The following is a 72089-nucleotide window of genomic DNA, read 5'->3' as shown; positions in this document are numbered from 1 at the left end:
TTTAAAACTTGCTCTCCCACAAAGCTGGGAGGGATAATAAGTATAGTTAATATGCAAGATGACAGAAATAGATTGAAAATGAACTAGGTTAGAATGTAGGGCTGAAACTCTCAAGACAAATTTAAGAAAAGAAGTTTAATGCTTTGTACTTAAGTTTCAAAAAATCCAAAGCACAAATGAAGTTGGAGAATAGTGAGGAAATAAGATAAAACCTAATTTAGGAGAAGTTCAGTTCACATGAGAAAGATGTTGAGGGTTTTAGTAGACCACAAACTATAAATTAAGAGTAAAATATTTCTATTAAGCAAGCATAAACATAAATCACATTAATAGAAGTACAGAACTGAAATTAAAAATACTTAAACATATTTTCAATCCAAAATCTGGATACCACAATTTAGGAGGGGATGGGCTTTAGAAAATCCCTAGGTTCTAAATTAGTGGAATCATTAGTTGGAGATGATGATCAAGGTACACTGAGTTGTCACTTACCTGTGAATCTTTTTTTTTTTCTGGTTGGTTAAATCTTTAAAAAAATTTTTTATTAAAGCTTTTTATTTTCAAAACATATGCAAGGATAATTTTCCAATATTAACCCTTGCAAAACCTTGTGCTCCAATTTTCCTTCCCCTTCTCCCACCTCCACCCTTAGATGTCAAGTAATCCAATATATGTTAAACATACTTGCCTATGAATCTTGAGAGACCAGATTTTACAAGGCCCAGGAACTGTCTTTCAATCTCCCTTTATATGGAATTGCTCCCTTAGCAACGGACTTCCTTTTCCTGGGTTTTCCTTTCAAACTCTGAATGCTGCCTTGCCAGAGAAGGAAAATGGATATCCCTTTAGCTAGTTTGCTTCTGAGAATATATTGGCTTACATTTTATTAGTCAGTCAGTCAAGAAGCATTTATAAAGCATCTACATTGTGCTGAAAATACCAAAAAAAGGTGGGGACAGGAGTAAAAGACAATTCTAAAATTTCCTTATTGCCCAGCTCATGAAGAAGTACAACCACTTGTGCCAAGTAGAATTCTGCTGCCTGTTTTTCATGGTTCTGTGCTGGCACCTTTCTTTTCAGATTGGACAGAGGTAGACCCCAGAACATAGAACACTGGGTAATCACATTTTGTCCAGCAGGGTAGGCACCTGAATCTTTCAGGGCTTCTGAAACTTGACTTCCTGTCAGTGGCAGGGCACTGATAGAAAAATTTGAGTAAATGGCTATTTTTCCATCTTAATCTGCTTTATTCTGATTCAAATGACTATTCTCCCATCCTTTTTTCATGGTAGACTAATTCATCTTAAAAGTACTATGAAATAGTTAATGCTGAACACTAAGATATTAAAGCTCAGAGAAATATAAGTAATGTGATTTGAAAATTTCAGCATCACACCAATGACATTGCTTCTCTTCCCCTTTCAAGTTATCTTGTTCACAGAACATCCTCTTCACATGTCATTATTTCCATGAGGATCCCCAGAAATATGTGAACAAATCTGTCAAAACAATTGTTTGTAGTTCTAATGTTTATGGTATAAATATATTAGAACCCCTTCTATACTGTGCCTGAAAATGATTCCTCTTTTTTAAAAAAATATTTTTCCCATTTATATATAAAAGAACTTTTAACATTCATTTTTAAAAAATGAATTCCAAATTCTCTCTCTTCCCTTCTCTCTATTCTCCCTAAGAATGTTAATTTGATATAGTTTATACATGTGCAATCATATAAAACATATTCATCATGTTGTGAAAGAAGACCAAAAAAAAGCCATTTAAAAAATAAAGTGAAAAACAGTGTGCTTTGACCTGCATTCAGACTCCATCAATTCTTTCTCTGGAGAGGGATAACATTTTTAATTATAAGTCCTTTGGAAATGTTTTGGATCATTGTATTGCTGAGAATAACCAAATCACTCTTAGTTGATTACCATATACTATTGCTGTTATTGTGTATAATGTTTTCCTAGTTTCTGCTCACTTCACTTTGCATCAGTTCATGTCTTTCCAGGTTTTTCTAAAATCATCCTAATTGGGGGAAAAATAAAAGAAATGAATACTAATAGCATGGGGTATTCCTTTTATCCCATCAGATAAATTATAAATATGTTATATAAATATAATATTGATTTTTTTTTTGTTTAATTCTTCTGTCATAAGGGAAGATTCAGCCTAGACAAGATGTAAAATGATTGTGATATAAAGACAAAAGTGTCTTTTCCTTATCAATCAAATAAGATAATTGGGGAAAGCGATATGGGTTAATGAATGGAGAGCCTGTCTATGAGTCAGGAAGACCTGAGGTCAAGTTCTTCCTTTGATAAATATTGATTATGTGACCTTAGGCAAGACATTTACCTCTTGGGGCCTTAGTCAAGTCTTTAAGATTAGCAGTAGAATTGCTGATTGACATTGGCAAATATTTGCTATGTCAATGAAATCACAGTTCCAAAGCAAAAGATATAAGAACCTCCTTCCATCTATAAGGCTTAATTCTAGGTGAGATTATCAACGATTAAAGAGAAAAGGAAAGAAAGAAGGGAAAGTTGTTTTGGTTATGGTCCCTTCAGCTCTGAGACTGTATAACCCCTCCCTTGTTGCTCCATTTGTAATTCCATGGGTAATCATAAAGTAAAAACTTCATTTGTTTATTACTATGTCTCCATATGTGAATGCATGAGCAGACATGGTCATCATTACCTTCAAGTGTCAAGGTTAGATTATCAGTGGTTCTTGTCAGGTTCAAGGGCATTTATCTTGATGGTGCAGTGGGTAGAACATGGGATTTGGAATCAGATAGAAGTCTTTCTGAGTTCAAACTCAACCTCAGAAACTTACTAGCTGTGTAGCCCTGGACAAGTCACTTAACCCTATTTGCTTTAGTTTCCTTATCTGTAAAAATGAAGGAAATGGCGAATCACTTCAGTATTGTAGCCAGGAAAATCACCAATGGTATCATGAAGAGTTTGACGCAACTAAAAACAACATACAAAAAACAAGAAACAGAACAAAGAACAAAAAACACAACTGAAAACAACATACAAAAAAGAAACAAAACAAAGAACAAAAAACTTGTCAGATTTTCTAGCATCAAGGTGCAAAAAAGCCCTTACCATTTGGGATGATCAAATTTGTCTAATTCTTCAGCAACTAAATGGGCTTGTCTAGGATACTGATCTTGGATTCTACACTAAGGAATAAGATCAATTCCTCAAACAACACATGAACACATGAGACAAAGATCAGTCTCATATGGTAAATAGCATTATAGAGGGGTTTCAGCATAACTGAAACAGGCCTGAAAACACGCACTAAAATGCCTACTTCATTGATGATTGTGTTTTTATCCCTTCTGAGGATATATGTTAATTAGAAAGTCATTGATGATAATGCCATAACTATGTCCTGATTTATTTGTGGGGAGGGTTTAGGAATCATCTTGGAAGGATAATCTGAGAGAATTTGCCTTTGAATCATAAGAGTTGGAAAAGACTTTAAAGGACATCTTGTCCAACTTGAGACCCAATAAATTCCTAATGAATGATCATCCATCTTGAATAGCTCTGAGGATAGGAAGCTCATTATCTCATTAAATAATTTGTTTCATTGTAGAAGTCTCTTATTGTTAGATGGGAAAGAAGAGAATAAGTATTTATATAGCTATTATTATCTCCTAGATAGGTCACTTCTTCCCATGTTAATTGGCTACTTCACAGTGGAAGAAACTGAGGTAAACAGCTTAAGTGACTTTTCCAGGGTCAAAAAGTAGTATTTGAGGATAGATTTGAAGTCAGGACTTCCTTGTTCCAGAATATTTTGAAGAGAAGTAAGGTACAGAGATATCAGAGATAAAGGAGAATAAAGAGTGGAGATAAAATTTGTCTTTTGTCCATGGACACATTTCTGCCTTTTAGACCAATACAGAAAAATCTATTTGCTATTTAATGTAATAATGTTTTAGAAATTTCAACTATATTTACCCATAGTCTTTTCAATTCTAAACTGGTTGGTGGTATTATTATTATTATTATTAATGATAATAATAATTGGCTCTGAGATAACACTTTGTGTGTGTGTGTGTGTGTGTGTGTGTGTGTATGTGTGTGTGTGTATGCTCATAACACTGAGTGCTGTTATTATCTCTTTTTCAGATGAGAAAACTGAGGCTGAAAAAGACTAAAATTTGTTCAGGGTCACTCAGATAATGTGCTGGAAGAATGATTTGGCCTCGGTTCTGAGTCTAAATATAGTTCTTGTTGCTTTTCTTTCTTTACTTTGAAGTGTGAATCTAGTATGCCCCAAGAGAGGTCCTAACCCATTTTTGAGAGGAAGGGCCAAGGAAAAGTAGCCATGACTTCTGGGCTCCAAGTTATGTCTTTCAATGGCACTCTATCTGTGACTGGAAATTAGGAGACCTAGAACAGCAACCTCATGAGAAAGCCATCAGGAGGTGCAATTTCAAAGAATATCAGAGTCCAGAAGAGGGACCATTGGCTGATTTGACTAGTACCAGAAAGCTAGGCTGGGAAAAGGGGTTTATGGCAGATTAGACAAGAGATATCAAACATCAAACTCCCTAGCAGAGCCTAAACTAGATTAAAATATAATTGGGAAATATTTAACAAAATAAATGAAAATACACTAAAATGGGTAATATGAAACTATGACTTTCTAAGTCAATATGAGGCCTCCAGGAACTTGTTTCTATTTGAGTTTGACATGATTGGGTTAGACCACATAAGAGAGACCTAATGACCTCGAGAGAAGAGAAAGGCTCAAATTTCAATCAATAAATATCAGGCATGGAAGAGACAACTCTTATTAAGAGAAATCTCAGTTATATCCAAAGAGTTAGAGGAACTGTTTCAAACCAGTTAGGAGAGTTTGGGTCAAAAGTATACTTTTCAAGTACAGTGTTATAAAATTTTTTAGATAAACATACCAGCTTGGGGCAGAAGATCTGAAACCTTGGGAATATTGGAGATGGAAGGATCTTTTCTGTCCAAAGAGTCAAAGGCAAAGACTGGAATCCTGCCTCACATCTGTGAGAAACAATAAACACTTATATTCCCATAGTGGAGGAAAACTAGAAATGGTCCAAAGAAGGAAGGGAGTAGAGGAGCTGCTGAAACCAATTGAAACTAAGTAAAACTGAGTTTCCCCCCCCCTCTTCCCTCCACCTCCTCCCCTAGATGGCAGGCATTCCCATACATATTAAATATCTTATAGTATATCCTAGGTACAATATACATGTGCAGAACCGAATTTTTTTGTTGTTGTTGTTGCAAAGGAAGGATTATATTCGGAAGATAAAAATAATCTGGGAAGAGAAAACAAAACAAAAAAAAACATGCTCACAGTTTACACTCATTTCCCAGTGTTCCTTTTCTGGGTGTAGCTGATTCTGTCCATCATTGATCAGTTGGAATTGGATTAGCTCTTCTCTATGTTGAAGATATCCACTTCCATCAGAATACATCCTCATACAGTATCATTGTTGAAGTGTATAATGATCCCCTAGTTCTGCTCGTTTCACTCAGCATCAGTTGATGTAAGTCACTCCAAGCCTCTCTGTATTCCTCCTGTTGGTCATTTCTTACAGAACAATAATATTCCATAACATTCATATACCATAATTTACCCAACCATTCTCCAATTGATGGACATCCATTCATCTTCCAGCTTCTAGCCACTATGAAAAGGGCTGCCACAAACATTTTGGCACATACAGGTCCCTTTCCCTTCTTTAGTATTTCCTTGGGATATAAGCCCAGTAGTAGCACTTCTGGATCAAAGGGTATGCACAGTTTGATAACTTTTGGGGCATAATTCCAGATTGCTCTCCAGAATGGTTGGATTCTTTCACAACTCCACCAACAATGCGTCAGTGTCCCAGTTTTCCCATAGCCCCTCCAACATTCATCATTATTTGTTCCTGTCATGTTAGCCAATCTGACAGGTATGTAATGATATCTCAGAGTTGTCTTAATTTGCATTTCTCTGATCAATAGAAACTAAGTAAAACTGGACGCAACTAATTGTATAGTTTTTAAAAGGCTGGAAGTAGCTTAGCCAGAGTGCATGCTTAATTGCTTCATAAATATTAATTTCTCCTCCCTAGGAGGAGCTAAGACTTATTATAATGATTATACAATATATGTAGTGGGAGGGGAGGGGACATATTAAAGGATGTATACTGTAGGAGAATCAGAAAAAAAATGTCACCTCATCTTCCCAGCCATTGGGGAGATGGGGAAAGGACTCTGAGCTGAAGAAGGGATAAAAGGCCATGATCTCGTCTCTGTAAAGTGTGTGTATGTGCTCATTTTAAGTTTCACACCTGCTTCTTGCAGGAACATTTAAACTGCTTCACTCATCCTAAGTTTGTTCATTTACAGTGCCTTTATCTGGGGTTCAGAATTTTGTATCCAACATATCCATAATTAAGGAAAAAGTTTTCTCCTTATTACTCTGGAAGTTGTCTTTGCCTCCATGCTCCAGCAACCTTCTCATTTTAGAAAATTCCTCTGTTCTGAAGCCCCTGTCCTTGATTAGCTGTTTCCTTCTGTGGCTCATTTCAGAAAGGGCTCCTAGGCCAGTTATGTTTCTTCCTTTTTTCTTCTTTGAGCCCTCCCTCCTGCATCTTCAGACTTTTTTCTCTGCCATTTCCCAATGTGGGAACCTACCATTCTCCCATTTTCAGCTTCCTTTTATGTGTTGATTTCCCCCATGTTGAGTCTGAAAACCAGTGTCACAGAGGTATACAACTGCTCTTAACTCTGAAAATGACAAAGTTATCACAACCACACTTAACTCTAAGACATAAAATAAAATAAAACTAAAGAGCTAACGTGGTCATAAGCAGAAAGCTTTCTTTATTTTGCTGGAGAAGAGAAACTAGACAGATGTGTCTGCTGTTACCTGCTTTAGTGAAGCCAGATCTTGACATGTGTAACAGTAGCTTCATAGTGAACTGTAGCCACGACAATAAGGGCTAACAGCAACAATGAGTTAAGTCTTGATTCATAGTAAGGTTTCATGCCTGGAACATAGTTTCTGCAAGTATTTGTTTAAACTCACAGACCATCTGGGGCTGATGCAGAACAATTCTGGGATTTTTTCTGTAGCAGAATTCATCTGGAGAATGAGTGCAAAGGATTGTTGTTATGCTAAGCTCAGGGTATATCTTACTTGCTGGGCCCTGCTTCTGGAAAACAGGGTGTCTCCTAATAGCAAAAAGAGAGAACAGTAAAAAGAGATTGGTGGGCTTAGTGTGGGGATCCTGACACATTTGAATATAATGTCATCAAGAGCAGGGGTCTATTTGTATTCCTAATGCCTTGCACACAGTAAGTTTTTAATAAATGCTTGTTAACTTGTCTCCTGAGAGAGAGCACAAAACTCTGGTGGGGTGGGGTGGGGATCACTGGAGAGAATTCTGGGAGATAAGTATTTAGTTCAGAGAGTGCCATTCCTTGAGATAAAAGTCAGAGAAACCAATTCTAGGAATGAGGCAACTATAGCTTTGTCAATTGAATTCTGGTTAGGATCTGAAATTTAATGACCCTCTAGCCTAGAAGTGCCGCCACAGACTAAAGATGAGATCTACTAAGAAGTAAGTGATCACTATACACCTCTTAGATTGGCTAAGGAAAAGATAATGACGAATGTTGGAGGGGATGTGAGAAAACTGGGACACTGATGCATTGTTGGTGGAGTTGTGAATGAATCCAGCCATTCTGGAGAGCAATCTGGAACTATGCCCAAAAAGTTATCAAACTACATACCTTTTGATCCAGCAGTGTCTCCACAGGGCTATATACCAAAGAGATCTTAAAGAAGGGAAAGGGACTCACATGTGCAAAAATGTTGTGGCAGCCCTCTTTGTAGTGGCTAGAAACTGGAAATTTATGGATGCCCATCAGTTGGAGAATGGCTGAATAGGTTATGGCACATGAATCTTACGGAATATTACTGTTCTGTAAGAAATGATAGGTAGGATGATTTTAGAAAGGCCTGAAGAGACCTACACGAACTGATGCTGAGTGAAGTGAGCAGAACCAGGAGATCATTATACACGGCAACAGCAAGACTATATGATGATTAATTCTGATGGATGTGGCTCTTTCAAACAATGGAATGATCCAGATCAATTCCAATAATTTTGTGATAAAGAGAGCCATCCCATATACCAAGATAAGATCAAAATGGGTCCATGATTTAGGCATAAAGAATGAGATCATAAATAGATTAGAGGAACAGAGAATAGTCTACCTCTCAGACCTGTGGAGGAGGAAGGAATTTATGACCAGAGAAGAACTAGAGATCATTATTGATCACAAAATAGAAGATTTTGATTACATCAAACTAAAAGGTTTCTGTACAAACAATACTAATGCAAACAAGATTAGAAGGGAAGTAACAAATTGGGAAAACATTTTTAAAGTTAAAGGTTCTGATAAAGGTCTCATTTCCAAAATATATAGAGAACTGACTCTAATTTATAAGAAATCAAACCATTCTCCAATTGATAAATGGTCAAAGGATATGAACAGACAATTCTCAGATGATGAAATTGAAATTATATCCACTCATATGAAAGTGTTCCAAATCACTACTGATCAGAGAAATGCAAATTAAGATAACTCTGAGATACCACTACACACCTGTCAGATTGGCTAAGATGATAGGAACAAATAATGATGAATGTTGGAGGGGATGTGGGAAAACTGGGACACTGATACATTGTTGGTGGAGTTGTGAAAGAATCCAGCCATTCTGGAGAACAATTTGGAACTATGCCCAAAAAGTTATCAAACTGTGCCTACCCTTTGATCCAGCATTGCTGTTATTGGGCTTATATCCCAAAGAAATACTGAGGAGGGGAAAGGGACCTGTATGTGCCAAAATGTTTGTGGAAGCCCTTTTTGTAGTGGCTAGAAACTGGAAGATGAATGGATGTCCATCAATTGGAGAATGGTTGGGTAAATTATGGTATATGAATGTTATGGAATATTATTGTTCTATAAGAAATGACCAGCAGGAGGAATACAGAGAGGCTTGGAGAGACTTACATCAACTGATGCTGAGTGAAATGAACAGAACCAGAAGATTACTGTACACTTCAATGTTGTATGAAGATGTATTCTGATGGAAGTGGATATCTTCAACATAAAGAAGATCCAACTCACTTCCAGTTGATCAATGATGGACAGAAACAACTATACCCAGAGAAGGAACCCTGGGAAGTGAATGTAAATTGTTAGCACTACTGTCTATCTACCCAGGTTACTTATACCTTTGGAATCTAATACTTGTGCAACAAGAAAATTGGATTTACACACATATATTGTATCTAGGTTATATTGTAACACATGTAAAATGTATGGGATTGCCTGTCATCAAGGGGAGGAAGTAGAGGGAGGGGGGGATAATTTGGAAAAATGAATACAAGGGATAATGTTAAAAAAAATTACTCATGCATATATACTGTCAAAAAATTATAAAAAAAAGAGCCATCTACACCCAGAGAGAGGACTGTGAGAACTGAATGTGGACCACAACATAACATTTTCACTCTCTGCTTGTTTGCTTGCATTTTGTTTTCTTTCTCAGTGTTTTTTTTCCTTCTTGATCCAGTTTTTCTTGTGGAACACAAGTTTTTGCAAGGGTCAATGAAAACTTACCCATGCATATGTTTTGTAAATAAAAAGGTTTAATTAAAAAAAAGAAAAGAAGAAGTGATCAGCCAGATCAAAAGAAAGAACTAAAGAGGCTCTAGACTGGTATTAATGAGGGAAAGGAAAGGGGGAACCCCATTTGTCGGTGCATAGATCCCATGAGGCACAGTGTCCCCTGTAAAATGAATTTACAGGCCCGAAAACCTAGATTGATAAATAAAAGGTTTATTGTAGGAATTTGGAAGTAAAGCTCAGTTAAAAAGACACCAGGGCCAAAGGTGGGCGTTGGTGGGCAGGGACCCTTACATGGCTGGAAGGATACCATGTGTTGGCTGAGAGGGCTCCTGCAACGAGGGCGTTCCAGCTTGTTTCTTTTATACCCAAAAGATGATGGGCGGTACCCAGTTCTGGCGGGCTTTTCAGTTAGCCCAGATCAGGTGAGGGCTGGGAGAAGCTGAGCTGAGAGTGGGGGGCTGGGCCCGGATATTCAAAGGGTGCCTTTGACCAGAATTTGTGAATCAAGGTCAGTCATGGGTTGGGCAATTAGGAATCTTAAAGGGACCCTAACCCTCATCAGTATCTTGTAAATGTGTAAATGTGTGTGCTGGATTCTTTCTCATTCTGTCCCTTCCTCCCTTCCCCCCTTCCTTCCCTCTTCCCTTTCTCCTCTCTTCCTCTCATGTCTGCTTTCTAGAGCCCCCATGCCAGACTGATTAGACTTTATCTTCCTAGTAGAGAAGTGATGAGGCAGGACTCCTGAGGATGGTGGAAAAATGGAGTCCTTTTATTTCAAGGATTATAAGTATTAATATTATATTAATATTTTATAAGAATATAATAATAATATATTATATATAATATATATTTCTATAATAATAATAATAATAATAATTATATATATATATATGAAACTCCCTCTCCCAATATGTTTGTGTGATCATCCTGCAATTTGTTGTATTAGGAGCTTTTCCTGGGGAACTAAGAAATCAAGAGCTTACCCAGGATCACACAACTAAAACATGCCAGGGCAGGACTTGAAAACAAGTTCTTTATTGAAGCTAATTTACTATCTACTATACTACAGTGTTTCTCCTCCATTTTCCCCCACAATACAAGCTACAAAACACCAAAAAAGTAGGTGCTATTTTCAGGGAATAAGATAAGAAAAAAACGTGAGTCCTCTTTTTTAGGCCCAATCAGATATGAGGAACTTAGAGAGCAGAGGTGATTATAGCTAGAACTCTGTAGGAGCTATTAGCAAGCCCTTTGATTGCTATACCTATCACTTTCTTTCTTTTTCTTTTTCTTTTTTTTATTAAAGCTTTTTATTTACAAAACATGCATGGGTAATTTTTCAACATTGATCCTTGCAAAACCTTGTGTTCCAAATTTTCGCCAACTTTCCCCCACCTTCTCCCTAGATGACAGGTAAACCAATATATGTTAAATATATTAAAATATATGTTAAATCCAATATATGTTGTATACATTTTGATACAATTATCTTGCTGCACAAGAAAAATCTTATCAACAAGGAAAAAAAACTTGAGAAAGAAAACACATGCAGGCAAATAACAACAGAAAGAGTGAAAATGCTATGTTGTGGTCCACAACTCAGTTCCCACAGTCCTCTCTCTGGGTGTAGATGCATGCCTATTGTTTTCATGACATTGTTGCAATAGTCATCCTTTTTTCTCTACTATATCCTTAATCACTCCCTTTCTTTAAATTCTTTCCTCTCTTTCATCAAAAAACAATTGCAGGGTTTCCCTTAAATTTAAACCTTGCCCTCATCAATGAATCCAGTTCTCTTGACTCTACTTTTAATTCTCTCATCCCTTTTATTGTCAAACCTTTAGACTAAAAGAGTACACTTATGATTTCTGCTTCCGTATCAACCTTTACAATCTAGTTTCTTTTCTGACCATTCTATGAAACAATCCTTTTCAAGAACACTAATAATCTCTTTATAGATAAATCTGTTTTTTAAAAATTGGAGCTCATCCTACTGGTCTTTTTTTTCTTTAGACCCTCTTCATTCTTGGTTCTTAAAACACTGAAATCTCATATTCTCTTTCTACCTATCTACTTCTCTATCTCTTAATCCTTCTTCCAACTCTCAAACATGGATATCCTCCAACATTCTATCCAACATTCTTGGATCTTTTTTCATTTCTTTTTATGCTCTGCACCCCCTGCCATGTCTTCAATTATCATCTTTTTGCAAATGACTCTTGCTGAGTATCTTATGTTTTTAAAGATTTAAGGCTCCAACTGTCTTCAACCCAAGGAAAGGCATTTATTTGGGGTAACATAACCAGTAGGCTATTCTCCTTAAGGGAGTCAACCACTCTGTCAGGAAGGTCAGTGATTTTTTTATAGAGCAGGAGTACTTACGATTGGCTGGTGGGAAGGAGATAAGGCACTACTTTGGAGGGGGAAAAAGAACTCAGTGTGCATGCAATTTCCCAGAATTGGATTGCCCACCAAAGTGGGACAAATCACAATGCAAAAAGTTTACTAGAGGGTAAACAAGAATAAGTATTATGCAGATGCTAAGTGGGGAAAGTCCATCAGCTAGGGACTGGAATGTGATTGGTTAGTTCCTCATCTGAGGGGTCTTGGGGCATTGTGGAGGACATTCCTCTTCGATGACTCCTAAATCTACATCCCCATCCAAACTTCTCTAGAGTTCTGGTTTTCTTTTTCCAAATGCCTACTGCACTCTGTCTCCATCTAAATATATCACCAACACTCAAATCTAACATATTCTAAACTGAATTCCTCATCATATCCCCTACAATTTGTTTTTTCTTCTCTTTCTGTTGATGGGGCAACAACCTACCTCATCACCCAGGCATGTCATATTGGAATTGTTGTGTTGTAGAATTAATCAGTTGCCATGTTCTGTCAATTTTACCTTGGCAAAATCTCTTACCTTCATCCCTTCATTTTTATTTTCACTGAAAACATTCTTTTTCAATCTCAACTAGATGACTTTAATGCTTTCTAATAGGTCTTCCTGTTTCCAGACTTACCCTTCTTCACTCATCCTTTATATCACTATAAGAAACCTCTTTCTACTGGTATAGTGGGAAAAAAAGTCCAAATGACTTGGAGTAAGCAGGGATCTGGATTTAAATCTCTTTAGTAACATTAGTTCTGTATCTCATTAAATTTCTCAAAATCTGTTTCCTCCTCTATAATAATAATAGTACTTCATTGGATCATGAGGATTAAATAAATATAAATAAAGTACTATGAAAACCTTAAAGTGATAGTTGAAGGTAAACCAATAAGACTACTCCTCTAAAAACCTATAGCTTTTCACTATCTACAGAGAAACTATTTTGTTCTGTTAATTTATCTGAAATGAACCATATACAACTATTAGCTGTAAAAATACTTCAAGATACTTTTCTATCCCCAATGTTATACTTGAATTGCAATAATGACAGTGAAAATAGTACATGTGGGGTTTTTATTATGACCAATATCAGGACAGCCAATCATATGAATATGTGAGCCTCAAATGGCTAATAAAACCTGACCAAATCATGCATCCAAGAATGAAATTTAAAACACTTAATAAGTTGTATCTCTTTTGATTTACATTTTTGTAGTTTATATTTATCAATTAATTAACACTTATCAACAATGAACTCTCATTACACCACTAGAAAGACCCTTAGTATAGTAAATGCCTAACAGTAGGTGCAAGTGATAACTCTAGTTCATCTCACCAAAGAAAGAGCCCAGATTCACTGACTTCATTTTCACTGTGTCAGGGATACAGTGTGAAAGTCCCAAGAGAAATGAGCTCAGACATTTTTTTCCAAGAAATTAATATAATGTGATTATTATTATTATCACTATAATGTGATTATTTGAAATAACAATAAACAGCTATGATAAATATGCCAAAATGTATAGGACTAAATTGAGTATTGCTTTCTTCAAAGCAGCCCCTTTAGAATACTGTCTACTTAATTTAATTATACTGCTATTCCACAAAATATTATTGGAATTCTTTTTTTAAATTTCTCTAGAACTTAAGGCATTGTCTTTTGAGTGACTCAAGGGTCATTTTTTTTTTTAAGTATGGGTCTGAATTTTGTAAACAGCCAAAAGTTAGTAAAAGCCAGGTCTGGTGAAAGAAGTCAAGTTAGGGTCTAAAAAGTAAATTTTCAAAGTGTGGTTTATAATTCTACCACTATAGTTTGACCTTTTAGAGTCCTGGCTCCAAGGGGCTTGTCAGGTTCCCCCCTCTTAGCAGTTCCAAGAGGCCAAAACTATTTTTATAATACTACTAAGATATTATTTGCTTATTAAAATATTTCTCTGTTTTCCAATTACTTATCTCTGAAAAGTTGGATTTTCTTCATATACTTCAAGCAAAACAACATATTGCAACAAATTAGTCAGAAGCAGAGATGAGAATCCAGCTGTCCTCCTATTAAGAGACATTATATTTATAAAAAAAATGTAATATAGTATTACTCTTCACTAATTTTTTTGTTTTAGAAAATAGTTATTTTCATAAAATATTTTGCTTACATTAATGTAAAGTGATTTTATGATTATTTTTGGATGAATTGCTAATACATTATACTTATATCTCAACTTGTTTGGCTATTCCCTGATTCCTGGGCATTAACTTTATTTCCAAGTTTTTGCTAGTATAAAGAGTGCTGCTATAGATATTTTTGGTATCTATATATTCTTTTTGTCATTGATTTAATTGGGATACATGCCAACCAATGGAGATGGTTTTGCCTTGGCGTCCATAGCATCTGGCACAATACTGGCATATATTATACATGCTATAAATGCTTATTGAATTTAATTGATGTACCAAAAATGCAGATGGAGCCAAAGAAGATTTAGAAGATAGATGAAATTTTGAGAAATTCATGGATTAAGAGGCAAAAACTGTATCCTGGAGAGAGAACTAGCCCTGGATATAAAGGACTTGGATTCAAATTTCAATCTAATGCATACTGTCTGTGTGGTTTTGGACTATTTAGTTGATTTTCCCAAGTTTTAGGCAATAATATAAAATCAGAGGGAGAAGGCTAGACTAGATGATTTTTGCTGCTCTTTCCAGCTTTAGATCTGTGGTCTTAATGATCCTTCTGGGCCCTCCCAATGTCCTCATCTGAAAAATAAGAGAATTGGACTACATGATCTCTCAGGTTCCTTCCAGTTCTAAATCCCATAATTATATTATATGGATAGAATCATCCTTTAAGGCCCAGCTTAAGTTCCTTCTGCTGTATTAAGCATTTAATGATCTCTAGGTTAATTCTTTCCTATGTTGAGCTCCTTTTTATTTGTGCTACTCCATGGATATTTACCATAGATGGCCTTGCACATGTTAGTTAAAATCTCCCTTTCCATGATGAATTTCGCAAACTGCTTCTAAAAGTCACAAATGAGAAATTCTCCAACACTCATCACACTCACTTGGGTCACTGCCTTTGTCCCTAATTTCCAGAGCCTACTTGGTTGAGCTTTAGTGAAGTCTCCTTTCTGCTGGTCTGTGGTGGGGTTCTACTTGGTGGGTGTCCATCACACATTCCATTCTGAGTGTGTGTTGAATTCCCAGCAGAGGCAGTGGAATGGAATGTGAAGCTGACAGCACAGCTCACCCTGAAACTCCTCAAATCTTCTGGCCTTTGCCCATCTCTCTATTTTTGATTATTCTGTTCTCTTCTGCCCGGATAGCCATATGTTCTCTCCAGTCAATTTCATTTTGACTTTTCTCTCAAGGCCCAACCCAAGTCCCACACATTTTACATAAGTTTTTTTTGAGCCATTTCCTTTCCATTACTTTTGATCTGCACTACTAAGTTAATTTAATACTTGTTATATGATGTACTTCCTTATCTTGTTAACTATCTTGCCATATGTATTCAATGCAATCCAATAAGCATTTATTCAGTTCCTGTTAAGTGCAAGAGAATGATGGGGTCGGGAAGATCTCTGATCAAATTCTGCCATAGATGCTTAATAGCAAGCTATATGACACTATCCAAGTCACTTATTCTCTAAGTCTCTGTTTCTTTATAAACAAAACAGGAATAATAATAATCTATGGAGCCATAAGGATAAGATAAAATGCCATAAATATAAAACACTTTGTGAACGTTAAAGAGCTATATAAATGTTAGCTAATATTTCACGGACAACAACGATGATGACAATGACAACAACAGTGAAAAACTACTGCCCATCCCCAAGAATTTTATATTCTACTGGGGGATACATTTATCTCTCTTCAGCTAGATTATCAGCTCCTTGAGGTAGCTTTGCATGGAATAGATGTTAAGTAAATGTATTTTAAGGCAGTTACTTGATTTAGAGAACAGATTACTGGATTTGCGCTCAGAAAGATCTGAATTAAAATCCTGAAATAGACACTACTTGTGTGATGGTGGGCAAATCTTCTGACTTCCCTAAGTTTCAGTTTCCTCATCTGTAAAATGAGGGTAAAAATAGCACTTATTTCATAGAATTAGTGGAAAGATCAAAAGATAATATAAAGCGCTTTGTAAACATTAAAATGCTATATAGATGCTAGCTATCATCATCATCATTATTATTAAGAATATTTTTAATTCCAATTTCCTCTCAGGTCAGAGCCTAGAAGCAATCTAGAATTCTCATCTTTGTTTGATACACATACTACCCATTCCACTCAGTCTAGATCCTATACTTACTTATACTTTGGTTCTTAGCCAGTACTCAAATAATTCTATATACATTGTCTGCTCACAAAAAGGAGAAAGGATAGTGGGTTGAGGAGGAACAAAGAAATAAGGGCCCACCATTACTTCTTACATAGGTACTCTCTGTTTACAAATTACAGAATGTCTGTCCTGAGACCCCACCCTTTAACCCCATCTTAACCTGAAGTAAATTTAGTCCTTTTTGCTAATTTCAACTTTTTAAGGGAAATCCAAACAAGATGTCAGTCACAGTTATGATGAAAACACAATCTAGAAGAGACAACATTATGGTACAAAAAGTTTATTTAGTAACAGTTTTGTAAACATTTGAGGTAAATGAACATTGACATCAACTGATTTCTATAGAAGTGTATACATGAGGCAACAGCAGCTCTTTTAGCAATTTACTGCTTGTAAATCCCTCACTGCCCAGAAATCTCTATGTCATGAAGATCAGTCACGTAGAAAACAAAACATTCTTTGGGACATAATAAACCTCTGAGTAAGCTGGCACAACCTTTGTATTGTGGGAGAGATTGTGTAGTGAGGAACATAAATGCATCTCCTGAGCTTTAAATAATTGTTTACTTTGATTATAGCTACATAATTTTTTCACTTGTTTAGATTTTGAGAAAAACAATCTGCATTGCCTTTTACAAAAATATTTTTTCCTTTAAAATAATAGGACAGTAATCTTTGTGAGTATTTGGGGGGGGGGGTAGGGAAAGAATCTGTGAACCACAGTTGGTAACAGCTCTTAATAGACTTTACCTTGCTACCATTCCTATCTAAACAAATTCAAAAGAATGGAACAAAGGCAAATTTTCATCTCTATATTTAGAGAACAGTTTAACATTTTCTAAGATAGGCTGCTTGAATGCATTTTGTGCCTGCCCAAGTCTTAGCATATGAAGAGAAAAAAAAAAAAAACATAGAGATAATATTTATGTGAAACTAGCTTTCTTTAAATGGCATTCAGTGTACGGAAGACTTTCTATGTTAAGACATTCATTTTGGGGGCATAAATATCTTGTTAGAGTCCCTTAACATCTAAATTAATCAAAGTAAGGATCAGGTACCATGTAGTTCATTTAAATGTGCAATTTGAAAATAAAAAATCGAATGCAAAAGTCAGAAAAACAAAGTCATAACTACATGTTTCCCATAAAAAATCAAAAACAAGTGGGAAAAGAATATTCTTTATATTTAGTTATGTTAAGGGATTTGTTAATTAGTTTGAAAATTGGCTAGTTTTTAAAGGACTGTTGGAATTATTTAATCAACTCTACTCTTGGGTTCTGACACATAACAAGGTATGGGGAAACAGCATAATATCAGCACATTTAACAAATGACAGAAATCAATATTGATTCTCTGATTCTATGTCCAAAAATAATACTTTCAAAAAAGTAATGATGAATTACACTTTAAAAAGTTAAAAATACACAAATCCCAAAGGAATAAGAAAGAAGTGAATGTAAGATTTTGCAAGAAATCCTGCAGAATTGAAATGAAAAAGAACTTTTGCATTTGGGTCTAGGATTGAAAAAAAATCATATAGTCCTTAAGTACAAATTATAGAAATGGGTTTCTGAGCCACTGATAAAGTGGAATATAAATACTTTATACTTCTGATTAAAAATATACAAGTATATTTGATAAATCATTTTAATTTTTTTAGACAATTTTAGTGAAATGGGAAAAACCACACCCCAAAACTCCCAATTAAATCATAAATAGTATTGATAAATATCAGTAGACTATTTGGATGACTGTGAAAAAATATAGGATGAAATATGTTTTGTCCATAATGTGTAACTGTCTAATTTTTCATTGCACATTTTAATACTTAAAATAATTTATTAAAAGAGAGCAACCTTCCACACCACTCATCTACCCCCATGGGGCAGAGAAGCTTGACCTTTTGGTTTCAAAAACACTAATACCTCAAACAGCAGCATAACTCAAGTAAGAAATGTCATTTTTCACTTTAAAAAAAGAACTGTGACCAGTAAATTCACCTGTAAACTAACAAATATCTCCTTCCACATATGCTGTTCTACCTCACAAAATTTCAATACTTCTTGGTTCCTTAATTGTTTCTAATACTACTCAAGGAAGCAAATTGAATCCAATTTACATTTAAAACAGATATTTCACACAAATCCCTTCAAACAAACTAAATCTCTGCCCATGTACTAGGGAGAAGAGGCTCAAGCTATTCTAAATGCAATTGTATCATAGAGGGATAACCATACATGTTATCCGTTATGCATAAAGTTAAATTTTCAAAAATTTAAAAATTAAAACTATAATCAATCCTTCCCCTCCCTCAACTCAAAATCAAATGGTGGGAAACCAAGAAGTTTAAAATTTGTTAGAGGTTAAAATTTGTCATGGTAGAAGTTCCTGAGGCATATGTTCAAACACAGCCTTGTGAGTTGTAGCTTTGATTTTGGCCTTTTCTAGAGGCGGTCCAAGGACATACATCAATGCTGAGAAACTGGTTTCTTTTTCTAAGATTAGATGACTAAACCTTCTATTATCCTATTGGAACTGCTCCTAATACTGAGGGAACCATTTAAATTAGGAATTAGGACCTATTCAATAGTTTACAAAGTCCTAATTACTTTTGCTCATTATCAGATTTTAAAACATATTAAAGAAGGTTGTTAGGGAGCATGGCCTCAAATAAATCAAATCAATATAAATTAATTTCCTGAAATTAAAAAAACAATGTATTCTATAAAAGGACAGACAGACAATATAGTTAAGGGGGGGTGTCGGTGGATTGTGGTGGTGATGGTATGAAAATTGAAAAACAGCAAGTCCTAATTCACAGAAGCAAAAGATGGAAAATGTGAATAGGATTAGGCCCAATGTTGCTACTTTTCATTAACTTATTCCTTGACTCAGAAATGACTATGCCATTCTATATCTTGAAAGTTTATAGTATCAACGATTTTGCTAAGTTCATGAAAAAGTGATGAATTAAAAGTTATTTTTAGTAAAGAGGTTTGTGAAATGAAAAATTGAGCCAATTTATGTCCATAAATAGTATTCTGGTCAGTAGAGATTCCTTTGATGTATAAGCAAACAAAATGTATTGTATTTTTATTTTTACTTAAGAAGCAAAAAAGGCTAGAGATCTTATGGATGTTTTGTTCTGTGCTTTAAAAAACTGTAGGTCATTAATGTTCATCTGAACTATTCTGGCAACTGTAGTTAAGTTTCTGTTTTCTATTCAAAAAATTTAACTAGGACAAAAGTTTGAAATGCTTAGCTTTTTTTTTCCGTCTTCCCCAATAGCAGTCAAGAGAGCGATGAAATGACAGACTTCCTTTAAAAAGAAAAAGCCAAATCTTTACTAACATGTCATAGGACCAATTTAACACTAGGTTGTGGATTATCATCATTTCAAATACTACTAAGTATCTTTGTCTCAAAAAGACTTAAGGTTGAAAAATGAATATCATACTTGTCCTTTACGACTGAAGTCTAAAACGGACCACTGAAAAGGAGAAATTGTTAAAGCACTCCAACTATGCTTTTATTTCAATTTTCCCACTGGGTGAAAGCAATTTATCTGCAGTGCACCCTGGAATGATGACTCTTGCCCCTGGAGAATCAATACACTTTGTATTATATTGTATGGTTATATTATAACACATGAAAAGAGTGTTTCTTGTGTCTTGCTGTGCAGGTTCAGAAGTGCAAATGCTTTTGGTTGTTTCTAAAATTAAAAAAAAATTCAAAAACCCATCTGCATGCCACTTAAAGATTTTTGAGGCCAGATTATCATAGACTAGCTCAAAAGCAAATGTACTCACAGGTTAAAAGTAAGGATGGAGTGGAATATGTCTAATTGCTTACTGGGCTAAACGGATAGGTTTTGTCCAGTTTAGGAATACGTGGCCATTTGGAGGGGATCTCAGCTAGATTTCAGCAGATAGAGAGATGGTCTGGAGTAAGGAAGCCCTGATGTCAAATCTGACCTCAGACACTTCCTAGCTGTAGAACTCTGGGCAAATCACTTAATCTCCATCTGCCTCAACTGCAAAAAAAAAAAAAAAAAAAAAAAAAAAAAAAAAAAAAAAAAAAAAAAAAAGATAATAGCACCTACCTCTCAGGGTTATTGTGAGGATCAAAAGAGACAATATTTGCACAGCACTTAGCACAGTGGCTGGCAGAGTAGGCATTATATAAATGCTTAAGAAATATGAATCTGTAGGCAGTGTGCAAACTAACTTGTAAATTCTGCTCAGGTTACAATGCCTTTGCCTGCTGGAACTGGACATCTTTGGGACTGACAGTCAGATTCTAGTTAATTTTATTCTATCAGAAAATGTTGCCTTTATGTCCACTACAACTCACAGTGTGTTAAGAACAGCAGGTATTACATAGGGAAACCCAGTCTCCTCTTCTTGATTTTATTTCTTCTCCCATCCTAGGACCTGTCTTTCTTCTGGTTCTTGCTTCAACTTCAATTTTATTTAAAAAAATTTTTTTTAGAAGAAAGGTTACTTTAAAACTCTTCAGAGAAGAGTGTGGAGAGAGAGACAGTGAACAATGTTAGACGGCTAAGTCATCCGATCTGGCTCTACCACTGCTGGACTTACTAGCCTTGCTTAACCGTCTTGTATCAATGAGAAGCAGGGGAGGTGCATGCATCTCAACTGTAGTGGTACCTGGCTGTTTTTCCCCATCAGAGTTTGCCTCTGATTTAGCAGCCCCCAGACTGCTGCTACTCCCATTAATCAACAGCAGGGGCACCTTACTTCCTCCCCCACTGTCTCCTCGCTCATGCAGGAGCTGCCGGACACTGCTGGGGGTGGTGGGAGTGCCAGGGGCGGTGTCAGGTGGGGATGACTTCCTTTCAAAAGTCTGTTGTTCTGCCTCCTGGTTGGCCCAGTTCTGCTCAGTCATTAAGATGTGATGGTGGTTGCCACCATAATACTTAGCCGGGGCTGCCTTACTGTGCTCCTCGGGAAGAGTGACCATTCTGAATTCTGTGGGTTGTGGAGGAGCCCCAGGGTAACCTGCAGTGGTTGCCTGGCCTAGGGAAGAGGCAGACTGAGTATAGTAAGGTGGGAATCCAACGGTGGGCGGGGCAGAATGGGAGGAAAGCAGAAGTGGGCCAATGCTGCTACATTTTGAGGGAACAATTTTGGCTTCGGGAGAATCTAGGTTATAATGGTTGGTCATACCCTGTTTAAGCTTTTTCCAGCCCAGGTGATAGATCTCCAGCATGTTGAGCAAGAGAGACACACAAGCCACCACTAACATGAAAATAATGAATATGGTCTTTTCTGTGGGCCTGGAGATAAAACAGTCCACAGTGTTGGGGCATGGCCACCGGTCACAACGGTATAGTGGCTTTAGCTCAAAACCATACAGGAAATACTGCCCCACAATGAAGCCCACTTCAAACAGAGTCTTGAAGATAATGTTAAAGACGTAGGTGCGTAGTAGGGCACCAGCTATCCGGACTTTGCCCCGATCATCTCGTATGGGAGATTTCTCTTTCTTTTCCATCCTGGCACCCTCATTTCTGGTGAGTGGTTCTTTATGGCTGTTGGGACCACTGAGTTCCCCCACTCCCTGCAGGTGGTTTTTCTTAAGCTGTTCTCCCTCTTTTTCCTTCTTTTTTTCTTCCATGCGTACAATGTGCAGCACGTGGCCCAGATAAATGAGGGTGGGTGTGGAGACGAATATGATCTGCAGGACCCAGAAGCGAATGTGGGAAATAGGAAAGGCCTTGTCGTAGCAGACATTTTCACAACCCGGTTGTTGAGTGTTACACGTAAAGTCTGACTGTTCATCTCCCCAGACTTCTTCTGCAGCTGCACCCAGCACCAGAATTCTGAAGATGAACAGAACAGTCAGCCAAACTTTGCCAATCACCGTAGAGTGTTCTTGTGCATTCTCTAATAGTCTCCCCAGAAAGCTCCAGTCACCCATTGCTTCAGATTCCTAACCTATAATGGGAACATGATCATTGTTATTAATAAACAAATTTTTATCAAATGAATAATTCACATTGTATTGAAAAATAGATATGTAAGATACCTATTGGATTAGTAATGCCAACCATGAGTGTGGCCAGGCTACAGCTTCTGTGGATTTTGTTTTAGAGGGACGTAGTCCCAAATTTCTAAATCCTGTATAGTAAGTACCATAGTAGTCATGTTCTGTTGGAACATGACTGTTCCCATTCACTATCTTATGCTAAGTTATGCAAGACTATGTTCAGGTTGGTTCAATATTAGGAAAACTATCAACATAATTAATCATATCAATAACTAAACCAAAAGAAACCATATGATTATCTCAATAGGTAATGAAAAAGTTTTTGACAAAATAAAACACCCAATTCCTATTAAAAACATTAGAGAACATAGGAATAAAAGAATCATTCCTTAAAATGATAACCATTATCTACCCTGAAACTACTGGCAAGCACTGACTGTAATGGGAATAAACTAGAAGCCCTTCCCGTAAGATCAGGGGTGAAACAAGCATGCTATCATAACCACTATTATTCAATATAGTACTAGAAATACAATAAAAGAAGAAAAAGAAATCAAAGGAGTTGGAATAGACAATGAGTAAATAAAACTATCACTATTTGCAGGTGATAATCGTGGTATAGTAGAGAATCCTAGAGTATGAATTTTAAAAATCATTTGATATAACAACTTTAGCAAAGTTTCAGGATATTAAAAAACCCACATAAATCATCAACATCCCTTTATATGACCAATAAAGCCCAGAATCAAGAGATAGAAATTCCATTTAAAATAACTGCAAATAATATAAAATACTTATGTTTGTCCAAGACAAACATAGGAATTATATAAATACAATTACAAAACACTTTTCATATAAATAAAGGCAATCTAAACAAATGGAAAAATATCAGTTGCTCATTACCAGGCCAAAATAATAAAAGCGACAATTCTACTTAAACTAATTTACCTATTCATTGCTATAACAATTAAATTACCAAAAAAAAACCAACTGAATTAAAAAAAGAAAACAACCAAATTCATCTGGAAGAACAGAAGATCAAGACTATTAAGGGAATCTATGAAAAAAATACAAAGAAAGGTAGCCTATTAATATCAGATCTCAAATTATACTATAAAGCTGTAGTCATAACTATCTGGTACTGGCTCAGAAGTAGAGTGATGGATCAGTGAAATAGACTTGGCACATAACACACAGTAGTAAATGACTATAATAACCTAGTGATTGATAAACACAAAGATTGCTGATTTTGGAACAAGAACTCACTATTTCATAAAAACTACTGGAAAAACTGGAAAACAATCAGACACAAGCTAGGTATAGATCAATATCTCACACCATATATTAAGATAAGATCAAAATGGGTGCATGATATGGACAGGAAAAGATGATAGTCTACTTGTCAGATTTATGGGAAAGAGAAAAATTCATAACCAAACAAAAGACAGCATTTTGAAATGCAAAACAAATAATTTTGATTATATCAAATTAAAAATATTTTGTACAACCAATGCAGCCAAGATTATTTTTTATTTTAAAAAATAATAATAGCCTTTTATTTTTCAAAATGCATGTAAAGATAGTTTTCAACATTCACTCTTGAAAAACCTTGTGCTCCAAATTTTTCTCTCTACCTTCTTCCCATCATCTTCCCCCAACAGCAAGTAATCCAATATAGATTAAACATGTGCAGTTCTTGTAAATGTATTTCCATATTTATCATGCTACACAAGAAAAATCAGATCAAAAAGGGGAAAAAATGAGAAAGAAAAAATGGTAGCTAGGCAAGCAAGCAAACAACAACAAAAATGAAAATACTATATATGTTGTAATTCACATTCACTCTCTATAGTTCTCTCTCTGAATGCAAATGGCTCTTTCCATCACTTCATTTCCCTAAATCATCTCACTGTTGAAAAGAACCAAGTCCACCATAATCTTCTTGTTGTTGTGTACAATGTTTTTTTGGTTTTAGTCACTTCATTTAGCTTCAATTGATGTAAGTCTCTCCAGGTTTTCTGAAATCAGCCTGATGATCATTTCTTATGGAACAAAAATATCCCATTACATTCAAATACCATAACTTCTCCAGTCATTTCCCAACAGATTGGCATCTACTCATTTTCTAGTTCCTTGCCACCACAAAAAGGACAGCTACAAACATTTTTGCATATATTGGGTCTTTTTCCTTTTTTTATGATCTCTTTGGGAATCAGACTCAGTAGAGACACTGCTAGATCAAATATAATGCACAGTTTGATAGCCTTTTGGGCATAGTTTAACATTATTCTCCAAAACAGTTGGATCAATTCAAAACTCTATCAACAATGTATTAGTTTTTCCCATCCAACATTTATCATTATCTTTTCCTGTCATCTTAGCCAATCTGAGAAGTGTTATGCGATACCTCAGAGTTGTCTTACTTTGCCTTTCTCTAATCAATAGTGATTTACAGCATTTTTTTCACATGATGAGAAATGACTTTAATTTCTTCAGCTGAATATTGTCTGTTTATTTCCTTTGACCATTTATCAATTGGGGAATGGCTTGTATTCTTATAAATTAGATTCATTTCTCTATATATTTTAGAAATAAGGTTTTATCAGAAACCTTGGATGTAAAATTCCCCCCAGTTTTCTGCTTTCCTTCTAATCTTGGCTGCATTGGTTTTGTTTGAACAAAAATATTTTTATTTAATATAATAAAAATTATCCATTTTGCATTTCATAATGTTCTCTAGTTCTTCTTTGGCCATTAATTCCTTTTTTCTCTTCAGATGTGGGAGGTAGATTATCCCTTGTTCTCCTTATTTGCATATAGTGTCGTTCTTTTTGTCTAAGTCATGAATCCATAGATTATCTAGATAGCTATGAATCCACAAATCATAGACCCTTTCTTGATATAGGATGTTAAGTGTTGATTAATGGGATATTATCCCTATCTTTGCATATGAAGAAGTGTTCTAACACTTCTGATGAGAGAAATGCAAATTAAAACAATTCTGAGATACAACCTCACACCTATCAGACTGGCCAATATGACAAAAAAAAAAAGAGGAAAATAATAAACATTGGAGAAGATGTGGGAAAACTGGGACAGTGCATTATTGACTGAATTATGGCTGTACAATAAGAAATTATGAACAGGAAGATTTTAGAAAAACCTGGAGAGACTTGTATGAACTGATGCAAAGTAAAAAGAACAGAAGCAGGAAAACATTGTACATAATATCAGCAACAATGTGTGATGACCAACTATGATTGACTCACCTCTTCTCAGCAAGACAATATTCCAAGATAAGTACAAAGGACTCATGAAGGAATCATAATCAGATAAAAGAACTGATGGACTTGAATGTAGATCAAAGCATATTTTTCGACTTAATTCTTTTTTGGGTTTTTCCCCTTATATGTTTTTTCTTCTTCCACATCTATGACTAACATGGAAATATGTTTTACATGATAGTATATATATATATATATATATATATATATATATATATATATATATATATATATATATATATATGTATATTTGTAATATAAAATTACCTACCATCTTCAGAAAAGGGAAGAAGAGGAGAAAAAGTTTCCAATTAAAAATCTTGTAAAAAATGTTAAATTTTTTGGACATATTATTGGGAAAAATAAAATACTCTTTAGAAAAGATTGTGAGCTCAAAAGATAGAACATATGCAAAGGTCAATGTAAACTTTAAAAGTGTTATATAATGTAAGTCACTATGACATGTAAAGAAATTCTAAAAGTTAAATGAAAATGTTCCATGATGGAAGATACAGTATAGTTCATAGAATCTTAGCAGTGGAAAAGACATTGGAGATGAAACTGCATAATAAAATAGAGCTGTCTATTCTAATGTGGGCAGGACTGGATTTCATTTTTATCTTCATATCCCCAGCATCTAGCACAGTCCTTAGTACATAGCAGAGGAGATGGTTAACAAATGCTTAATGAATTGAACTGAATTTTAGATGCATAAAAAAAATTTATCCAGCTTTATCAAGTTTTTCTCTTTCTTCTTTCACATTCCTTCCTGATGTGTTGGGGACATTTAAAATGGATTGCCCCATATAGCTGCCCTATACTAAAGCATTATTACTGGAGATAAGAATCATACAATCATTTTGGGAAGAAATTTGGAATTGTGCAAATAATGTGAAACGTCCATACTTTTGGACCACATTTCACTACTATACTTTTACCTCAAGGAGGCCATTGAGGAGAAGATAGTCTTCATATACCCCAAAATATTTATAGCAGCACTTTCAGTGATAGCAAAGATTGGGTAAGAGTTAAACATTGTTATTTAAATGTAATGAAATATTATTGTGCTATAAGAAATGATGAATATGAAGAATGAAGAGAAGTATGGACAAATCTACATGAACTGAGGCAGCGTTAAGTAAGCAAAACCCCCCAAAAAACCCAACCCAATATGCATCATAACTAAAACAGTGTAAAAGAAAATAACCACATTCATATATACACATACAAATCAAAAGTGAATGCTACAAAATTAAAAAGAACAAGCATGGATAAAAAGAATAGACAATAGATTATCTTCTCAACCCACCACTTAGCAGAGATAGGTGCTGTACATTATACTTTTTTGATTTATTGATTAGCTATTATGATTCTTTCCTCTTTTTAATTTTTTTCACTTAAAATAGTTTTTGTTATATTAGAAAGCTCTCTGGAATGGAATGGAGGAGGGATACTATGGGAAATCATGGTAACATAAAAAAATCAATAAAAACATTTTTACATTAATAAGGGAAACCAGATGTTTAAAGGAAATGTAAAGATGTTTCTCAGATTCTCCTTGGAGAGCCAAATAAAAATGGTTCTCAGTTTCATTATGCATCAAAAGACAACAAAAAAGTTTTCTTGGGACACTTTGCTGTCTTGCATTTTAATTCTTAATTTGAACATAGGGATAGAGCCTAGGAGGCAATGCTATATAATGACAGACAGCAGATCTCAGAACTCAAAACGTCAAGTTCGTGTCTTACTTTAGATACATGCTAGCTGTGGGATCCTCGACAGGTCACTTATCTTTTTACTGCTCTAGACAACCATCTTAAATTATACCTTGTGAAGAAGGTGCTGAGTTGTATTTTTCAAAAATAATTTTTAATTTTTTTCCTCAATTACATGTGAAAACAATTTTTAACTTTTCAAAAAAAGTTATGAGTTTCAAATTCTTTCCTTCCCTTTCCCTTCCCTGAAATGATAAGCAAGCCAATATAATTGATACATGTGCAATCACATAAAAATTTCCATTCATAATTTTGTATAAGAAAACACATAAAAATATAATGAAAAATAGCATGCTTCAGAATGAATTCCTGTGGAGTACATGCTTCATCATTAGTCCTTTGGGATTATCTTGGATCATTGTATTGCTGAGAATAGCTAAGTCATTCACAACTGATCACTGCTACAGTATTGTTCTGTTTCTGTTCAATTCATTTTGCATCAGTTCATGTAAGTCTTTCCAGATTTTCTCAAGACATCCTGACTCACATCATTAAAGAAAGTTTCCTCAATTAGGAGTTCTCTTTACCAATGAAATTTCAGGCCCAGCACTTCTCTCTCTGATTAACATGAACAAAACAATGAACCTGAAGATAGATAATTACAGCTTGTGTGCCAACAAATGTTACAGAAGATAAGAAAGAAAAATTCCATAAAGAACTCAAACCTTACAAATTAAATCAATATATATATATATATATATGCATATATATATATATTTAATATTCAATGTTAAAGTAAGCATAAGGGAGAACAGCAAAGATGATACTGGAAAATAAAAAGGACCTCAAGAGTTTACTTAAATCAATCCCTTCCTTTTAGCCTCGAAGAAACTGAGATCCAGGAAAGTTAAGTTATTTGCCTGAGGTAACACAGGAAATAAAAATCTGAGGCAGAACTTGTACTGTTGAATCCATCCTGTTTCACTGTGATCATGACCTTTTTTGAATGCTCACTTTAATAAAATATTCTAGGATTTCACCAAGATTTGAAATAGGTTTAGTTAACCTATGGTTTACAGACTCTACTCTCTTCTCCTTTTTCTTGAAAATTTAGACAAATATGCTCAAGTCCGGTAGCACCACTTCCACCCTACAGGATCTTTCCAAGATCTCAGATCTCTGATAATGATTTAGTAATCAGCCTCTGCTTTTTTTAGTATGTAGCCACAGTTAGTTTGAAATTGGTGACTTAGATTCACCAAGGATAGTAAGATATTATCTTATCTCCCATATCTAGAGTTAGAACTTCTTGTTAGCCAATTCTTTCAGTTGTATTCAGTTTCAAAGGTCATTCCTCTTGGCAAAGAAAAAGAGAGCACAGTAAGGGCTAAGTATCTTCATCTTCTCTCCATTAACCATTATTACTGTTCAGTCCACTGTAGGCAATAGTCCTTTATCCTTTTTGATCATCATCTTTCCTCTGATTTTGTTAACAAATTATTTGTTGTTGTTCCTAGCTTTCATTATTAGCCTAAATGGAACAGGGATTCCTTAATTACTCTAAGCCTTCTTATCTAGGACAGACTGCCTAAGTTGCATATATGTGCATCCCTTTCAGTCTTGTCCAACAGATTTTCATCTTTGCTTTCCTCACCTTCCTTTTCCCACAACTCCCATCAACCAGATTTCTCCAATTTTAAATCTTTTCCTATCTATTGACTCCTTCCCTATTGCACAAGAATATAGCCATGTCCTCAAAAAAAACCCTTATTTGATCTTACCATTTCTGCTATTTATAATTCTATACTTACCCTTCCTTTCTTTGCTAAACTCCTTGAAAAAGTTATCTATACTCAGTTTCCTTTCTCCTCACTCTCTTAAACTGATTATAATTTGATTTCTGATCTCATCATTCAACTGAAACTATCCTCTCAAAAATTACCAATGATTTATCTGTGTATGTATATCCCTTTTTGCAAGGTAATCAGTTAAGCTTAAGCGATTTATCTAGGATCACACATCTAATAAACACTAAGTATCTGAGATTAGATTAGATTAGGTTCTCTTAGTTCTAGCCTTTATTATCTTTTGTCTGGATTATTACAATTACCTTCTCATTAGCCTTCCCATTTCAAATATGTCCTCTCTAGTCCATCCTTCACACAGTTGGCAAAATAATTTTCTTACTGTGAAGGATTATCATGTTACTTGCTTATTTAGTTAAACTACATTGGTTCCCTATTATCTCTAGGTTCAAACATAACACCCTCTCTTTGGCATTTAAAGCTCTTCACAACCTGGCCTCTATCTTTCCAGTCTTGTTATACTTCTGTTATTCAGCATTTTCATCTTCCTGGTCTGTGCTTTACTTCCTGTCCCTTATGCATAGGATGCTCTTCCTCTTCCCTCTTGCCTTTTGATATCCCTGGCTTCTTTCAAGACACAGTTCAAATGTTACCTTCTGTAGGAAACCTTCCGGTCCCCGCAGCCATTTGAGTCTTTCCCTTTAAGATTTCCTTTGGTATACTCTGTTCGTATGGTGTATGTACCTGCTTATCTACATATTTTCTCCCCCATGATAATGTGATCTATTTGAGAACAGGGGCTGGTTTTTGGATTTTTTTTTTCTTGGCCTATCCTTGTATCATTAACATAGCACAGGGCACATAATATTAAAAAATGCTTGATGATTGATTCATTTCATATTCTGTTTACTGCAAGAGTACAGATCATGTCAAGCCACAATTTTCAAAGAAGTAAAATTCAGGTTGTTCAAAGAGCAATAGGGTAATGCATAATGGATTATATTATATTATATTATAGCATCTTGGCAAAGATGAACTGCATATAAGAAGTAGAGTTGAAGATAAAATTAATGACATGTAAGATGTTATTTGTGTTGTAGTGTGAGGACAACTGAAGGCCAGCCCACATACTGCACTGGTACATGTTAACAGACCTAGAAAAGGTCCTCCTTGCCTAGATCATGAAGAGACTCCAAATGGAGAAATTTTAATGAGGAAATATCAAAGGGCCAGTTATATAGGCATTTATAATTTAAAAGTTTCTCTACAATGACTATACAAAGACAAAACATGGTTAGTGATCCAATGAGATAAAATTTATAAAGCATTTAACACAGGACATAACAGTAGGGATCCTGATAAATGCTTATTCCTTTCCCTGTTTTCCTAGTGGAATACATTTATTATAAGGATACACAGGATAATTCAGGTATTCATTAAACCCCTGAGAGATGCTGGAAAAAGTCCAGGTCATCTGTCTTTATCAGTCATCATGAGCTTGGCTTCCTGCCCTCATATCCTCAGGGGGCATTAAGATTTTGAATGTCCAGGATGAACAGAAAATCACTAGGACATAGATCTTGCACTCTGACTGACCCCATGCTTCTTTGGTGCCGAGGGTTTTAATATCCTTTGGGAGGCAAGATGGAAAAATACCAGAGCATTCTCCTGAACTGACAAGGGTCTATTTTATTTCCCACGATGGCCTCATGTAAGGCACCCTAAGTAAGGTCTTAGGTGCTGAGAGAAACTTAAGACACAAAATCCCTCAGAGCTGTAGTAGTCCAAGGAAAAAAACGGTCCATACTTGTCACAGTGATGTTTGTGTACTATTATTCTCCATAGTTGTGAACAATAGTCACAAAGGATGAGAAAGTGATCTGGATTTTAATTTAGAACACTAATTAAGATAGTAAGAATCCACATATCATTAGATCACGGATACACTGAAATGTGTATAAGGTATTTGTGTTAGCTTGCCATTCAGAGACAAAAAGAGACAAGTCTCTGAACTTAAGGAGCTTACATTGTATGAGGGGATAAAGCTAGTGTTGGGTTGGGTTGCTGTCCTTCTTTCTTGAATAGAACCAAAATGACATCACTATGTTAAAGTTGAGTTGCAGTAACTTTGACTGATCAGATCAATACAGGTTCAGAATGTTCTGCCACAGGTGGGACACAAATAGTTCCTGTGAACATTCGGGATGGCTTCTCTAACTTTGCTCATTTCTGCTTTGCTTATGGAGCACAGCACCTTCTCTGATGAGGGCATGCCATGTTGGGTGGTCCTATTTCAGTGTCTCCCATATAATACAATCAATTCTAAAGTTCTTGAGAGATCTTGAGAGTGCCCTTTTATCACTTTATCTGACCACCTTGTGAGGCTTGTCCTGTGTGAGTTTTATAAAATATTATATAGTCTTTTTGCAAAGCATACATTTGGCGTTCAGTCAATTTGTCCAGTGTAACAGAGTTGTGCTCTCTGCAGTAGAAAGTCTGGCAGTTTGATTCGAAAAAGGAGTTTAGTGAACAATTAGGAACTATGCTCAAAAAGTTATCAAACTGTGCATACCCTTTGACCCAGCAGTGTTATTACTGGGCTTATATCCTAAAGAGATCTTAAAGAAGGGAAAGGGACTTGTATGTACACGAATGTTTGTGGCAGCCCTTTTTGTAGTGGCAAGATATTGGAAACTGAATGGATGTCCATCAGCTGGAGAATGGCTGAATAAACTATGGTATAGGAGTGTTATGGGATATTATTGTTTTGTAAGAAATGACCAGCAGAATGATTTCAGAAAGGCCTGGAGAGGCTTACATGAACTGATGCTGAGTGAAATGAGCAGAATTAGGTTTGACAGGCATATCACACTGAGGTTAGCACAATAGATCTGTAGACCTTCAATTTGGTAGTCAATCTAATCCCTCTCCTCTCCCATGCTTTCCTTCAGAGCCTCCCCAGCACTGAGTTAGTATACTGATATGTAAATATAAGGACTTGAGAAAGGAGAATATTCTGATCATTAACTGGGGGAAAGGCTTCATGGGAGAAGCAGCACCTAAGCTGAGCCGGGAGAGAGAATAAAAATTCTGAGAAGCAAAGACGAGGATGGACGATATGGGGAAAGGCTAAGTGAATATGAAGATGTGGGAGATGGCATGTTTTAAATTCAGTAGTCCAGCTTGGGTAGAAGTTAGAGATACTATGAAGAGTAATGTCAAACAAGGATGTAAATGTGGGTTGAAGTTAGACTGAAGCAGGACTAATATGAAACCACTGGAAATTTTTGAGAAGGAAATGGATTTGGTCAAATCTGTACTTTAAGAAGACTGTATTGACTTTTAGATGAAGAATGGGTTGAAGAAGTAAGAGAATGGAGTTGTGGATTTAGGAATAAATGCTAAATAATTTACTTTCATTTGATCCTTTTTTTATCCTAATATTTTAGCATAACAAAAAAGGAAAGGAAATTTACTGAAGCAACTGCTCTCAAATGTTTTTAAGAAAATCCTATCCAGAATCCACTGTATAACCTGTCAAATGCATTCTCTCTAAAATTAAATAATTTTTTATATTATGAAATATCAAAATACTTGGAAGAGATGTCCCCAGAATAAAATAAGGTATTTGTCAAGGAGAAATATCATGGCATAGTAGATAAAAAGCTGGTCTTGGAGCCTCTGATATGTACTGACTTGAGACCTTCTTAATGCTTTAGCAAAGAAGACTCTTGTGGAAAAGTTGCCAATATTCATTGGAAGCAGTTTCCTCAAACAAAAGTTCCATATAGCAATGAAATCACAGGTTTCATGTATCCCAATCTATTTCCCAGTCCCAAGCTATCAAAAATACTGGACCTAGATACTAGAAACTAGTAAGATATTTGGCTGCCTTGAGAAAACCATTGATTTGTGAAAATGGTGCATCTTGGTTGATCTCATTTGGTGAAATATGACCTATTTTTCATCATTAATGGAAAGGAAGAAAATCACAGAATAGGCTCAGTCTTATTCAACCTACCTTGCATATTTATGTCTGAGATGCAGCATTCTGAGTAAAATTCTTCCAAAACTATACATTTGGATTCCTTTAGAAAGTCTTTGCAAATAATGCCCCCGTCAAAAAGTCCTATAGCAAGAAACTCAGAGCACTAACTCAAGAAAATAGAGACGGGGCAGAGCAAATAGAGTACTGATTCTGAAGTCGGGAGGACCTGAGTTCGAATATAACCTCAGATACTTACTAGCTGTGTGACTCTGGGCAAGTCATTTAATACTATTGCCTACAAAGGGGGAAAAATGAAAAAGAAAACACAGAAACAATTCTTGTCTTTGCTTTTCAGGGAAAAATATTAGAAACCCCTGGATTTCAAATTGTATCAGCACAACCCCAAACCTAAACAATGTCTACTGGTGATTCCAACTTGAAATCTGTCAATTAATTCTTCTACCTCCGTGAAGAAGTTTTTGGAGAAGGGAATGAGTTTAATTAAAATATGTGAGAATATTCTTTGGGAATACATCAAAAAGTAGAAAGCATTGAGATTCTGAGCAAAATTAAGATATGTAGAGGGGTGTTGTTATCTATATTCCTGTTGTTTTTGTTTGTTATTCAGTCAGGTCTGATTCTTCATGACCACTTTTGGGATTTTCTTGGCAAAAAATACTGCAGTGATTTGCCATTTCTTTCTTCTCATTTTACAAATGAGGCAAATAGGGTTAAATGACTTGCTCAGGATCATACAAGTAGTAAATGTCTGAGGCCAGGTTTGAACTCACAAAGTTGAGTCTTCTTGACTTCAGGCCTGGCATTTCATCCACTGTAACCCTTTAGAGGTTCACTTAGTTCAAAATTTGTTATAAAATAAACACTTAATAGGATCTCTGCTGCACAGTGGTTAGAGAGCTGGATCTGGACTCAGGAAGACCTAAATTCAAATTTATCCATAACCACTAGCAATGTGACTCTGGAAAGGGCATTTAACCTCTGCCTCAGTTTCTACAACAGTAAAACAGTAGTATTTATTTTGCAGGGTTTTTGTAAACACCTAAATGATGCAATCTGCAGCATTTTAACTAGCAATCTTGGCTATGGGTCACGAAGCACAAATTGGACCTTTTAAATATGTTTTGTAATTTATAACATGTAAAGACTACCATAATAAAATTAAGACAATCATATCAACAGTTGAAGTTAAAATGTCTCATAGTTGGGTGTAATTAACAATTCCTTGTTAATATATAATTTAATGCATTATTTTGATTGTGGTGCATTCTTTGGTCTTCTAAATTTCAGTGCTCTGGGAAGAAGCTCAAGTTGCCCTTCCCTGATAGTAGCTTTAGCAGCTTATACAACTACACAAAGATAAGAGAATGCAGGACAAAATCAGAGAAATTTTTACCAGGGAGGTAACATCAACTAATCTATCCAGGAATATATATTAATTGCCTACTTTAAGTGTCAGGAGCTAGGGATACAAAGATGCGCAAAGACCTTTTTCTACAGTTCTTACAGACTTTAGAGGAAGGGGTTTCCTACACAAAAATCTATCTTATTAATTCTTATTCACAAAATATCTTTGATTAATTTTTCCCTGCCCTGTCACTGGAATCCAATCAGTGGTTGTTAAGTCAACTCAGCAAGGAACATTCCCTTCAGCAGAGAATCTGAGTGTACCTTTAGCTCCATGGGAAATGCTCCATTTTGTCAAATAAGGAGTCCCCCTGGCTGCCTGTGGTACACTCTTCTCCTAGTTAAATATTTGCTGTCCCAGCAAATCAAACTGGAGTGCTGTTGGCACGTTTGCCCATATCCCCAATTCTGGACAGTTCTCAGGAGACCTCTCTGAGAGGAGACTCAAACACTCCATCTGAGTGCTTCCTCTAGTGCCTTTCATTAAAAAAAAATTCCACACAGAATAGTTCTTAATGACTTCCACAGTGCCATGCAAAAGGTCACAGCAAAATCCATTCAATATAGTTCTTATATCCTAATTCCTCAGATTAACAATATTTTTTGGTGAGGGTCCATAATTGCCATAGCTGGAAATTATTCTTCCCCAAATACAAAATAATGCAGATTCAAATCAAATTTTCATAAGTTACCCCCCCATTTGCCTTGAAGTTTTTAAGTGCCTCTCACAATCCAAAATAATTAGGAAAGAATAAAATGAAAATAACATAAAAAGTTAACAATAGCAAAAAGAAATTTAAAAATACCCCCCCACACACATACACATACACATACACTCAAATTTTCATACTTGGGGAAAAAATCTTAACCAAGATAAGCTTCCAAAGCATCTAAGGAAACCTGGGGTTGACAAAGAAATCTTTTGCCTTCCCGTGGGAAAACATTCTATCCTGCAAAAAAATTTTTTTCATGTGTCTCTTCAGCATATGGGGGAACATAATTTCCTAATGGATCCCTGCCAATACATAGGACAATCCCATATGAATGTTGAGATTAAAATTTCTCCAGTGCATCCTTGAAAATGCATAGGGAACCTAAAATTCTCCAGCAGATCATTGCAAAACATTGAGTATCAAAATAGAAGTAGAGATCATTAGGACAAATTTGCTAGCTCAAAAAGAATCAGCCTAACTCAAAGAGAGTCTCCAGGATGTGACGCTTCCTAAAAAGATCTAAATTCTCTGGGTCAATTAAAAATCAACCCTTAATCTGGCAGAGCTCCCATAATGTATGTACTGTGACCCAGGGGCACTAAAAAGTATTTACATGGAAGCATTCTATAGCTTTTCTCATAGACAACAGAAAGGGAGAGGTTCATTCGTAAGAGTCCATCTTCCATTATTGTTCTGTAAGAAATGACCAACAGGATGATTTCAGAAAGGCCTGGAGAGACTCACATGAACTGATGCTGAGTGAAATGAGCAGGACCAGGAGATCGCTGTACACTTCAACAACAATACTCTATGATGATCAATTCTGATGGGCGTGGCCCTCTCCAACAATGAGATGAACCATATCAGTTACAATAGAGCAGTAATGAACTAATCCAGCTACACCCAGAACTCTGGGAGACGACTATGAACCACTACATAGAATTCCTAATCCCTCTATTTTTGTCCGCCTGCATTTTGGATTTCCTTCACAGGCTAATTGTATACTGTTTCAAAATCCAATTCTTTTTGTACAGCAAAACAACTGTTTGGACATGTATACATATATTGTATTAAATTTATACTTTCATGAATTGGTCAACCTGCCATGGGGGGAGGAGGGGAAAAATGAGAACAAAAGGTTTGGCAATTGTCAATGTTATAAAATTACCCATGCATATATCTGGTAAATAAAAACTATTATTAAAAAAAATGAAAAAGAAGAGTTCCTCTTCCTTGATTCTCCTTGAAAGGAATTCCTCAGCACTGATGATCAATCAGGAATTATTTCATCCCAGCAAAATACTTAAGTTTCAGTAAGAAGCAAGAGTGCCTCTGTTCATCCTTTCTACTGCAAAAGTGAAACAATCCTTGCATTTGAGCAGCTTGAATTCTATTTAAACAATGTGTATAAATATAAGAAGATACAAATGAAAATATACTCAAGGTGATTTTTTTTCTTTGGTGGAGGAGGGGAGGGGAAAGGAGCAGCTGGGAGAGATTCCTGTAAAAGGCTTGTTTGGAGCCTTGAAAGAAGATAGGGATTCTAAGATGTGGAGGGAATTATGTATAGGGATTATTGTGCATAATCACAGAGATGGAATGCCTCCTAAGAGGAACAGTAAGGAAGCTGGTTTGGCTGGATCACAGAGTATGGAAAAGGGGAGTGAAGTATATGTCTGTTAAGTGTGATTATGGATGGATCTATGATTTAAGAATATCAACTTGCCAACTCTGTAGAAAATGGATTAGAAAGAAAAAAGAATGAAGGCCATCAGGACGCCATTGCCATAATTCAGGAGAGAGGCAAAGAGAGCTTGAACTATAAACTGAGATAAAAGAGGTCCCTAACAAATAGGGAAATAATATGACTGAAGATCAGGAGACTTCATTTACAAGAAAATAAAGAGGTGAATTTTCTGGAAGGGAGCAGTTTGGGAAGCTGCAATAAAGTAGCAATGAGGTAGAAAAAAATTAAAAAGGTTTTAAGATCCAAGAAAAGGACTTTGGAACAGTTAGTGGCTTGTACATTGTAGGTGTTCAATGACTAAGCTTTATTTGATAAAATTTTTGTTGTTCAGTTATTTCAGTCATGTCTAGCTCTTCATGACCTCACCATTTGGGGTTTTCTTGATAAAGATACTGGAGTGATTTGCTATTTCCTTCTCCAGCTCATTTTTACAGATGATAAAACTGAGGCAAACAGGGTCAAGTGACTTGTCCAGGGTCACACAGCTAGTAAGTGTCTGAGGCTAGATTTGAACTTAGGAAGACTGGTCTTTCTGACTTTCGGTCTACCACTGCACTATTTAGCTGTCCTTGAAATAAAATTTAATGCTTAATAAATGTTTTTAAAATTAAATAACTAAACGGTTAGAAATCAAGTCCTTCACGGCTTACCCCTCTTTTAAAGTACAGTATATGATAGGGATATGCTTAGATATTAGACAAGAGAGAAGAAAGTCTGAAATAGAGATGATTATGTTGCAAAAGAATGGAGAAAATAAGGACTCAAGATCAGGTATAATTTGTACGAAACCTACACCAAAATATTTTGTACCTACATCTAATTAGGAATTCATTAAAAGCAAAATTACTCTTGGGCATACTCAAACAACATCTTTTCTCCTTGGTTAGATCCACTTAAACTTTTGAAGGTTAGGAGCCACAAAACTTTTTTTTTTTTAATGGCCCCTTATCTACCAAAATGATCAGCTAAGATTATTTAATATGATACTTAATTAAAGCATTACTGCTTCCAACTGACTGGCCCACATTATGTCTTGTCTCCTGTCTTCCTATCTAGAAGGGTCTACTTCCAGCTTTACCTTGAGATTTTTTTAAATTCTGAATTCAATACAGTTTTCTAATCTTGTTAGGTCCTGTAAGTTTTTTGTTTATGTGGTCTTTGTGAATCATATGCTGGTTTTGTAGAGCTTTACCAAGGGTGTATTGGGGCCAACTCCAATGGGTTTTAGAGAATGTTAAATTTTCAGTATGAACATCTATGCCTCAGAATTCAAACTGATATAAATCAAGGTTTGGTTTATTGTAATGTTGATTACCCTTTAGAAAAGTGATGGGGAAAATGTAAAGAATGCAGATGTTATATCTTGTGTGCATATTTTGGAGGGAGGAGGGAGGGAGCCACTTGTTAAACATTTATTCACCAGTACAATATTGGCTTCAAGAGATCTTTTCTATTATCTTTTACCCTCATACACTCTAGAGTGACTATATCTATAAATCCATGGAAAGATGCACAAATTACCTTGATGAGATTTAAAAAAAAAAAAAAGGCTAGTTTCAGGCATAACTATAACATCCTTCTTTCTCTTGCTACAATTTTTTCTTTTGTGCTTTTTTAAAAACCATTTATAAGAAAATTCTTTGGTAGGGATTATGTCTTACCAGTGTAACTGTATTCTTTTCCTCCTCCTCTTGTGCTCTTTGTTCTTCTACATTTTCATTTATTTATTTAATTTTTAAGTTGTGGAATAAAACAAACATTTCTATAACATAATGTAATAACAAAGGTGATCACATATGAAATTGTAAATCTAATATGTACATCTTGCTACTCCTTTTAAATATATAATAAAATTATCATGTAAATTTCTTTTTCTTTTCTTCCCTCCTCTCTCTCTCTCTCATGGAATATCTACTCTTATACTCTTAATCTTTCAGACATGAAAGAGATTAATTATGTCAAAATGTATTTTTCCATATACTACTCAAACACTAAAAATAATTTTAAGTAAATTTAAGTAAAATGTAAATGTTAAGTAAGTTTTAAGTAAAAAGTAAATATAAATTAAGTCCTATTTCACCTTCTTATATTTTCTTAGTACTTTCCTTAGTTTTTCATCTCTCAAATGAGGATAATAAACTCTTTGGTGGCAAGAATTTATTTTTAAATAGCAGTTAGTAGGAAAGCTATGTATAACAAAACTGTCAATTGACAAGAATTCAACTCACAACTGGCTGAATTATTTGTTTTTGTTTTTTTCTGTTTTCTATTTCTATGAAAAGGAGACAAATTGCAACAAAGCATGTTGATAGCAGGTTTTGTTTTAATAAGATAAAAACAACAAAAACAACTACAAAAACTAAACTATACATTTAGTACAATCTAATAACATTTAAGTCTATATCCACAATCTTGAAAATCAAAGTTGATTTTCTAAGTGATAAACCTGAGAAAAATTTTGAATCATGGAAAAATGTGTGTGTGTGTGTGTGTGTGTGTGTGTGTGTGTGTGTGTGTGTGTGCAACTAAGGCAAGGAAATGTACTTATACATTCCAGGAATATTTCTAATATAAAAGGGTTTTGTGTTTTACAATATTTCTTTCCATATGTTAAAGGATCTATATTCTCATCAATATGGGTACTCTCTCCAATAATAACAATCAAATAGCTAACATTTACATACTTCTTATTTTGTGCCTGATACTGTGCTGAACTTTAATATTATTATTTCATTTGATCCTCAAAACAACCCTGGGATGAAGGTGTTATTAAACCCCATTTATTAGATGAGGAAACTAAGGTTAAGTTATTTATCCAGGGTGATACAACTAGTAATCATCTGAGGCTTGATTTGAACTCAAAACTTCCAGACTCTAGACTTAGCATTCTAATCACTGCTTCACCAGCTGCTATGCACCTGTTCTTTCTCATCTTATGAGACTTTTGGTTCATGTCCTCCCACCAGCCTTCTATAGGGGATTCAACCAACAATCCAGAGCCATTCTCTAGATTTCTTTATACTGCATATTTGCTACAGGAGCACATCCTTCCATCCTTCATTGTTTAGCCTTGTGTCTTTTTCCAAGACCCTTTCCCCCTCTCCCTTTTCCTACTACATCTCTCTTTTTCTCTCATGATTCTTTGAGAAACCTCATCCCCCAAACATTCCATTTAATCAAAATTTAAAATAAAAAATGTTAACATAGAGAATTATTGTTGCCATAACTTTCTGGGATTTTTGAGTAAGTTCTCAAAGAAAAATGTTACCAAGAAAAAAACCCCACTTATTTCTAGAGTATAAAAAAGATAAAAATTCTTTCTGCCCCAGTTTATATAAGAAAAAATTGTCCTATCTATGAATCTCAGAAACATCCTAAAGAACACCATATGAAAGTTAATAAATAGTTAATTAAACAGTGGATAGAGCTCCAAGCCTGGAATGGGGACAATTTGAGTTAAAATCTGGTCTCAGATGTGTACTTGTTAGGTAATTCTGGGAAAGGCACTTAACTCTGCATGCCTCAGTTTCCTGATCTATAAAATGAGCTGAAAAAGGAAATGGCAAACTACTCCACTTTTGCCAAGAAAACCCCAAATGAAGTTATGAGGAGTTGGATATGACTGAGACAAATGAACAAAAAGCTTATGCCATGCTTAGGTTTCATTTTCTATAAGCCTCCTAATATGCATGAAGATGATTGAACATCCTCTCTGAGAAAGATTAGGTCCTTTGCTCTTTGAAATGTGACATCCCATGGTGAGTAGATAGCAAAAAGCCCTACTTTATTCCATGAAATGTAAGCATGACTCATAGAAAATATTTCAATAGTAACAGAAGGCAAAGTAGTTGGCCATTTTTCCAGGAATATCGGATAAATATGGGATCATAGAATCATTAATTTTAAAGTTTAAATCATAAATTTAAAAAACCTATGATTTTAAGATTAAATTTAAGTTTAAAGCTTTAAAAATTAGTTTTAAAGGGATCTTAGCAGTCTTTCATTTTATAGATAAGGAAACTGAGCTCTAGGGAAGTTAACGAACTTGCTACCTAAGATCATTCAGGTATTAAGTGAGAGCAGGAATTCAAATCCAAGTCCACTGATTACAGCTCCTGTGTTCTTTCCAGTTACTATTTCCCATCTACAAATAGCAATGGGTTTTATGGTTCTCTTTCCCAATTTGTTCCTTTCCCATTTCTTCCTGCTTTCATTCATTCCCTCCTATCTTCAAGTCTTCATCCTAATTACCTTTTTTTTTTTTTTACATTCTCTTTCAATCTTCCTCATCCTCATCATTCCATTACCACCTCCTTTCTTTGCTTCTTCCCTTTCATTCTATAGCATGTGTTTTAATCCTTCCCTTCCCACTCACAGAAATTTTGCAAGGAATCCTCTCTTTTGGTTTTTGAAAAGCCTTCGCCATCTTAGAGAGGAATGAATCTTCCTCATGTAGATTCCCAAACTCTATCGATGCTAGTAGGGTTGGGAGTTAAACCTTCTTACCTCTATTAAAGAGGCAAAATAAAGCCCTAAAATACTAGGTCACTAGGGTCTAAGATGAAGAAACACTCCTTCCCCAGTCCAGTCATCTATTATTATGGGACACCTGATAGCACTCAGGCAAGTACTTATGCAAACTACAGAGGCTTTGTGCTCTATCACCTTCAGGTCTGACCAGCTTACTCTTATATTTTGTAAGCTTTCAATGACTTCATCTGAAGCTTCAGGTAATGCTAAAAGAAAGCTGAAGAAGCAAGATAATTACTATATCACTGAAGTTAGAAAGATAATAAAACAGGCATAGTTTTTTTTTTAGGTTAAAAATGGTTGTCTTCTGGTCTGTATGAAAAGAAATAGGTTGGCATTTTACTTATGAGATAGATATATCAGGAGATTTACAGCATCCTAAGTAGGGTGACTTTTGCCTGTTCCAATACAACCACTAGTCCCACTGGAAATTTTAACCATAAAGAATCAACTCTTTCTTGTACAGCCTACAAGGAAGGAAGAATGAATGATCTGTCCTAATGGTACTGTGCTCTGGTTAGATTAAGTAGATGAAGATTCTCTTTCCTGATGTCATGTTAATGTATGCAGAAGATCAATTATAGAATAGAGACAGAGGTAACTAGAAAACCCTCCTTCAGGTGGCTCACTCAGTACAATTTTGGTCATGTACCTTCTTTTGACCTTGTGTTCTTGGGGTTATATAGAAGGACAGAAGAATGAGTAACAATCTTATTCCATTTACATGATGGTTGTTGTATCCTTGGGGTTATACAGATAGAAAAGCAAGTAACAATCTTATTCCATTTACATGATTGTTGTTGTTCTTCATTCTCAAAGTGGACCAAATGACATCACTATGTTAGATAGTGTTTCTGACTGATCAGACCAAGATGAGCTTGGAATGTTCTGACACTGCTAGGACACAAATAATACCCATGAACATTTGGGGTCGATTCTCTAACACTGGAAGGAATTGGCTGGATTTATAGCATAACTTGACTAAGTAGAGCTTCTTTTCTAATATACTATAATTAAAATTCAGAGCTCCATAGATCATTGTTTTCTGGCCTGTAATAACTTTAGTACAAGCTGGTTAATGGATATTCTCTTGTATTAATTAAAATGTTTGCAGGGAGGGGGAAGATCTTACTATCACTATGGGACTGTGAGAGTAGAGGAGGAGGAAGGAAAGAACAAACATTTATTAAGCAGCTATTATGTGCCAGGCACTGTGCTAAACATGTTACACATATTACTTCATTTCTTACTATTATTATCCCTATTTTTACAGTTGAGGAAACTGAAGTAGACAAAGTGACTTGTTCATGGTCACAAAGTAAACGTCTGAGGCCACATTTGAGGAGGGAAAAGTGTTTTCTACCATTCACTGGGTCTGCCTTATCAATGGAAGAGTAAGATTTGGTAAACTCAAGTCTGTAATAAGAATAAACATTTTAGTTCCTACATGCTTTTATTTCACTTATATGGAAATATCCTAGAAAGATCAACTCCTTGTATATTTAAATTCTACACATATAAATTGGAAAAGGTGTATTAAGAGCATTTCTAAATGGACACAAGCCTCACAGAACAATGAAGAATGGACAAAGTTGGGGTCAGATTCAAATCTTGATTCCCACGTTTACTAGTTGTGTGTTCTGGGGGAAGTCAAATAACTTCTATGGGCCTCACTTCCTTATTTAAAAATGAAACAGTTGAACTAAATGACCTTTAAGGTCCCTTCCAAGCTCTAAACTTATGTCTTTATGTACTTGGAATAAAAAAAAAAAAGCACGCTATAGTTAAGTATCCTCAAGATTAGGGCAAAGCAATAATCCTTCTCCCACTTTCCCTGCCTAGTCACAGCTGGCATTTAGATGTAAGGGGGACCATAACTATGGTGGTAAAAATGCTGGGCAGAGGATCAGCAATGCCTCCCTTCTCCCTTAAGCTCCTTTTTGCTGGGAAGTGTGATGTAAATTGAAAAGAGAAAGAGATATAACTGTTTATTCCTAGTCTTGGAGAGACCCAGCTTTTTGATCATATATTTTGGAGGGATAGGAAGTGAAGAGGAAGCTACTACTGTCTACCCTAGAATTAGCCTTATAAACTGAAAAATGGGATGAAAGACAGACCTTTAAAGACAGGTCTAAGATCATTTCTCAGTCATGACTGTACAGTAGAAAAAGGAAAAAAGCTCCCAAAGAATGATGTGAAAGTGAAAATGTGCCTTTGACCTTTGACATTATTTAGTGAATTCTAATGCTTATTTTCTGTCCTTTGAAGATAGAGCATATAATTTACTAGATGTTACCTACTTCTCTGGCTATATTGACAAAGAGGACATATAACAATTTAGTTTAATTCAATGAACATGTTAGGCAGACCAATTTCTAGGGAGAGAAAAATCATTTAAAAGATACTATTCTTGGGGCAGCGAGATGGTGCAGTGGATAGAGACCAGTCCTGAAGTTAGGAGGACTTGAGTTCAAATCTGGCCTCAGACACTTCCTAGCTGTGTGACCCTGGGCAAGTCACTTAACCCCAGCCTCAAAAAAAATTACTATATTAGACTCTGGGGGAGATACTCAAATATTAAATCTAAGCTCTCTCACATTTGGAAATTAAATGCAGTACAGATTAGATATCAAAACCACCATCTCACTGTTATAAGGGACTCTGAGGAAGAAGGAGAAGGAATGAAATTTCACTGGCAAAGTATGTTCCTTACCAGAGATTTGTCTCATAAATGATAAAAATCCAAAATTGATGTGAAAAATATCCTGCTAGGTACTAATGTACATACAAAGATACTAACACAATCTTTAACCTCTAATAGGATATATATATATCAAATACATCTAAATATTATATAAAGTAGAATACAATTAAATATATTTATATATAGACATCTGCTATATACAAAGCATTGTGCTAAATGCTAGAGATACAAAGACAAAAATCAAAAAGAGTCCATCACCAGGAGAGGATTTGATTAGAAAATGGCACCTAAACTGAGCCTTGACAGACAGTTGAATAGAGAGTACATTCTAGTCGTGGGCAGCCTGTGTAAAGGTAGTGTTGCGTGATAAACTGGCAAATTTATCACCAGATGTACAGGATGAGAGTTATTTTGACCTCCCAGGATTTTGTGAATCTAGGCTGCAGAAAACACTATAGAGGATAAGCATACCTAGCCCAAAATGACCTCTAACCAAGTTCCCTTTCTATGAGATTGTTGGTGTCAAATTCTAATTTAAGTCACAACCCCTTGCCTCCAAAGTGATGGAACTCAGTTCTAATAAGAGTGCAGATCTGTGTGGAACAAATGCCAAGGCACTGGACTGGTGGTATCCCTGGGATTCAAAATACCTTAGCGTCAAGGGAACCATTCTGAGCTCTGGGACAGCTTATAGCCATCTTCAGACAGTTCACCTATTTCCATATTCCTATTTTACTGAGTATACTTCTCTGGAAGATCACTCTAGTACCACCTCATCAGTATTTTCTGCCCCTGTGCTCTCCCTGTAACTGGAGGACAGAACTTCCATTTGAGGAAGGTATGTAGCCCATCCATCCCTTCATTTCTCATTTAGCTGAGCTCCTGTGGATTTTTCCATCATTCCCTTGCTCCAGGTACTTACACCCTTGTATCTCTTCTTATTTCCCCTTCAACTTCCTCGATGGGTTTCCTTTCCCCATTACAATGCAAGTTTTGGGGGACAATAACTGTCTTTTTTCTTACATTTTGTATTCTCAGTACTTAGTATAGTGCTTGGAGCAGAGTTAAATACTTAGCAAATGTTTGTTAATTGACTTACTATTTCAGTGAATCTTTTGATAAAGCCTATGCAAGCAAACCAACCTTGAGTATGCTTCATTTGTCAGTCCTTGAGAATCTTGAAGCCAGCAGTTCCTACTTAAAATGGCCAAATTCAGCGTACAGCAATCAGACTGGTTAAGCTGGAACAGAAAATGCAAGAAGGGGAAGAAATAAGTGTAGAAAGTTAGACTGGAATCAGAGTAAGAGTGTGTAGGGGGAATCTAAATACTAAAATGAGAAATTTATACTTTATTCAAGGCAACAGAGAGTCACAAAAAATTTCTGAGCAGGACAATGCCATCTTCACACTTGTACTTTAAGTATATTTTGACAATTGAATGGAGAATGGTTTTAAAAAAAAGAGGAAAGAAGCAAAAGAGATCAATTATAGATAGGGGTTTCAATAGTTCAGGAAGATTAAGAAAATTTCAACTAAAGTAGTATATAGTGAATAGGATGTAAAGAGGAAGGCTGTTTTACATTGAATCTTTACAACAAATTGGATGGCAGGTATAAGGGGAAAGGAGATTCCCCAACCTGGGCTACTGAAAGTAAAGTGGTAGACTCATCAGAAATTGGGAGGGTTGCAGGAAGAGAATTTGGGAGAGTAGAGAATGAGACCCATTTTAACCTGTTGTATGTATCTGAGATGGTAAGAGGAACAGGCCTATGAAAATATCCAAGGAGATGGCCAATGATGGGGGGCTGAAGTTCATTATAGAGATTAGAGTTAGGCTTAGGAGTCACTTAGAAGGGATGGTAGTTGAACATATGGGAGCAGATGAGATCACCAGAGCAATTGCAGAGAGAGAAGATGCCTTAGGGACCGCCCATACTTAGAAGACTGGAGATAGATGATAATCCAGTAAAGAAGGAGCAGTGAGACAGGTGGCTGGAACCCTGGGACACAGCAGTGTCAAAAACATCAAGGGGGCAGAGAGAGTATTATCCAGGAGGAGAGGGTGGTTAACAGTGTCAAAAGTTGTCAAGAGGTCAAGGAGGATAAGAACTGAGAAAATGCCGCTGGATTTAGCAGTTAAGAGATGGCTGATAACTTTGGATAAAGCAATTCCAGTTGATTAGTGGAGGGGAAAGTCAAACTGCAAAGGCCATCAGCAAGGGCAAGGGAGTTGGAGTCTAGATGACTTTTTGTATATGTAAAGGAGAAGCAATATTGCATAATAATATAACATTAATATTAACAATATTATAGACATCTATGTAGTACTTTGAAAATTACAAAGTGCTTTATAAACATCATTTTAATTATTCCTCCCCACAACCCTGTAATGTAAATAGTAAGAGCCGTGCTTTTTTCAGATAAGGAAACTGAAGCTTAGTGAATTTATGTAACTTTTCCATGGTCACAAGAGCTACAAAGTGTCAGAGGCAGAGTTTGAATGTGATCTTAGCTTCTACCATCCCTACATCCTTCCAGGATAATAGTTCAGAGGATGGTAGGGTCAAGTGAAGAGAGATTTTTGTTTTTTTATTTTTTTTAAGGATGGAGGTATCTGGACACATTTGTAAACATCACAGAAAGATCTAGTAAATAAGAAACTGAAGATAAGAGAGAAAAGGGATTACTGGAGGCACAGAATGTCAGAAAAGATGGCAAGGGATGGGATAAAATAGTGGGACTAGTCTTGGCAGAGGAAGGACCACTTTGTTGTCAGATGCTGTAACAAGCAGAAGAGAACATCGGATGATGGGGAGGGATTTTGAGGTGTGGAGGAAAAAAATCCTATAAAGAATATTTCAGGAAATCTAGAATATTTTCGTTGGAGAGAGACCGGGGAGGCTTCATGGAGGAAGTGTCAACTTATGATTGGTGGTAAGCAATCAAGGGCAATCAGTTTTAGATATATCTGGGAAATAAGTAGAACTTTATGATGAAGGTGTTTTCTAGTACTGTAGCAGTTTTGTGCCCCATCCAATAATATTATGCTTAACTTCAATTATTATTATACTCCTGGGATTATTTAAAATAATGTAGGTTTTCTAACATACTGTACAACTATTTAAAAAAAAAACACAGACTACAAAATAGTATTGTTTTTTCCTGATGCACAGTGATCTCAAATGGCATGGTTTCATTGCTTTCCCCATGCTTAGTTTTAAATTACTCAAACTATGGGTTTTGTACCATTCCCACAGGAGATGATTCAGGAGGCTAATATTGTAGCAAGAAGGCACAATATATGCTCCCTATTTTCTCTCTCAGTCTCCATGCATTTAATAGAATTGTAAACATATTTCTCTTTTTTTTTAACCCTTTAATCCTTATTAATGGATGTCAAAATCTGGTAAGGTCTCTGCCAGAAAAAAAAATCCTTGATAAATTCTATGATGTTGGAAAAAAGTATATTGCTTCCATAACTTCTACTTTACACTCTAAGTAATCCCTTTCCCACTTTGGCAATTTGATCTTTCAGATATTTATAGATGGTTAACATATCCTCTAAGTCTTCATTTGGCCAAGCTAAATACATTTAAGACTTTTTATCTTGTCAGTTGTAAAAATATATATATATATATACTGATTTCTAATTCTAATTAGATGTAACAATCATTTTCACATTTTCCTTAGTTTTTTTGAAATTTAAATTTTTAACTAGGGTAATTGTCACAAAATAAATGAATGTTGCATTAGTTTATAAATAATAGTTTTTAAGAGTCACTTGAGGCTGTGACAAGAGGAATAAAAACAAAGAGCCAAATATGGTCAATGTGTTTCTATGCATATCTTCTTCAATGTCAGAACTTTATTCTAGTCACATGATCTCTTAAAAGTGCTACTGCAGATTACAAATTTCCTTCCAAAATTAGCATTAAATCATATCTATACTTAGAATCTTAAAGTTAAATTTAAAAATGAATAGGTGTTCTAATTTGTATTCAATTGATAAGAAAGTTGTCTTGATATGAATTATAAACATTACTAGAATCATAAATCTAGAAGTGAAAATTACCCTCAAGTCCATCTAGCCAAGGGTTTCTTAAACTTTTTCCACTCTTGACCCCTTTTCAAGAAATTTTTACATGACGCTGGATATATAGATATATAAAATAGGTAAACAAGTCAAACATTTACTGATAGTAAATCATAATTTTGCAAACTCCACATTCAGTTACCAGACCCCATATGGGTCATATGAGTCACAACTCATAGTTTAGGAAGCTTTTATTTAGCCCAACTCGCTCATGAAAATGCTGACATCAAATGACTTGCCTCAAATCATCTGGTTAGGTAAGACTTGAACCCAGATCCTCTGATTCAAAGGCCAGCGGTGCTTTCTCTGGCTTGACCAATTTAATCTTAATCCAAAAGTTCTTCTACTATGAACATAAAATTATAAGATCCTAATCAGTGAACAATCCTACCTAGAAGTTCAGCAAAGTATAGCTTAAAGCTAAAACTTTCTAGAACTACAGCTGGTGGGGCTACATCTACCATAGAATTTTTTGTTTATTTAAATACTTCTTTTTAGATTTAAAAAAATGGACCTTACTTCCCCAGCTTAATTTCAAAAGAAATATTCGAATTTTTAAACATCAAACACAAGATAGCTTTGTTATTGACCTTAAAACATAGCCTGTTTATTGAGTGCTTTCAGTTGGGTCTGCTTCTTTGTGACTCCATCTGGAAATTTTTTTTGGCAGACATATTGGAACAGTTTGTCATGTCCTCCAACTCATTTTACAGGTGAGGAAATGGAGGCAAACAGGGTTAAGCAGCTTGTCCATAATCACACAGCTAATAAATATTCAAGATTGAGTAAGCCCAATGCTCTATTCATTTTACCACCTACCTGTCTCCAAAACTAGAGCCTAATAGTCCTTTATTTTGTAAAAGAATGAAACAATGATGAATGAATTAGAGAACTATAAAAATGCCACCTAGCAGATATTAAGCTAAGTAGACTTCCATAAAAGCTGAAGCAAGAATGAAATTTATTCTCTGAATAATCAGTGAAATCACATGGTCTGAAAATGTGATAGAAACATCTTTCCTATAGAATGTCCCGGCCAAATAAAAGAAACTACATCAAATGTTTTTCAAGGAATTTCATTCAATATCCACTAAGGAAAAAAAAAAAGTGATGTAGCTTAGTGAGAAAGCTGTGGTTGAAATACATTTTTTAGGTTATGGTGATTTAGCTGCCTTAGATAGGAAACATTTTCATTGCTAGAAGATAGTTGTTCAGAAACACACAGATTTATATTAATCTCTTGAAGAGGTTTAGATAAATAATATTTTCAGTACAAGTTCTGTTCTGTTCATTATTTATTACTCAGGGTCAATGTTAAATTTCAGTAAATGGTTACGAATATGTCTTAAAAGAAAACTCTGATTTTTATGTAATATAAAGATTGCCTTTAGAAGATGCATAGGTTCAGATTTATGTTCTTTAGATCTTGGGATAGCAATCTCCCTGTCTTGCTCTGTCTCTATCTGTCTGTCTGCTCTTTCTCTCTCTCACACAAAATCTCTGAAGTTTTTAAAACCCAAATACTTTTTAAAAAAATTATGTCAATCAAAAATTACTATTCCTCTCATAATTGTCCAAAACAGTGGTTTTCTGTGCGTAGGGACAGAAGTAGTGATAGGTCCCTTTGGCAGTCTGATGACAATTGGACAATTTTTAAGAATAATAATTGTAAATGTATAAAAGAGATGAATAGTAGAGAGAGTTCTAGACTTGGAGACAGAAGACCTAAATTCAAATCTGGCTTCAGACACTTTCTAACTGGATTATTCTAGCAAGTCATTTAATAATCTCAGCCTCAATTTCCTCATTTGATAGGGATAATAATCTTACCTCACATGGCTATTGTTAAGATTAAATGATATAATATTTGTAAAATGTTTTGCAAGATTTAATGTGCTATATAAGTATTAACTATTATTAAAATATAAAATATTAAAAGGGAACAAATTATATTGAAATAAAGATGTAGTTTTTTCCCCCTCTTCCAAGTTCACAAATCTTTTGAAATCTATCTTTGATCTAAAATCTATGTAATCTTCCACAGCATAGATACAATGAAGCACTTTTAATAAAAAGGTATCTGGAACTTCATAAGCAGATAAAAATTTTATAGATAACCAGAATCAGAATTTAAACTATGATGATTTTCTCATTTCTCTGGATTATTATTAAGAAAATGGTAATAGCAAAACTATAGAGTTGCTTGCCATTTTCTTTCATATTGCACTTTTGAAGATACAGAAAAGGAAAAAAAAAAAAGTCATATACAACCAGGTCCTCAATTGGTATAAATAAAAAATCTCCTTAAATGGTTGTGTGTATTTGAATTAACATTATTTGAAATTATAATTATATAAAATGTGGTAATTGGTTCTAACCCAATGGAAATATAGAATGTGAATTCAAATAATACAACTCTTTTCAAGGAGATTCATTATCTACCTTACTGGGGACCTAACAATAGTTAAAATCTAGGACTGAAGTTTTGTTGTTTTTTTTTTCTTTTTTTTTTTTCCACAATTTCAAGGATAAATCTTAAACCACATCTTTATAATGCGTTCTTTTCCTATTTAAATACTCACAGAGTACAGAAATTAAAAATTACAAACCAAAATCATAAAACTATACACACTCTACATATACTAATTTACATTAAAAATGGTAATTTTAAAGAAAGTTGAATTCAGTTTTATATCTTTAACATCTTAGGAGATGGAGATGTTTCCAAAAAATTTTATATCCCTGCTTTCTTTAGATATATGAAGACCGGAATTGGGAACTTTTAGGAGATGGTGTAACAGGTAATCAGTTATTGACATTTATGCCTATTTGTAGAGGACACTCTATACAGACAGTATTTAAATATTACATTTGTTCTTTGAATTCAAGGAATGGACATATTTAGAAATATAACAATTTAAATTCTTAATATGCACATATCTATGAAGCTACATAGAAAGACTATATGTGTGTATTACAGTTCAATTCATCATTACAATTCAATTCAAACAAACTTTTATGGAGCACCCCTTATATGCAAGACATTGTACAAGTTGCTATGTGAATTACAAATATATTGTGGAAGTTATTTAAGAAAATGAATATGTACTACTATTCAACATAAAAATTATTTCCTGTTGTAATAAAATGTTTTTGTTAATCACTCTATATTCCAAGATCATGTACCCTTCCTGGATACTTATTCCAATAAGAACCAAATTGCCCCACTGAAAAGAAACAGATTAGTTGACATTTATTTAAAAGACACTGACAATACAACTAATTCTCCTTTCCTTTCTTTTGTTATTCAGAAATCCATGTTTGTTTTATAAATACATTTTTTAGTATGATTGATATATTGCCACTACATTAAATCTTTAAGCTAGAAGGGAATTTTAATTCCAGAGTTATAAGGTCGTGTCAGCTGTTTTTGTCTATATGTTAAAAATCACAGACTGCATACTTTGGTTATAAGTGAAAAAGTCAAAACTTTACCTCTGCCTTTATAAAATTATGCTCAGAAGCAGCTAAGAGGTAAAGAAGATAGAGCACTGGACCTGTAGTTAAGGAAAACCGAAGTTCAAATAGGGGCCTCCGACATTTTTTCAGCCATGTGAACTTGGGCAAGTCATTTAACTTATATTTGCCACATTTTCTTCCCTGTAAAATGGGAATAATAGCACTTACCTCCCAGAATTGTTGTGACCACGAAATATTTGTAAAGCACTTTGCAAACCTTAAGGTGCTATATAAATATTACCTATTATTATAATGCTGACAAGCTTAGTCATAGCATAATGCCCACCACAGTACAAAGGTTTAGGAAAGCAAAAATATATTTATAGCAATTTCATATCCAGATGCTCTCTAAAAATGAAAAAAAATTCTCAAACATAAATATATTAAAAGCATTGATATATATATATATATATATCAATGCTTTTAATATATTTATGTTTATATATATATATTTTTTTTTTATAATCTATAGGCACCTAAACATCATATGGACTAGACCTTTAGCCAGGTCATTTCTAACTAAAGCTATAGGTTGTTATGTTTTATCTCTCCCTCCCTCCCTCTTTCTTTCCATTCCCTCTTTCCTTTCCTTCCTTCTGTTCCTTTCTTGTCACCCCCCCCCCAATATTCAGCACAATTTCTGAATAGTCTTAGCAAAATTGGTCCTTGAGAAATGCAAGTCTAACTATCTACAATGGTTGTACTCCATCACTTGTTGCTAGAAGAACACAGACAGCTTTTCATGAAAATGTTTAAATAATTCTTGAGAATTTACTTAATTTCTGATGCTCATTAAAAAAAGAAAAGAAAAGAAAAGAAACAGCTTAAAACACAACTTTCAGTCAAACTATTCAGTAAAACAATTATTCGGTTGGAAAGAAAATTACACACTCAAGGTCAATTGCAATCCAGTCTCCAGAAAGTTCAAGAAACCAACCCTTCCCAAAGATTTCGCCAAGACAGTTCTTGGAGGCCCAGGAACAAAACTGCAAACATCTTAGGAGTCTCAATTATCCCGAAGGGTCTTTATCCCAGCTAGCTGGAGCCTGTTTAAGTTGCGGAACGGAAGCGCTTGGCATATCAAAGTGTATCTTTTGCCCGAGAGGCCCAGAGCATTTTCCTCCAGATAGAGTCTGCGAGCCAGACTTTCCGCCCCGCACTGTGGCCTCCAGAGAGGGCCTAAGTCGGCCCAGCCCCTCCTGAGCTGCTCCCCCACCTCGATCCCCCCAGCTCAATCCAGCCCAGCCCGGTCCGTTCTGCCTGCGCTTACCCAACAGCTCGGACCGCGGCTGGCCAACCTGAAGCGCGCTGCCCCCTCTCCTCAGCCCAGGAGGGCTAAGGCCACTCGGAGAAGCCAGGCTAAGGCGAGGCTGGAAATTTTTTTTTTTTCTTTTAATATTTCTTTATCTTTTCTTTAAGAAGTGTAATGTAAACTTAACGTGCGAGCCTCAAGCCAGGAGAAGCCGGCTTCTCCTCCTCCTCGGCCATCTCTGCTATCCTAATGCGTGACCGGGCATGGCTGCCCCCACCAAGCGAGTAGCCCCGGCCGGCCAATGCCACGCCCCTGCCACTTCCAAAACTCATCACTTTGGTGGAGGCGGCCCGGGTGGGGGGAGGTCAGAGGGGCGCACGGCCTGCTTCGCTTCTTTGTGCGTTCTGCGCCTCAGCAGGGATACCTCTCTCCCTACTCTTTGGCCAGTGGAGCTTTTTCGGGAAAAGCGGGGGGGGGGGGTTGTTTCCCACCCCCAGCCCAGGAAGGGACCCCGCAGTGCCCACAGTTGGCGTGGGACTATGGGCAAACTTCTCTCTCGCAGCTCAGCTTCTGTAAAGTGTGTCCCACCAGGGGCAGAGGTGAGTGTGCACAGCTACTAGCTGTAGCCTCGTAATACACCCACACTTAGCCCCGGCTGGCGCCTGGCTTCCTCCGTACATTCTTGCCAGAGCCTCATCCCCCCGGCCGCCGCCCCCGCCCTGCCCCTCTCCATAGCCATGTGTCCCCACATGTATTTATAACTGCACTCGGCGTCCATTTCCCTTGTGGGGTCTCTTTCGGCCCCTTTCACACGTGCGCACAGGGATCGGTGCCCGGCTCAGCTGCCCCAGCGTGGCCGTAGGGCGCCCGGTGAGAACTCTGCGTTATCGCTCCGTTTGCTTAATCTCCCTTTCTTTTTCTTCTGTCTGATCAGCCCAAATCTCAGCTTCCTTAGTCACCTGTCCCGAGACCAGAGCTTGCGGCGACACAGCTCTTTGCGCTCATAAGTATCTCCCTCCAAACTTTTGGAGAGCGAAAGACACCCCAGCGGGAAAAGCGCACAGGGATAGGGAGGAGGGGGTGGCCTGCAGCAAGGGCAGTAAAACATCGGCCCCACCGGCATCAAGTAATCTAGGGACGCGTTCACATCCCCTGAAGGCCCGAGGTGGGAGTGTTCGTAGTGGGGAATTTGAAGTAGCCAAGTCCCCATTTAACCTCGCCAAGCAACCCATAAATGCATAGTTGGCCACCGGCGTTTTGAGCCGGGTTGAAGAGTTGCGCCACCCGGTGAATGCCAAGGGGAAACGCTCCCCTATAAGCCTGACCCTCGCTCGAGTTTGCTGTCTAGGGGAAGAGACTGTAAAGAAGCTATAAATAGCGACAGCCATGCCTGGTTCCCATCAAACACACTTAATTTAGCCGGATAGGCATATGAATTTTTTTAAACCTGTTTATTTGCATGCAAGATATATGAGAAACGGGAATACAGGGCCTGAGGTGATATAAAATTACTCACATATAGATAACTAATTTCAGGTTGATTCAGGTTAGGAAAAATCAGGATCTAATAAACATTAAGGGAAGTCTTGAAGGAAAAAAGAAATCTCTGAAAGCAACATGCATTTCATGTATTTGAAAAGGGTACATGGGCAGTTGGGGAAGAGAGCATCGTTCCAAGGTTTAATTTGGTGTGTGTGTGGGGGGGACTAGTTATGAGTCCAGTGTTTTTTTTTTTTTTTTTTTTTTTTTTCCTTTTTCTTTTCCTGTTTTTGTTTCTCTTTCTTCCAGCTACTGATTTTTCTCTCCTGAATCATCTAAAGGATATTCTGAATTATTTCTAAGTAGACTTTGCTCACATTTAAGGGCCAGGTTATTAAACATTTATTTTACAATGCATTTGTCATTCTCTTATTTTTTCACTACCTCTTTTAACTAGGTTATGTACTTTTCTAATTCACCAGCATCATAGATGGACCCGTTAAAGGTTCTACTGTTAAGCCAGTTGGTTCTCTTTCTCAATGTTTCTTTTATTCGGGTTCTTCTGAGACCTTGCCTCAAGAGCTTTTAGTTTCAATCAAGAAATTAAAAAACAAAAACAAAAAACTGACTTTTCTGATGTGTTTATAAAATGCTTAAAAGTCCATAAGACTCTCATATTCATTATCTCAATTGATCACAGTCTTTTTACAACCAGAAGGAACTTTATGAAATTATTTTACTTGTGTCCCAAACCACCTAACAAATGAGTGGCAGAAGCTGAATTAGAACCCAGAACTCCTCTCTACTCTCCTTCCTTCATACCATACTGTTTCCTTTTTCTATGCTATCTGGGCTGCCATGATCTAGTGTCTGCTGTCTTGCATCTGATAATTTATATTATTTGTTACATCACTATTTGCATGTATAATTCTTCATGTTGTTTGTTATATCACTACTAGCGTGTGTTATATTACTACGTGCTTATGTAATACCTCCCATGCTGATGGATTTATGTATACCTGTTTCAACTAAAACAAAAGAAATCGGGAGATGTAGAGAGCCAAAGATAGTGGGGAAACTCTGGATAAGGTATAGGACCCTTCAGGCCAGAGGGAAACAGCTGACAATATCTGGTTTGGCTTCCCACCTCTCTTTGATGTTCTCACCCTTCCAGAGATGTCAAGGAGGGTGTGATCACCTCCCTTTGGTGTCTTGCATTAGAATGTTAATGTTAGGTTAAGGTTAAGGTTAAGGTTAAGCAGAGGTGAATGCTGCTCTAACTCCAAATCTCATGTTCTATCCAGTCCACCTAATTCTTCAATAATATCTTGAAGAAACAATTTGGGTAAAAAAGATTTAATTTAACATATGCTCTTTTCAATTAAATATTTTATTAACACACTTTTAAAAAAGTTATTTCCCCAACAACTTCCTAATCTTAAAAAGCTTCTTTTCCTTCCTTCCTTCCTTCCTTCCTTCCTTCCTTCCTTCCTTCCTTCCTTCCTTCCTTCCTTCCTTCCTTCCTTCCTTCCTTCCTTCCTTCCTTCCTTCCTTCCTTCCTTCCTTCCTTCCTTCCTTCCTTCCTTCCTTCCTTCCTTCCTTCCTTCCTTCCTTCCTTCCTTCCTTCCTTCCTTCCTTCCTTCCTTCCTTCCTTCCTTCCTTCCTTCCTTCCTTCCTTCCTTCCTTCCTTCCTTCCTTCCTTCCTTCATCTCAAGTGATTAGTAGGCGGTATAAAATAAGTACTCTTTCACTCATTCACCAACTAGGAACAACTGAGATTGTTACCTAATTAGCAAGAAGGATTAAACTAAAAAAGCTACCAGATGGCCCATTGCTGACAAGGACCTTCCTTACTAGATAAATAATTTCCTTCCAACTGAACTTGTTCGTTTGTTTTTTTAACCTCACAACTTGCAAAAAAAAAAAGTGAATTTCATATTTTACAGTAAATATTCTTTTGTGTTTAATATATGCAAGAGAAGTAGCAAAATTTTTGTTATGAAATTAGTGAGAAACCAAAAGGAAAGGCACAGAATTACAGAAGAAAAATATCAGAGCAACATAACAATATGAACAGTTGGCTAATATTATTAAACTGACAATTTCACAACTGGATCACCTCAAAAGCTTTTCAATCCTAGATGAAAACTTAGAACAATCTTCATGTTTCAGCAGAGATGAAATTACAAAATGTAAACTCAAGTAGTTCAGATAACAAAATCTACCAGAAAGCAAATAAAAAGAAAGGAAGTAAATCAGTTTTTTAACTTATCAATATCTAATTGATAATGTCAATCACAGAAATAATTATCTTAAAATCAAAGATGATGCCCTAGGTAATCAAATAGGATTTCAATTTTTGTTAATAATAATAGTCCTTCCCCCAAGTCCTGAAGTTACATACAAAATAAGGATCGTTACTGATTATACAGGGGCATGAATAAGGCAAAAATGTCAACTTAATGGAATTCACGAAGGAAGTGGTCAGTACATTTTTTGCTTCTTTATTTTTGAAGAAGCTTTTTAATAATGAGGTTGTGGTTCATAACTGACTCACCTAATCCCAAAAATCTAGGCTACTATTTTTCTTCTGTAGGATTCCCTATGGGTGTGCTTGACTCCTTAGATAGACTCTCATTACCAACTCATACTTGGAGGTCCCCATGGATTGGCTACTCCTAGGTTTAAGATATTCTGTGAATCTGTACTATAACTAAGACTCACAACCCCCCTTTGTGCTTACCTTTAATAGTAAACTAGTAGACTTAATTAGGTATAGAAGAGGTATTTATTAAGATGACACTATAAGAAATATAGTTTTAAAATATCTCCATAAACCTAGAGTATACTCTCCTATGTTTTTACAAAATGTTATTGAGAAGAGTGGATTCTCACTTACAGTCTATTAGTAGAAAGAAAACATAAAGAACCAATGTTGCCAAGGAAATAGGGTTCTAGCACTACAGGGTCCTGATGTCCTTTATAATGTCTTCATGCTGTTACCTCTGAGTGTGATGGCTCTACTGGTCAAGTCACTTAGCTGAGTCCTTCAAGTCTTAATTAACAGAATTTTTTTTTCAACCCATAAAGGCCACAATGGTGGATAGAGCTTTTTACACCTATGGAATATGGAGGTTCTTTAGATTTGAATATCTCCTCTCCAAGATAACCTGGTCATAGGAAGTGAGGAGTAGGGCAGGAGAAAAGAGATATCTCTTCTCTCAAAGGAGTGAAGAATGATTCCATCTTGAAGACTGGATTCTTTTCTATTTGCTTTCAGAAGCCTCATTTGTCAGAGGTCACATTTGTGTTCTGTCTTGACTGAATCCTTAGATGTTCCGCTTTTTAAAGGAACTCCTGAGATATGGTTGATTCTTGGCCAGCCAATAGTAAGCTGCTGTCTAATTCTGTGTTTTGTTTGGAAAATTTCAAACCTTGAAAAGAGGCAACAAAGTAACAAAATAAAGAATAAAGTTATTTATACTTCATTTAAATTCCTCCTTTGTTGTTCAATTGTGCCTTACTTCTTGATTCTGTTTTAGGATTTTTTTTTTTGACATTTTTCCATTTTATTGTACAGATGAGGAAACTGAAGGTTAAGTGACTTGCCCAGGGTCAGCGTTAATATCTAACAATGGATCTGATGCAGGTCTTCCTTACTCCAGGCCCTGCTCTAGCCACTGTACCACTTTTATCTTTGCCATATTTTCATCAGTTGGGCTGCAGAGAAATCAGCTGATCAGGGATGTCATAATCAATTCCCTCCTCACATATATTATTTTTGAAAAATCATCCAGTATCTTGCTCTAATACATTAAAAGGTAATATTTGAATCAACCAGTTGATCATGAAAATACCGGAAATCGTTGAGATAAATTTATGACATAGAAAAATTTAGGAAACAAAATTGGAAAAGAAACATTAATTAATGATATTGCTATATTGAACATGCATTTATGAATGAGAAATGGAAATAGTGACTTATTTTGAAAGTTAATTTAGATATTCTTTAAAAAGAAATATTTTATTGTTTCTTTCGTATGAAACAAAGAAAAGACTGATAGTCCTAGAATTAGGAGTTTCCTTGAAATATGCTTGAATAAGCAAGCCATTATGAATAGGCATGTAAAAAACCCTCAAAATCAAAAATCCAACACCCATGTGCAGAATCATAGAAAAGGAACTCTAAAATTCTTGTCACCCAAAATTCAAAGTGAACTTTTCCATTTATTGGGGAATAATGTTTGTAATAAAATTATTTGTAAAATAAGAAAGCCAAGAATTTTTTTTCTTTTTGCTTGATTTTACTCTAGAGTAAATTTTATGCTATGAATAAATAATAAGTCAAATTAGGAGATAGAGCCATGTTGATACTGGAGACATTTCAATTAATGACAGCTTTATTGATTTGATTGAAATCTATCAGAAAATGAGCATGGATATAGAAAATGAAATCATGATTAAGTATTGGTATTGGTATGATAATTCAACAACTATGTTTGGCATTTGCAATAATATTCCAGAAGTTACATCTAAAGAAAACAAATTAGCCAAAATTTTCTACTATACTATAGACAATACTATTTTAGTATAAGTTCATTTCAGTTTTTCTTTTAAAAAAATCTAACATTTATATAGTGCTTTAAGGTTTGCAAAGCATTTTACAAATTCAATCTCACTTTAACCTAATAACTACACTGGCAAGTAGGTGCTATTATTATCCTAATTTTACAGATGAGAAAAGTGATATGCTTCACATCATACAGCTAGTATCTGAAGCTGGATTTAAATTTAGGTTTTTCTGACTCCAGATCCAGCACTCTGTATTTTGTCATCTACCTGCCCCTAAGGTTGAGCTACAATATTTTAGGGACTAGTTTAGAATAGCTACAATTAAAAAAAAAAAAAAAAAACGAACAAACTTTTTTTTTCCTGATGGATGGTGTTGTTTTGAAAAAAACCTTAAAAGAGTATAGTGGTTCAGATTAGGCTAAATTAATTTAATACCATACAAGATAAATTAAGAAATTTTATGGAATCAAATAATACAGTATTAAATTTCTATATTGCCCCAATATAGAACCCTGAAATCATTGTTACTGTGACATGTTATATAAATTTAATTATATTTTTAATGTATATGCTATATAAATTGAATGGCTTTTTTAGTCATGTTAAAAATGTAGAAAAATATAGAAAGACTTGGACTTATGAAACAAGAAGACAAACAAAAATGATATGGTTTTACATAGATACACATGAATGTATGCATGATTATAGATATTTATGTATGTATATATGTGTATGTATCTGTATGGTTATATGTATGTATATGTGTACATGTGTGTGTGTGGACGTGTATATGTGTAAATGTATTTGTACTTAATTGTAGCCTTCCTAGGTAAGCAAGGTGAAAAAAGAATAAGGTAAAGTTGCACAGCAGAGAACAAAAGAAAAACCAACAAGGAAAAAAAGACAAGATGAAAAGCTCTGAACACAATGTGTAGTATTTATTATACAGACTATCTTGAAATGGAAATTTATTGCTTTATATTTTGAATCCTCTTTTATGTTCTTTTATGCATATGGCAGTGGTTCCCCCCCCTCTTTTTAACTTTAGTTGTAAATAAATAAATTAATTTAATAAAGAATAAATAATAGTTAAAACTTGGTAAGATAGAAACTTATTTGTGTTTAAGGTAATAGAAAAATGTTGTTGTTGTTGGGTCATATGAGATTTTTTGGCAAAGATACTAGAGTTTAATTGTCATTTCCTTCTCCAGCTCATTTTACAGACAAGAAATGGAGGCAAAGAGGGTTAAGTGACCTGTCTAGGGTCACACAGCTAGTAAATGTCTGAGGTCAAATTTTAACTAATAAGATGAGTCTTCCTGTCTCCAGGACCAGCACTCTACTCACTATGTCACCTAGTTGCCTTCGTAGAAAAATACATGGAGTAAAATGCTTCACTAGGGATATGAGAAAATTAATTTTATCACATGTTAAAAAATACTAAGATAATTACTGAAAGTATAAAGTTGGATTCAAAGTTTCTTAAAAATTATAAACAGAAAGTCAAATGACTAAAATTTTGAGTCCTAATTTTTAAAAATGTCACAATAGATGTTTATCTACTTTTATTTGATTAAATCTATGAAGCACACAGCAGGTGCTTAATGAACATTTATTGATTTGAATGAAATCACTTCATTTTTGTGATTTTTTTTCCCAGCTCTACTCAGCAACTTGCTAAGAGGAGAGAAATAATATAATTAAGATTACCAAGTGATGAGAAATTATTTTCAAGTCAGGAACACCAAAGATGAAGGCTGGGAGGATGGGAAGACAGAATCTAAGACTGTAGGAAGCAAAACATTAAACTAACAATTTATATAGTCAAAACTTCAAGTGAAGCTGGAGTAGGATGGATGAATTGGGAGAGCAATTAAACAATTTTTCCCAAAAATTTAGCTTCGAAAAATATGAAATGGTAGTTGGATAGGCTAGAAAGAAAAATGAAGTTTAGTTGTTGTTGTTGTTGTTTTTAAATAGGATCAGGCAGACCAGAGCATGTTTGTAAGTAAATGAGGTTGAGAAGGGGAGACTGAAGATTAGTGGGAGAGCTGGGCCCTGAAGGAAGTGAAGAAAATAAAATTATGGGGATAGTTTTTAAAAAGAGTGGGAATGTTTGTTCTTTTGTGATAGAAAGAATTGAAGCAGTTTGTGGGGAATAGAAAGAGGCTGAAGGAGTTTCCATTTTTGTGCCTTGTACAAGTAGTCAGGTAGAGTCACAGTGTCCCCCATGGACAGAATGTACTCCTTCCCAATTTATGCTTTATTCTATCCCTAATTTCTTTTAAAGCATAACTCAGATATCTTTCCTATGCGAGACTTTTCCTGATTTCTATTATCAATATTTAATTCTTCATATAATTATTTTGTATCATTATATAAATATCTTTGTATTTATCTATCTCTGAATATACTGTTTTCTTATAATATGAGATAAACTCCTTGAATGCCCTGAGCATATAGTCAGGTGATTACATGTAATAATCATTCTTCTCTACCACTTATATGTCCATATTCAAAAAATGATCATGTCCAAATCCATGCAATAGATTAAAGGGTTTAACTAGAAACATTTGAATCAATCATGAAATATAAGAGCATCAAGATAGATACATGTCTGAGATGGGAAAGTTTAGTTATCTAAATGTCTGTTGAATTTAATTGAATTCAGATTGTTTCTTAATAGCACCAGAATAGCTACTAGGCTCCAAGAAATCAACTCCCTTACTGATAGGACTAGGGGAAGAAGTAGGGACAGGTTGGAGGGGAAGGAAAAGTAATCTGGGTTTAGGTTAAGAAGTGGAAGCAATTCTACCATGGATGTTTTGGGGGAGGGGATGGGCATAGTTCAGGATTAGTGTTTTAGGAGCACATGAGGAGTACAGACAAGGAGAAGTCTGCCCCACATCAATGGCAGATATCCTTGGTTCAAGCCCTAGACTGTTATGTCCAGGCTAGCTCCCTGAAGGGTTCAGAATCAGCCAAAGTCAGGATAAGCAAAAGTCCTTGCCCCACATTGGGTGCCAAAATGTAATGTTCTGTTGTCTCTCAATGATAATCCTTCTCTGGGAGGAGGTTTCTTTTCTGTAAATCCTTTTCTCTGGGAGCAGGTTTCCTCCAAGAGTGTGGGATTGTGGGTTTCCCGGAAGTCAATCCTAGTTGTGAATCTCAGTGAGCAGGCTTTTCCCTTAGTTCTTGTGAATCTGCTCTTGTCCAGGTGTCCCCAGTTAGCACCACAGTAGAATCTCGAATCCTCTTCTTCCTGAATCCTGGCTCTGAATCTCCTTAAGCTTCCCTGAAGTTCTCCTGGGAAGTCCTTCCCTTGATGCACTCCAGACTGACCCTTCCAGACTCTAACTAACTTCTTCCAGACTGCCTCCTTCCAGACTGCCCTCTAGACTCAATTTTGGCTCCTTTTGTCCTCCCAGAGAATGGGCTTGTGGATACTCCCATGGGCTTGTGGGAACTCCTTTACAAGCAATGAGCTAGCTCCTTTTAAAGATGTAAACTCCTTTAAAGGTTTGAACTAAGATGTGAACTCTGAGCTAGAGAATTGTTAAGTACCAACTTAGCACCTAGTAAGGATTCTAACACTAGCCATTCTACTTTAGGGTGTATGGAGTGTTTGGGAAGGACTAGCACTGCTAGTAAGTGCTTGACAAGCCCTTTTCAGGGCTGCTCATCCACCTTTGGAATTCACCTTTTCACCCAACTTTCACCTGTGGCTCCAAGAAGCTGTAGCATGCACAGCAGCTATGTTCCAGTAGAACTGCCTTGGCATTCTGGATAAATAAACTAAGGTGAAGTGACCAACAGGCTTCAAACCTGATGGTGAACTAGGGGGGTGTCCACCCCAAGCATTTGAAGATTTCAACTGGAAAATGAACAGATGAGAACAAGTTGTTCCAGCCACCACTTTTGTCTTGCTGCTAGATTTCAGTGACTTTGAAAGAGACAGGGAGAGTACAACTCTGTCTCACTTAAACCTGATTCATGCACAAGTCCAAGATATCTTTGGTGATGTCATAGGTCCTCTTCAAAAGCCTGTTGGTTGCCCTCCATATAGTTTATCCTGCCAGCCAAGGCAGTTTTATTGGAATACAACTGCTATTCATGCTCCAACTTGGAGTCACAGGTGGAAAGTTGGATGAAATGGTGCACCCCAAAGGAGATTTTGGTGCTATCAAAGAACTGGGAGCAAATCAAATGTCAATTGATTAGGAAATGATTAAATACATTATGGTGCATAAATGCATAATAGGGGTAAAGTTCATGTGCAGCCCCCTCAACTTGTTAAGATGCTGTTTCCATGTGGGGGGTTCTAAGGAGCTGCTTCTGATAGAATTATGATAACCGGGGCACATGCAGAAATTCTGTAACTGGTTCTGGTTAGCCTGTGACCTGTTACTTAGAGGAATTGTTTTCCATTACTGGGTATCAGGATCTTCTAAAAGGGCTTAAGTCAGTTTTCACCAACTCTGTATTGAATTGACTGTTGGGGAGGGCAAGGTGCCTCCATAACTCACAATGTCTAGTGGCCTTCAGGCCACAATGCTGTCCCAACCCTTCTCCCCTCCTCTGATACTGAGACCTTCTTAGTTTTTTTTTTGTTTGTCCTTTTCCTTTTTAGCAGATGGGATTCAAGTCTCTGGATCTTGAACCTCAAGGGCTGGAGAATCTGGGAATTAAAATTTAGACTGATTTTGTAGCCAAGGCAGCAGTAATGTCCTGAGGAGCCAGGAGAAAGAAACAAAGTGTTACATTTTCTCATTGTATTGATGTGTTTTTGTTTTTGTTTTTTTTACATATTTTTTCTCTTCCCCTTATTCTTTTTTTTTAATTCAAATTGTTTATTATAAAAGATAACTCTTTGGAGGGAAGAAGAGGAGACTAAAGGAGAAATCTAGGCAATGTTAAAAACAAAAAATATCAATGATTTTTTTTTAAATAGCAGATAAGAGACAAGGTTGGTAACAGAAGCAAGCAAAACTAGAGTATAAGAAATGAACTGGAACACAAACGAGGTCATTAAAAGGACAAAAAGCAAGTTTGGCATAAATTTTAAAAGTAGGAGCCAGCAAAGATAGGTTGTTGAAGGGTTTAGTTAATTAAGTAGATAATGGGATGATCAATACGATTTTTGAGGTATTCAAAGATGATAGAGAAGGATGGATGTCAAGAATAGAAAGAATTTTTAGTAACTAAGTCAGTATTTGACAATGATAGGGTCTGGAAGTAAGGAGCAAACATTAAGGGTAGGCTTGATACCAGTACCTTGTTGGTTCAGGTTCCATTTTGGGATGAATGGGACATTCTTTTTAACTGAACAGATAAAAAAAAAAAAAAAAAAAAAAAAAAAAAAGATTTGCTTTGACCTAAGCAAGAATATGCAACAAGGTTATGGTAGTACTTAATTTGCATGGGTGGAACTCGCCCCTCATTTCTATATGGAAACCAGTGTGGTCAGCATAACGGGATTATGACTTGTGTTATTTGTAGACATCCATCAAGTTAGAGGGATCCCAATACTATGTGGGTGAGACTTTTTATGACCTTTGATTTCCATGAACATTTTTTTTAAAGGAAGGTAGTGGTCAATCAAGGTCCAAGGGACAGAAAATGAATCCCTATTTCAAGGGAAAAGGTATAGGGAGACGTAGAAGAGTAAGAACCCTGGTTCTGTTACAAAGCAATATGACTTCTCCTGTTCCTGGCTCTGAATTTGAAGGATTGGGAAACTATGACGTTGAATAAAGAGAATAAATATGATGATGAAAACCAGATCAGCCGGTCAACTAGCATTTATTAAGGCCTTATGTGCTAGATACTATGCTAAGCAATGGGGATAAAGAAAGGCAAAAACCAAACAAAACTATCCCTGCTCTTCAAGGCTAATACAAGAGGTAACTTGAGGAGGCAGAAGGAATGCTAGTTGGAAAGTTCATTGATAGGAGATTATGTTAACTAAATAGAGTGGGGGTTCCAAAGAGTACCATGGAACCGGGCTTTTCTCATTTTCCTCAAGACCTTTTTTTCTAACTTTCTTCTTCATAATCTTTTTCCTCTTTCCTTCCTTCCTTCCCTCCTTCCTTTCCTTCCTTCCTTCCTTTCCTTCCTTCCTTCCTTCCCTCCTTCTCTCCTTCCTTTCCTTCCTTCCTTCCCTCCCTCCCTTCTTCCTTCCTTCCTTCCCTTCTTCTTTTTTCCTCCCCATTCCTCCTCCTTCCATTCTTCCTTCCTTCTTTCCTTCCCGACCCTCCTTCTCTCCTTCCTTCCCTCCTTCCCTCCCTCCTTCCCTCCCTCCTTCCTCCTTCCCTCCCTCCTTCTCTCCTTCCTTTCCTCCCCTCCTTCTTCCTTCCATCCTTCTCTCCTTCCCTTCCTCCCTTCTTCCTCTTTCCCTCCCTCCTTCTCTCCTTCCTTTCTCTTTCCTTCCTTCCTTCCCTCCTTCCTTTCCTCCCTCCTTCCTTCCCTCCTCCTGCCTTCCTTTCTTCCTTCCTTCCTTCCTCCTTTCTTCCTTCCTTCCTTCCCTCCCTCCTTCTTTCCTTCCTTCCTTCCCCTCCTCCTTCTCTCTTTCCTTTCCTTCCTTCCTTCCTCCCTCCTTCCATCTTCCCTCCCTCCTTCTCTCCTTCCTTCCTTCCCTCCTTTCTTCCTTCCTTCTTTCCCTCCCTCCTTCCTTCCTCCTTCCTTCTTTCCTTCCCTCCCTCCTTCTCTCCTTCCTTCCCTCCTCCTTCCCTCCCTCCTTCCTTCCTTCCCTCCTTCCTTCCTTCCTTCCTCCCTCCTTTTCTCTTTCCTTTCCTTCCTTCCTTCCTTCCCTCCCTCCTTTCTTCCTTCCCTCCCTCCTTCCTTCCTTCCTTCCTTCCCTCCTTCTCTCCTTCCTTTCCTTTTTTCCCTCCTTCCTTCTTTCCCTTCTTCCTTCCTTCCCTCCTTCCTTCCTTCCCTCTTCCTTTTTCCTCCCTCATTCCTTCCTCCCTTCCTTTCTTCCTTCCTTCTTTCCTCCCTCCTCCCTCCTTCTCTCCTTCCTTCCCTCCCTCCTTCCCTTCCTTCCCTCCTTCCTTCCTCCCTCCTTCCTTCCTTCCCTCCATCCTTCCTTCCTTCCCTCCCTCCTTCTCTCTTTCCTTTCCTTCCTTCCTTCCTTCCCTCCCTCCTTTCTTCCTTCCCTCCCTCCTTCTCTCTTTCCTTTCCTTCCTTCCTTCCTTCCCTCCCTCCTTTCTTCCTTCCCTCCCTCCTTCTTTCCTTCCTTCCTTCCTTCCCTCCCCTCCTTTTCTCTTTCCTTTCCTTCCTTCCTTCCCTCCCTCCTTCCTTCTTTCCCTCCCTCCTCTCCTTCCTTTCCTTCCTTCCTTCCTTCCCTCCCTCCTTCTTTCCTTCCTTTCCTTCCTTCCTTCCTTCCTTCCTTCCTTCCTTCCTTCCTTCCTTCGTTCCTTCCTTCCTTCCTTCCTTCCTTCCTTCCTTCCTTCCTTCCTTCCTTCCTTCCCTCCCTCCTTCCTTCTTTCCCTCCCTCCTTCCTTCTTTCCCTCCCTCCTTCTCTCCTTCCTTCCTTCCTTCCCTCCCTCCTTCCCTCCCTCCTTCTTTCCTTCCCTCCCTCCCTTTTCTCTTTCCTTTCTTTCCTTCCTTCCTTCCCTCCCTCCTTCCTTCCTTCCCTCCTCCTTCCTTCTTTCCCTCCCTCCTCTCCTTCCTTTCCTTCCTTCCTTCCCTCCCTCCTTCTTTCCTTCCTTTCCTTCCTTCCCTCCTTCCTTCTTTCCTTCTTCCTTCCTTCCCTCCTTCCTTTCTTCCTTTTTTCCCTCCCTCATTCCTTCCTCCCTTCCTTTCTTCCTTCCTTCTTTCCTTCCCTCCCTCCTTCTCTCCTTTCTTCCCTCCCTCCTTCCCTCTTTCTCTCCCTCCTTCCTTCCCTCCCTCCATCCTTCCTTCCTTCCCTCCCTCCTTCCTTCCTTCCTTCCCTCCCTCCTTCTTTCCTTCCTTCCTTCCTTCCTTCCTCCTTCCTTTCCTTCCTTCCTTCCCTTCCTTTCCTTCCTCTCCTCTCCTTCTCTTCCTTCCTTCCTTCCTTCCTTCCTTCTTCCTCCTTCCTTTCCTTCCTTCCTTCCTTCCTTCCTTCCTTCCTTCCTTCCTTCCTTCCTTCCTTCCTTCCCTCCCTCCTTCTTTCCCTCCCTCCTTCCTTCTTTCCCTCCCTCCTTCTCTCCTTCCTTCCTTCCTTCCTTCCTTCCTTCCCTCCTTCCTTCCCTCCTCCATCCTTCCTTCCTTCCCTCCCTCCTTCCTTCCTTCCCTCCCTCCTTCTTTCCTTCCTTCCTTCCTTCCTTCCTTCCTTCCTTCCTTCCTTCCTTCCTTCCTTCCTTCCTTCCTTCCCTCCCTCCTTCTTTCCCTCCCTCCTTCCTTCTTTCCCTCCCTCCTTCTCTCCTTCCTTCCTTCCTTCCTTCCTTCCTTCCCTCCCTCCTTCCTTCCTTCCTTCCTTCCCTCCCTCCTTCCTTCCTTCCTTCCTTCCCTCCCTCCTTTCTTCCTTCCCTCCCTCCTTTCTTCCTTCCCTCCCTCCTTCCTTCCTTCCTTCCCTTCTTCCTTTTTTCCTCCCTCATTCCTTCCTCCCTTCCTTTCTTCCTTCCTTCTTTCCTTCCCTCCCTCCTTCTCTCCTTCCTTCCCTCCTTCCCTCCCTCCTTCCTTCCTTCCCTCCTTCCTTCCTTCCCTCCCTCCTTCCTTCCCTCCTTCCTTCCTTCCCTCCATCCTTCCTTCCTTCCTTCCCTCCCTCCTTCTCTCTTTCCTTTCCTTCCTTCCTTCCTTCCTTCCCTCCTTTCTTCTTTCCTTCCTTCCCTCCCTCCTTCTTTCCTTCCTTCCTTCCTTCCCTCCTCCTTTTCTCTTTCCTTCCCTCCCTCCTTCCTTCCTTCCCTCCCTCCTTCCTTCTTTCCCTCCCTCCTCTCCTTCCTTTCCTTCCTTCCTTCCCTCCCTCCTTCTCTCTTTCCTTTCCTTCCTTCCTTCCCTCCCTCCTTCCTTCTTTCCCTCCCTCCTTCTCTCCTCCCTTCCCTCCTTCCTTCTTTCCCTTCTTCCTTCCTTCCCTCCTTCCTTCCTTCCCTCCTTCCTTCCTTCCCTTCTTCCTTTTTTCCCTCCCTCATTCCTTCCTCCCTTCCTTTCTTCCTTCCTTCTTTCCTTCTCTCCCTCCTTCTCTCCTTCCTTCCCTCCCTCCTTTCTTCCTTCCCTCCTTCCTTCCTTCCCTCCCTCCTTCCTTCCTTCCCTCCTTCCTTCTTTCCCTCCCTCCTCTCCTTCCTTTCCTTCCTTCCTTCCCTCCCTCCTTCTCTCTTTCCTTTCCTTCCTTCCTTCCCTCCCTCCTTCCTTCTTTCCCTCCCTCCTTCTCTCCTCCCTTCCCTCCTTCCTTCTTTCCCTTCTTCCTTCCTTCCCTCCTTCCTTCCTTCCCTCCTTCCTTCCTTCCCTTCTTCCTTTTTTCCCTCCCTCATTCCTTCCTCCCTTCCTTTCTTCCTTCCTTCTTTCCTTCTCTCCCTCCTTCTCTCCTTCCTTCCCTCCCTCCTTTCTTCCTTCCCTCCTTCCTTCCTTCCCTCCCTCCTTCCTTCCTTCCCTCCTTCCTTCTTTCCCTCCTCCTCTCCTTCCTTTCCTTCCTTCCTTCCCTCCCTCCTTCTCTCTTCCTTTCCTTCCTTCCTTCCTCCCTCCTTCCTTCTTTCCCTCCCTCCTTCTCTCCTCCTTCCCTCCTTCCTTCTTTCCCTTCTTCCTTCCTTCCCTCCTTCCTTCCTTCCCTCCTTCCTTCCTTCCCTTCTTCCTTTTTTCCCTCCTCATTCCTTCCTCCCTTCCTTTCTTCCTTCCTTCTTTCCTTCTCTCCCTCCTTCTCTCCTTCCTTCCCTCCCTCCTTTCTTCCTTCCCTCCTTCCTTCCTTCCCTCCCTCCTTCCTTCCTTCCTCCTTCCTTCCTTCCCTCCATCCTTCCTTCCTTCCTTCCCTCCCTCCTTCTCTCTTTCCTTTCCTTCCTTCCTTCCTTCCTTCCCTCCTTCCTTCCTTCCTTCCCTCCTTCTTTCCTTCCTTCCTTCCTTCCTTCCCTCCTTCCCTCCTTCTTTCCTTCCTTCCTTCCTTCCTTCCCTCCTTCTTTCCTTCCTTCCTTCCTTCCTTCCTCCCTCCCTCCTTCTTTCCTTCCTTCCTTCCTTCCTTCCTTCCTTCCTTCCTTCCTTCCTTCCTTCCTTCCTTCCTTCCTTCCTTCCTTCCTTCCCTCCCTCCCTCCTTCCTTCTTTCCCTCCCTCCTTCCTTCTTTCCCTCCTTCCTTTCCTTCCTTCCCTTCCTTCCTTCGTTCCTTCCTTCGTTCCTTCCTTCCTTCCTTCCTTCCTTCCTTCCTTCCTTCCTTCCTTCCTTTCTTCCTTCCTTCCTTCCTTCCCTCCTTCCCTCCCTCCTTTCCTCCCTCTTTCCTTCCTTCCTTCCTTCCTTCCTTCCTTCTTTCCTTCCTCTTTTTCTTGAAAATATAGAAATGACTGAGTCATTTCTATATCTTAAATGTAATTACTGTTAATTGAGAAAGCCAATATAGTTTACAACTTGCTCATCTGGATAGAGCTAATTGATATGAAAATATCTTATTCTTGGATACTAAAGATAATGGTAATGCCTTATATTACCACCTTAGACATACTCTATACTTCAGCTAGACTGAATTATTCTTTGTCTTCTAAATTTCTCATATTTTCTTACCTGCACACCTTTAATCTTACTCGGAGCTCTTCCATATTTCTTGAAAGCTCTCTTTCCCTCCCTTTACTTTTTGGGATCCTACTTATCTAATATTTAAAGTCCGACTCAAATATGAACTTGCCTGTTTTGTAATCACTCTGTTAGCAACAACCTTTCTCTCAAGTCATATAGTAAGTAGTTTGCAACTTCTTTATTCCTCCCTAATTGACTTCTTATTATGTTCCCTGCAGCAGCTGTTCCAGACCTTTCTTTTTAAACTCTATACATAAAACTCCCTGAGAGAGAGATCTAAGTATATGAGGCTTTAGAATCTCTCTAGAGGCTTTGCTTCTGACTTTTATGAGAAAACTGAGACCATCTGTTGTTACTTCCTTCTCCACATCTCAAAATCCCTTTACTCTTCAATCAATCAACAAACATTTGTTAATTGCTTTACTGTGTACTAGAAACTATGCTGAGTTTTGGAAATACAAAGACAAAAATGAAAGCAACACCCCTTCCCCCTCCCAGTATCCTTATTTGCTTAACCTCTGTCACACAGAGAGATCTCCAGAATGCTTCAAGCAATCAGGAATCAATCTAAAGCCAACACAATTTGATAGTGTTGTTAGAGCAAAGCTTTTACTCAAAACTCTTTCCTTTTTTTTTTTTTTTTTGGGGGGGGGTCTGGGAGCCAAAAGGAACCAAACGTTGAGGCTTTTGCCCTTTTTTCAGCTAAAAGCTTAGAGCATCATGATTTGGAAACATGCATGCTGGACAAATCTATATTAACTAGCTTTATTTTATCTTGATCATTTTGATTAAAACCTTTATAAACTATGTCCTTGCAAATAACCTTAAATAAATTGAAATAAAAAGACAGATGGGACTCTAAGAAGGTGTGGATAACTGAACCATGAGATTTAATTGAAGGGTGCAGACAAGCCCCCTAAATTGATCTGAGAATACAAACACTCTCCTGCAAGAAGCAGAGCCAGAGGAGATCTGGCAACAGCCAATTCCGAGAGTCAGAGAAAAGTACAGGGAGCTTTGTGTATGCCCCAGAGCACCCTCTGGTGTTGAATGTTGTATGATACTTGTATAGTGGTTTTATCTTCTCCAAGATTTCTCTCTTTGAAACAAAAGCATCTTTTTAACATCAATATCTTCCAATGATGATATATGCCTGGTAGTCATGGAACTTAGAAAGAAAGTCGGGGGTCATCCAAAATAGAGAGGTGTGTGATGGGAACAAATCGGAACATAAAGAATTGGGTGGGAGGCAGTTAGATGACACAGTAAAGTCAGGAGGACCTGAGTTCAAATTTGATTTCAGACACTTAATACTTCCTAGCTATGTGACCTTGTACAAGTCACTTAACCCCAATTGCTTCAGCAAAAAAAAAGAATTGGGTGGGAGAAGAGGTATAAAAAAATTATCAAAAAGATATTGCTTGACGCATTGGACTGGTCATGTAAAGAGGATGAGAAATAACAGACAGTTCATATGCAGTTGGGTTTCATTTGCAGATCTACCTATAGCTGACTGACAATCAACTTTGCCAGTGATGAATGTGAAGTAGAAACTTAAAATTATTTTACTATGCATTTTCTAATTATTAATGAGTGGAAGAATTTTTTTCATATGGCTATTGTTGACTTTGATTTCTTTCTAAGAAATTTCCTGTTTATAACCTTTGCCCATTTATCAGTTGGGGAATGGGTCTTATTTTTATAAATTTGAACTAATTATTTACATTTATTTGGAATTAATCCCTGTCATAGAAACTTACTACAGATATTTTCCTAGTTAATTATTTTATTTCTCTTTGAATTTTAGCTTACTTGGTTTTATTTATACAAAATCTTTTTAATTTTGTGTAATCATAGTTGTCCATTTTATCTTTTGCAATCCTCTCTATTCCTTGTTTGGAACTTGTGAACTCTTTCCTTGTCTATAGATTTGATAAATCATTTCTTCCTTGTTCCTCTAACTCATTTATAATGATGTCACCTACAACATGTAAGTCATGTATCCATTTGGAGCTTATCTTGGCTTTCAGTATTAGATGTTATTCTATACTTTTCTGCCAGACTGCTTTCAATTTTTCTGGCAGTTTTTGTTTAATTGTCCTTACATGTGTTTTGAGACAATGGTAAAGTCTGAAATCAAGGTTTAGAA

At 36.7% G+C, this 72089-nt stretch overlaps 1 protein-coding gene across 2 annotated transcripts; it reads right to left on the bottom strand.

Annotated features, from left to right (window-relative positions):
- Positions 1-20772: 20772 nt before the first annotated feature.
- Positions 20773-53813, bottom strand: GJA3 (gap junction protein alpha 3). 2 transcript variants are annotated; one of them, XM_074303701.1, is made up of 3 exons: positions 53239-53813; positions 45499-45596; positions 20773-22392 (listed from the first exon to the last, which is right to left on the bottom strand). In XM_074303701.1, exon 3 carries the CDS (start codon positions 22373-22375, stop codon positions 20987-20989), a length of 1389 nt encoding a protein of 462 aa, XP_074159802.1. In that variant the 5' UTR covers positions 22376-22392; positions 45499-45596; positions 53239-53813; the 3' UTR covers positions 20773-20986. The 2 variants fall into 2 exon arrangements, with proteins under 2 accessions (XP_074159802.1, XP_074159804.1); XM_074303703.1 differs by lacking the exon at positions 45499-45596.
- Between the last annotated feature and the right edge of the window lie 18276 nt (positions 53814-72089).

The sequence above is a fragment of the Sminthopsis crassicaudata genome, chromosome 3 (genome assembly GCF_048593235.1).
Source record: "Sminthopsis crassicaudata isolate SCR6 chromosome 3, ASM4859323v1, whole genome shotgun sequence".
Classification (NCBI taxonomy): Eukaryota; Metazoa; Chordata; class Mammalia; order Dasyuromorphia; family Dasyuridae; genus Sminthopsis; species Sminthopsis crassicaudata.
The sequence above is the reverse complement of the archived record's forward strand: the minus strand, read 5'-3'. Positions and strand labels throughout refer to the sequence as shown.

Bases quoted from the DNA above. Each gene is read 5' to 3' on its own strand.
- GJA3 (XM_074303701.1), bottom strand. From the start codon at position 22,375: ATGGGTGACTGGAGCTTTCTGGGGAGACTATTAGAGAATGCACAAGAA.